General features: G+C 53.3%; 1 protein-coding gene across 1 annotated transcript; it reads right to left on the bottom strand.

Moving 5' to 3' along the window:
- Positions 1-36,408: 36,408 nt before the first annotated feature.
- Positions 36,409-68,125, bottom strand: HS1BP3 (HCLS1 binding protein 3). The gene is made up of 7 exons (XM_036881615.2): positions 67,974-68,125; positions 65,968-66,133; positions 62,180-62,387; positions 60,550-60,763; positions 48,352-48,509; positions 46,829-46,967; positions 36,409-43,447 (listed from the first exon to the last, which is right to left on the bottom strand). Exons 1-7 carry the CDS (start codon positions 68,003-68,005, stop codon positions 43,189-43,191), a joined length of 1,176 nt encoding a protein of 391 aa, XP_036737510.2. The 5' UTR covers positions 68,006-68,125; the 3' UTR covers positions 36,409-43,188.
- Between the last annotated feature and the right edge of the window lie 2,449 nt (positions 68,126-70,574).

The raw sequence follows: 70,574 nt of genomic DNA, 5'->3' as shown, positions 1-70,574 counted from the left end.
CAGGAGAGACAGCACGATGCCATGAAAATAAACCAAGAACATTGTCCTCTAACCAACCTGAGTTCCTATTTTGTTTCCATCAATTAGTAGCTGGGAGACCTGGGTCAGGTTATTAATGCTTTTTGAGCCTCCAAATCCTCATCTGTGAAATGGCCAGAAATAACTGAGGATTCAATGAACTAATGAAGAAAAATACTTGGAACATTGAAGCTCCTCAATAAACGGCACTAATTTTTACAGCCTCCATAGGCTCATTCTTCCTGTTTTCAGTGGGGAACATGGGCCTGCCCAGCGGTCTGTGGACAGGAAAGGCAGCCCCTGCTCTAGGCTGCAGCTGGGGCCCCCTCGCTTCTACCTGCTCCCTGCCAAGCCCCAGGGGAGCAGAGGTCCCCGGGTAGCCTGCCTGTCACCTGGCACATGCATGACTCCAAGGTCCCCAGGGCCACAGCCCACTGGGAGCCATCAAAACATAGGTGGTGTGGTAGGCAGAATAATGTCCCTGCAAAGACAGCAGGTCCTAATCCTTGAAGCCTGAGTGTTACCCAGTGGGCTGAATCGCATCCTCCCAAGGGACGCAGCTAAGACCTACTCTTTGGTACCTGTGCATGTGGACTTACCAGGAGGTAAGGGCTTTGCAGATGTAGTGAAGGATCTCGTCACGATCTCGTCCTGCCTTAAGGGTGGGTGCCAAGTCCAGTGACTGACGTCCTTATAAGAGAAAGGAGGTTTGACACATCCAGGGGCGAAGGCCATGGGAAGGTGGAGGCAGAGACGGGAGCTGTGCTGCCACAGCCAACGAACACTGCGTCCACCAGAAGAGGGGAGAGGGAGGGAAGGGTCCTCCCCAGGAGCCTCTGGAGGGAGGGTGGCCCTGCTGACACCTTGATTTCAGACTTTGGGCCTCGAACTGTGAGAGGATCAATGTCTATTGTTTTAAGCCATCACATTTGTGGTGATTTGTTGTCACCACTGTATGAAACTAGTAACTAATTTCATTAAGCACTTTGAGATGGGGAATTGTCTTCAGTTATCCAGACGGGCCCTAAATGCAGTCACCTTTGCCTTTATAAGAGAAAGGCAGAGGGAGGTTTCACTACACACAGAAGAGGAGGTGATGTGAAGGGGGAACAGGGGGAGGTTCAGAGTTGCCGGCTCTGAAGATGGGCGCGAGGCAGCCACAAGCCAGGAAATGCTGGCGGCCACCGGAGGCTGGAAGGGCAAGGAACAGACTCTCCCTGGAGCCTCTAGAGGGAGTGCAGGCCTGGCCCTACCTTGAATTTGGCCAGTGAAACTGATCTGGGACTTCTGGCTTCCAGAACCGTGAGAGAATATATTTTTGTTATCTTAAACCACCACATTTGTGGTAATTTTTACAGCAGCCATAAGGAACTAATAGGGGCTGCACAGATGAGGCCCCATCAGCCCCAGGGCTCAGGGGCTCAGCCACAGTCAGCGGCGTCTCACCCAGAACAGCATGCCGGCCAGCCCTTACCCTAGTCCCTCACTTCCAAAGCCCCAAACAGAAAGATGGCCGCCCCAAAGCCACTTTCCATGGCACTGGGTTTATAGTGTTCTGTGGGAGGTGAACATGCAAACAACTCTCTCAGCTCCCAAGTCCTGGAGCTTAATGTGGAACTGAGTGGGAAGCGGGGGCAGGAGCAGTTTGGGAGCCAGGACACTTAGGGGAGGGGAAACCTTTTCTCAGGTGTGGCCAGCTGTGCCCTGGGCTTCTGCCAACCTAGGCCAGGAACCAGTCCCTGGGGGCCTGAGGAGAAGAGGTCCAGTACACCCAGGATCCTGTCTGGCCTCCCCCAACCTCATCCCACCCCCAGAAAACCCTCTCCTCTTCAACCACGATACTCCCTAGTCCCAACCACAGCTCCTGGGGCCTATTTTGGAGTTGTCCTTTGTAACTGTTCTTCCCAGGGAGACCCAAAGGCCCTGACTCATTCATTTTAAACCTGATACCCCCATCATCTAGCAGGTTTTGAGTTGCCATTTTGTAAGATGCAGAAGTTCTCAGAAAGGAGTAGCTCGAGTAGACCAGTACTTCTAAAGGAGCAACCGTCTCCTGGGCCCATGTTTCTGAGGCTTATCCAAATCTACAATGCCAGTTGTTAACTCACAAAGAAGCTAATGGGTTTCCCTGTACTGTTCAGATACTGCTTTATGTTGTTTTCCTTCTTCTGGTCTGCAAAAAGCAAGTAATTCCCTCACAGAAATATTAATTACCAAAGCCAGATTCCAGAGAGCCTCCAGCCAGAGCCAGGCTTTTCAGGGGACACTGCACCCCTCCCTCTCAGAGCAAGGAGATCTGAGGGCTGTGCTGCACTGTGTGTCAGCCTGGCCTGAGGCAGAATTTTCGAGGAGACAGACAGTGAGCAGGAAGACCCATGTCAGGAACCAAAGCATGTTGGACACTCGACATGGCTTTGAATGCCACAGAGAACGCAAAGCCATGTCTTCCCCATATGAGTTGCTCTCGAAAATCCAGATAAATGTCCTATTCACAGTGGGGAAAACAACTGCCCTGATTAATTGTGCTTCTGTTTATGCCTCAATTCTCTAGAGCTCTGAGTGCATTCCCATCAGGCCATCTGCCAGACGGACGTGCTGCCACACACAGCTTCTGGGCGCAAACTGCAAGGCTTGTGAGACTCAGGCAAGCCTGTCAGAATTTCACTTATTGAGTGGCCATCATCAGAGAACAAGCTCTTAGAGAGTGAGCTTGGGAAATGGGTGTGTAAGCAAGATCACAGTTTTATGAGTTCAGCAGTTTTTCTTTTTCTGCTAAAAATATTAGCCTGTGAAAATCTTACAGTGTTGGAGGAGATACACTCAATTGCTAATTATCTACAAGAGGTTGATCTGTTGTCATATTCTTTCCACCACTGCAAGGGGCGCTCAGCTTGGTGAGCAGGGCTGGGCTGGCCTTGGAGAGGGAGTGGGGGCGATGTCTTTCCCAGGCCCTGAAGGCCAGGGCGTGGGGTGGGGGCAGCAGGGAGATATGAGGATGGCCTGGATGGGAAAATGTGTGGCTGTAGACAGGAAGTCGTTCAGCCTGGGCTGGTGGGATAGCGATGGCCTGGCCAACTCTGCTGAGCTGGCACCTGGCCTTTGAACGACTGCACTCAGGGACGGGCAGTGCTGGGCACAGCTGGCCTCCTGGCCACCTTGAAAAGAGTCTGCTTCCTTATCTGGTTGACTCTGCGTTGGAACTCAGGGGAACCAGGCAGGACCCTTCGGGGGCAATCCTGTCCCTGGATGGGTGCAGCTAGGCCCACTGAGCTGGACAGGAGAGAAGCTGGGGCACTGGGTTCTGGTCCCTAATGCTTGGACGCTGGGGTCAGGGACCTCCTGGAACCTCAGTCTCCTCCTCTCTGGAACGGGATGCTAATGTTGACCTAGCCTGAGTTTTTGCCAGGATTAAATGGGAACATGGAGGGGGTGGTGGTTGTTATTACTGGCATAAAAAGAACTATTTCCCAGCTCATTAACGTGGAAAATAAAAACGTCTGGATGCCTAAGGACAAAGGCCCAAGGCCCTTTCCGCACTCCCTCCTTACTCCCACATTGTTGGGAGTTTGTTTTGTTTTCTCTGGAACATCCAGAACAATGGGTCCTGGGGGCTGGCTCTGCAGCTATTCACACCCCTGAGGGATGCATTCCCTGAGCTGAGGCCACATTCCAAGGGTAGGGGCTCTGGGGGAATGTTTACCTGGGTCAGTCCTGTGGCCCAGAGGGGCCGTGCTGGGGGCCCGAAGCACAGGACACTATCGTGTCACCCCCACAGCTGCTGAGAGCCTTAGCCCACAGCTTCCAGAGCTAGTTTTAAGTCATCAGCCAATTCAAAGTCAGAAAATGCCAAGAAGTGCCAGGTCCCTCCTCCAGCTCTGACACTCCAAGATGCTGCCTGGCCTCAACACAGTTCCCAGCTGCCAGGCTTGCTGGCTCCCCCCTCTTTCGACATCTCTGAGGCCCCCCTGCAGTGCCAGGTGAGGGGCAGGGCACCAGGGAGGAAGCCTAGGTGGGCCTCGTCCCTCCTCTGCTTTCCAGGTAGGGCCTTGAAGCCCTACAGTATTTAGCTCCAGGCCTGGCTTTTCTACATGGCACCCTGGTCCGTGACTCCTCAGTATCGTCTGTGCCACCCCCTCCCTCATCCCACCCCTCCCAGGGGTGACTGGGGCAGCTGAGGACTTAAGGAGTTTGAGTGGCTGTTAGGACCCTGACACCCACACTCAAGGGGGGCTGCTTGTCAAAGGTATCAGTTTACAAAAAGGGATGCCCAAGAAGCTCCTGCCTGGTTACTTGGGAGGCGGCCTGAAATCCACCCCAGCCCATCTTCTATTTGGCCAGGCTTGTTTGCCTCAGTCTTTGCTCATGTCCTTCCTTTCACCTGGACTCTCTCCCTCCTCACCTCCTGCCCTCGGAGAACCAGCCAGAGCCTCACCCCCTCCAAGAAGCCTCCTTGCACAGACCCTTGTGCCACTGGAGTCACAGCACAGCCATCCCATGCTTTGCTTGCAACCTCCCTGATACTTGGGCCTGATTCTAGAGGCTCTGCCACTTCCGGGCCATATGACCTTCTCTCTGACAGGGGGACAGTATTACCCACCTCGTAGTGTCATGAAATGCCTGGCACACAGCAGATGCCAACAATTATTGCTGCCCCTGGATATTCCATGGGAGAAGGGGGCTTGAATGGCACCCTGTGCCAGTCCAGGGCACACACCACAACCCAGAGTTTAAAAAAAAATCTACAATAGAAATGGAAACTGATCTCTATGGAGTCTACACTATTTCTTGGGCCTTTCCTGCTTTCTGGGAGGCAGAACTTATCACCAGAGGGACAAAGCAGGCTGGAATTTCTGTTTCAGTTCTGTGTAGAAGCAGTTGTTTTCATGAACCAGAGGACACCCAGTTATATCCTTTTTTCCTGTGGAAAATGAACAATGGGGTGAGAATTCCCACTATGAACCCTTTCCCAGAATGAGTGGTTCCCTGGGAATTCCCTACGCCAAGTGTTTTGGGGTCTCTAGTCTCTGGACAATCCCTTTCCTGAAGCTCAAGGTCCAGATCCGAGCACTTCAGAGGAAGGGCAGACCTGGACGTGGGCATCATGTAAGTGTACACAAGGCTCAGCTCTGTGGCAATACTGATTCCAGAGGGCATTATGCCCAGAGTCCACATTCAGCCAGGCCATGGCCAGTCTGATTCTGGGGGCCTGTTTAGATGAGTGTCTTGTACATAGTAGGTGCTCATAATTACATGAGTTAGACTAAGCCTCTAAAGACCCCAGCTTTGTGGAATAATTAAGCCACAGAGGTGCTGACGATCACAAAATCCTGGAGGCAACACTAGCCAGAGAGGGTGACCTGGGGGTGACTGAGCTGGGCCTTGCTACTGGCAGAGGTGTGATGGGCCAGGCGGAGGGGAGAGGGGAGTGTGGCAGGTGGACACAAGTCAGTGGTGGGGTCCCTGGTGTGGGACTGGGCAGGGACTGAGTGGGAGTCACAGGAGGCTTGGAGCAGAGGGTATATGTTAAGAGGCTGGATATGCAAATAAAGCCATATCACAGAGGCCCTCAGCAATGGACAGTGGGCAGGAGTGGGCCTGAGGCTCTGTCTGGAAGGCTCATTCGTGTCTTGAAGAAGACTGGGTTTGGGGAACACTAACCTGACTGTCCTTGGGGCTGGCTGGTAGGGTAAGGCTGTGGGGAGGCCAGAAGGGGGCCTATGTGGGGAGGACTGGCACCTGCATCTGGGCCCTGGCAGTGTAGGTGGGCTGGAGAACTGAGCATGTGTGGAGTTGCTTACACACTCCAGGTGGGCTGAAAAGCTGTGGGGCCCACAACAGGAATAAGGGTGTTAACAAGGGGAGCATGTCTGGTGCAGGAAAAGGCGTGGATCCGGTGCTAGACAGTTGAAACAATCACACCTATTTCTCCTCTGTGTGCACCCGTAAGTACATGCACATTCAGCCGTAAGTGGGCGTAATGAAGTGCCCACTGCTGGCTAAGGGGCCCTGTGGTCATCCACAAACATTCTGGAGTCTGCACTATGGGCCGCGTACTGTGATAAGCTAGAGAAGCGACAGAAAGCACTGTCTGTTTAGCGCCATTGTGTGCCAAGCTTGCAGAGGAAGAGCCTCTGAGCTGGGTTTGCAGGGGATTAGGGGTGTGCTCCTGGGCCTGGGTCAAGACATGGGGCGTTTCCATGTGGGCCACAGACATGGGGCTCTAGGGAGATTAAGAACTGGGGACACTATAAATTGACATTCTTTAATATTGGTTCAATATTTGCATATGGGGGACATATGAGAGTTGAGTGGGAAGAAGGTAGAAAGGAGAACGCTTTCTGTCAACCCGAGCAGCTCAGCTCTGTCCCCACACCAGGCCACTTGGAAGACCAAAAGCCTCCTTAAAAAGCCCCCCAACCATCCTGGTTGTATCTTCTCACATCCCCAAGTATCTTGTCCAAGACTTCATTTGAACTATAAGCAGTGATCCCCCTTTAAAAAGTTCTAGTCCATGCCAACTTGCATTTCCTTCCACTTCCTGTGACATGCCAGTGCCTTAATACAGCTCCAACATGGGCACGGGGAGTCATGGGGAAGAAAGGCCCTCTGGGCCAAAGAAGGGCCCATCCAGGAGGTGTAAGGGTGCTTCTCTGTGGCTAGAGGGTAGACTGGGATGTAGAGATGGGCAGGAGATGGAGGCAAGCAGAGCCAGATCGACTAAGGCTTTCGTGCTGAAATTGAAATTATCATGCTTTCGAACCTTTGGCTAGATCATGATCTCTGAGCGACTGCTACTCCATGCGGCCAGGAGGCAGGGTGAGAGGGTACTCTCCAAGCCAAAGTCCCGGGCAGAGGGGCTGGGGGCATGCACACTGAAACACAGGTTGTTCACACATATGCTGGTCACATCAGAACCGCCAACACAGCCTTTGTCTTCAAACTTCTCCAGTGTGACTCCTTAACTCCTTTTAGAGTTGGGGTGTTTTGTGACTGGGGGTGATTATGGACTTTCAAAAGCCGTGGTAATGTGTCCACTTTGTCATAATGAGCCACCAGGCTGGGAGCCTCTGCTGCGGAATGCTCAGAGCTGTGTCATTTCCCTTTAGGTGACTTGCTGATCCCTGGCAAGGGGTGCAGGCGGCAGGCCCAGGTGCAGGGCTCTCGAATCTTGGACAGTGGCCTAAGCAGAGGCAGAGGCATCCGTGGAGACAGCCTCCCTTGCCCAGGGCCTGGCGACCTACCTGGCTCCTTGGCTGCTCCGGGGCCCCCCTGAGGAGGGGCCCTGATCTCCGCGGATTCTGGGGCTGAGCGGCGGGGCTCCCCACCCCTCTGCCCTGGTCCCTGGGGTCCTGGATTTTCTCTCCAGGCTGCTCTGAGCAGTTGCTGGCTATGGTAACCAACCAGATGTGGCACCCAGCAGAAGCAGGCAGTGACACCATTCTCGGGCCTCAGACGGACAGGTGGTTTTACCTCTGGAGGCTCTGGCCGATGGCCCCACCCACCGCCTGGCCGGAGGAAAGGTGTTCCAAGGGACATGTCCGGGCCATGAGCCTCCGGGCAGTGACCCAGAACAGGAGCCCGGGGCCGCTTACCTACCTACCTTACCTCTTACCGACAGCCTCTTCAAAGCTCTGGGGGAATGAAGGGAAGATAGGGGGCTCCTGTTTGCTGAGGGCCAGCCATGAGCTGGCCAGCTGACATAAGTGAACTCCCACATGACTGCAACAGCCTTAGGAGCAGTACCAGCATCCCATTTCACAGAGGAGGAAAGTGAGGCTCGGAAAGGTAAAGTAACTTGCTTAAGCCCTCACAGTTAGTGGGCATGTGGCTCTGTGACTCTGGAGCCATGCTCTGCATCAACCAGTGGGATATGCTTTGAAGGACAAATAACAGCAATGTACCAGTTCCAAGAATGGAAATGGCCTCAGTGCCACCTGGCTTTTTGTTTTCTGAAATCTCTGTTGAATCCAGCCAAGTGGAAAGTCCAGCCCTTATTCACTTCCAGGCCTCACAGGCTAAGCCCTGCTCTCAGCTTCCTGCCAGCCCCAGGTTGGCCCTCCCTGGGATGCTCCTAATGCATTTGTCTGGGCTTCTCTTGAGTCCAGGAAACTCCCCAGGACACAGCTGAGGCTGGGCGGCAGGCACCACACATGTGCTGTGTCTGGAGAGAACAAAGCGGGGTTTTCCTTGGACTCCATGAGCACAGGGGCTTTTCTTCCTGGCTGGCTCTGTCTGCCCAGCACCCACCCTCTGCCTGCAGGAACTCTCTCAAGGCTGGGGGACCTGGACTTTGGGCCAGTAGTGGGCAGTGAGCTTGCTCAGACTACCCAGTGAGAGGGCTTCCCCAGAACAGCTGATGAGATCATCTGCCACTTCAGGCTGCACTGAGCTCCTCAGGCTCAACAAAGCAGGCCCAGGAGATACCCTGCATGACTCATTGGGGGCCCATGCACTAAGGGCTTCCAGCCCGCAGGCGAAACCAGACACAGAGGGCCATTGTTTGCCCCAGAAGCCCCCACTGGCACGGCACAAATGGAGTCATTTGTGTTTTACCCCTGGTTCTCTATAACGGTAATCCTTCTTGGAGGTGGGGGGCCACCAGGCTGCCTGGGTCCTTGCAGCAAGAGGAAAGTCAGTATCCAGTCACCCACCCACAAATCCTACAAGAATACCCCCAATATAGGACTAGGGCCAGGCCTGGGAAAAAGCAGTCCTCCTCTCTCTTCCTCCTGGATTTAAAAACAAAACAACTAAGAAGGTTATGGATCAATAGGAGAGATCAAATGGACAGCGTTTATCGTAATCTCTTCAGACCCTTATCTAGGGCATAAACTCGCTGACCCAGACCCACACGCCATCCCGTAACTTGGCCCACACTAGGGAGCACAGACCCAAGGGGCTGGCATGGAAGGCACAGCGCCTGGTGGCCTGAGCTGGGCAGAGATGGGGGATAAGGAGGGGAGGGCTGAGAGGCTGCTCTTGGGTGTGGACTAAAGTGGGGGCCCTTAGAAACCTCAAGGGGAAAAAAATCAAAACAGCATTTTTTCAAAGGAATGAAAGGCTATAAAAGTGAATTCACAGGAAGTAAAACCCAAATGACTAATAAATTCACAAAGAGGTTGTCAACCTCACTAGTTATCAGGGAAATGCAAATTAAAATAAAGAGATACTATTTTACACCCATAAGATTGGCAAAAATTACCAAGACAGATAGCATCAAGTGCTGACAAGTTGTGGGGAACAGGGAGCCCTCAGGAGCTACAGGTGGGAGTGAACACCATGCAGGCAAATGGTGAGTTTTTGTTGAAAACCATTATGCAAAATCAGTACACATACACTTAGAGAACATACACCTAGAGAACAGGAATGCGCTCCTGCTGACTCAGCCCAGGGGCACTGGAGCAGGCCTCAGGAGCCCACTGCGGAGGGCCCATCTCAGGGAAGTGTCCCACACATACCCTCTTGGGGACATGCTTCCCCAGTGTACAGGCTTTCTCCAGCAAAACTTGGAAACCTGGTCCCAGTGAAGGCCTTCACCCCCAGTCCAGCCTGGAGCTGGCCCGCTGTGCAACTGCTGACACTGTGCATGGTGCTATATGGAGGCCTGGAGTCAGGATGCTGACCTTGAAGAAGGCAAGTCAACCCACTCCTGTCAAGTCCCAACTTGACATCCTGACACTTCTAACTCACTACCTGTATTAGTTTTCTCTTGTTGCATAACAAATTGCTACAAACCTAGCAGCTTAAAACAATACATCATTATCATCTCAGCTCAACAGTTTCCCTGGGTCAGTAGTCTGGGCACGGCTTAGCTGGGTCCTTTGCTTGGGGTCTGACTACACTGTAACCCAGGAGTGAGCTGGGCAGCATTCTCATCTGCAGGCTCAAATGGGGAAGAACCAGCTTCTGACTTCATACATTTCCTTGCATGAACTCTTTGCTGACCATCAGCTGGAGGGCATCCTGATCTTAGGGGCTGCCTTTGCTTCCTTGTCAGGTTGGCTTCCTCAACATGACTGCTTACTCCATCAAGCTGGCAAGGAGAGGCTCTCAAGCAGGAAGTTTGAACTCTTTTTTAAAGGTTTTCACCTGGTTAAATCAGGCCCACATAGAAAAATCTATGTTTTGATTAACTCAAAATCAGCTGATTTGGGAATCCTAATGACACCAGCCAAGTCCCTTCACCTTTGCCATATTCTATGGACTAGGAGAGGTCACAGGTCCTTCACACTCAAGGGGAGGGAACTATGGGGCCACCCTAGAATCATGTCTACCGACCTGCCTGACTGTCTTCCTGAAAGGAGGGCTCCAAACTTCACTGAAGGGAGAGGAAGCCTCCGGCTGCACAGAACCCCCTGGGAACCACAGCCTTCCCAGTGTGGGGTGGGGCAGGGCAGAGCGCCCAGTCCCCAGAGGGAGGGTGGAAGGGATGGCGCTGGAGTATGTGTCTACTCAGGTGTGGAGGCTACGAGAGAGGGAGGGGTGGGGAAGAAGTCCTGGGGAGGGCTGGCCTCTCAGGCAGCATAGCTAAGTGAAGAAGGGGCTGGGGCAGGCGTGTGCTCTGCTGGTGCCCCGGGGTAGCCACTGAATTTCTCCCTTCCCAGCTGAGAGGATCCCCAAGACAGGCCCCTCTCCCCTCATGTCAGCTCCTTACATTGCAGCCTCTTCCCCTGCCACACCATCCTTGCCATCAGGGGACCCATCCACCCCCTCTCCACTCAGCTTCCACAGGCACCTAAGAGGTCAGCTAAGGGGCAGCTGTGCAGGCGCTGTGTGTCCCCGCAGAGGGACAGTAGAAGGATTGTCACTGGGCAGACGTGACCTCAGCCTGCCGGGCCCAGCTCATCCTGCTCCAGGGAAGAACATTGTCGCTCAGGAACAAGCACCCACTATGATGGGTCTCCTCCCACCACTGGGTTGAGAGCTGGCAGGGCCCCTCAGCAGGGTCAGAACCTCCAGTGCCTGTGCCCTGCCTGGGGAGCCCAGGTTCAGCTGGTGGCCTGGCAGGTGTGAGCCCCAGATCCAGGATCCTGCCAGCTGCCCTGCCGCACTCCCTGCCCAGTCCTTGAGTACTTCTGCCTGCCCTCCCTCCTCACCTTGGCCACCTGAGATCCCCCGTGCCTGCTGAGCTGCGGACTGGAGGAGGCACCTGCCTGCCTGATCAGGTTGAGGAACAGTCCCTGCCCTGCGTCCCTCACCAGATCCTGGACCTTGGGTCTTCCCCCGAAGTCCCCCCACACCCGGCCTCCCCGCCACTCTCAGCCTGACCTGAGGTCTTCCATTCAGAACCGAGACTCTCAGTCACCCCCAGCTTCTGCTTATTCCTAAGCAAGCAAGGATCCCAGAGCAAGGCGTATGCGATCAGAGGTGGGACCCTGACCTTGTGGATAAACCCTCGGAGCGTCCCCAGCTCAGCTCCCTCGCACCCCAGGCTTTCGCACCACTGCCCTAGGCCCTCATATGCAAATCACAGAAATCAGCGCTGGCTGACTGACTTAGAAGAGGATTTTAGTGGGAGGACCTCAGGCAGCTCACTGGATTATGGGGAAGGCTAAAGAAGCAGGCTGGGAACAGGCAGGAACCGAGGAGCTGAGCACAGCCGGGCAGTGCCCCCCGCAGGGACAGTGCGCTGGTACCTCCCACCCCTGGGGGACGCTGCCAGACCCTCCAGTCCTTGTAGCTTCTCTCTGAAGCCTTGCTTCTCTCCCTCCAGACTGACTGGTAAACACAGGTCTTCGCCATCACTCCGGCCGAGGAGCAAGGAGGGGCCAGCAGCCCCCGTCATCCTCCGCAGCGGGAGGACCAGGGCTCCCCTGCTTTGGGAGTCCTCCAGCCGAGCACACTCTCAGGTCAGCGCCCCCGTCGTGGCCGCATGACCCCCGGGGCCCAGCATTACCAGGCCATGCTGTAGGGGCCGAGGTCTCCCTGATCCGTCTGAGGGCAGCTGGAAGGCAGGTCACTCTCCGGAAGTGGCCAGTGCGCTGTTCCATATAAGGTGATGGCGAGGACGGTGCCTTGTCTAGTCCCAGAACCGCCCCCTCCCCCACAGCGGCCCAGCTCTCCGCTTTAGGCCAAAAGTCCTGCATTTTTTACCGACGTCCCGTTACTCGAGGTTTCCGACTTTCCGTATCTGGAATCTGACTCACAGACTTAGGCTTGACTAGTGTTTTGCTCCTTTAGCAAACGGCCACCCTCGGGGCCCTCAAATGGGGCATTTCTTCTGTGATTTCAAGAGATTCCCTATTAAATTGCTTGGCAGCCCTGAACAAGGACAAAGAGCTGTGTCCCCAGAGAATCCCTGGGCCGGGCTGGGCCAGGTGGAGGGTGAGTGGCCAGCCACAGCCTCCTGCCCCCGAAAGGCAGCCAGCATCCTGAGGGCACCTCTGGGGGGCCGGGGGGCCAGACCCCCTGGCCCAACCCAGGCGCAGGAGAGGGACTGCTCCCTCAGCCCTACATCCAGAGGCTTCTCTTCTTTTCCGCTGCTCAGGGGATGCGCCTGGGAAGGACTGGGTGCTCATCCACCACGGCCTCCTGCTCCCTGGGGCCCCAGCCTGCCCGTTCCAGAGACCTGAGCGCTGGGCCTGGACACGGGCTGGGGTCCCTCGGCACAGCCACCTGGAGGCTCTGGGGGTCTGAAGGGGAAGAGCACAGCCAGGAGGCTGCACCCGGAGCGGCTGTTCCCTTAGCGCTCAGACCCTCGGAAGGAGCAGAGGCCCTCCAGGGCTTCTTGGCTAGGCCGGCTAGCTGCCCACCTTGGGAAGAGGAATTTGACCCCCAAGAGAGGGGATCAGATTGCACATTCCTGAGGCCTGACTCACTCCCGGTCCTGCTCTGGCTGCAGGAATGTGTTTATGTGAAGGGGCTGGGAGGGAAGCTGAGGGCCTAAGAGGGGCTGCACACACCATGTGCCTGTTCGCTCTGCATCCAGCTGGCTTGGGGCGAGGGACGAGGGGCCTTCTTGAGGAGGAGGGGACAAGGCTGTGACCTCTGGGGCTCCTGGGATGTAGTGCTGCAGGGGCCCCAGAGGACCAGAAGAGGGAGGGCCAGACGCAGACCAGAACTGAAGCTTTCGCCCTGTCCAGAGCTGGCTTTAACTCGATCCCGTGGGGCGAGTGGAGCGGGTCCAGTCCAAGCAGGGCCTCCCCTGCCGTGACCCTGGGAAAGGGATTTGCTCCCTCCCCACCTCCTTCCACAAAGGACAACCTTCCAGAGGGGGCAGAGGGTTTGGTGAGGCTCCCGGCTGCTCCTGGCCTCCCTCTCAGGGTCCTGACTGTGAATGAACCCTAGCCCCTTACCCCCTGTGTCTCCCTGAACTCTCCCTTGAGACGTCTGTGGTTGTTTTCTGTCCCCCAGCTGTGGCGGGAGCTCACACACGCTTCACTGACACTGGCTGCTATCACCGAGGGCATATGCCATCGGGCACTGTGCTACGCCCTTTACATAGTGTGGCCACGTGCCCTGGTTTGCCTGGGACAGTTCTGGGTTGCTGGACAATTATTAATAATGCCTCCTTTCACTCTCAAAAGCGTCCTGGTCTGAAAGATAACTAACTATATTCACCCTTACTTTATAGGTATTATGTTATTTAATCCACACCATGCCCACAGAAGGGGTTCTGCTAATAACCCCATTTTATGTTGCAGAAACTAAGGCTGAGAGAAGAAAAGTCACTTGCTCAGGGTCATATAGTTAGAGGCATCAGGTCTGGAAGCCATTAGGAACTTAGCTCCTGACTTCAAAGCCCCTTTGCTTAGCCACAACACCATACTTCCTCTCTGAAAATCCTTTGATGCTTTGAAGGACTGAAAATCTAGTATCTCCAAATAGGAGAGAAATAACAACTAAAGTCCTGGAGTTATCTTGGCTCTCTTGCCAGCCCCACAGTTTGACAAAGTTTATTTTACCATGTTGTTCCTTTCTGAGAGATGGCATGCACAAATCTGATTTTCTCACTGACAGTGACAGCATAGTTATCATCAGACGAATAAGCACCATTGTGCCTACTACGTGCCAGGCATTGGGTAAGGTCATCTGGTCCTCATACCAACCCTGCAAACCGGGTGTTATGGTCCTGCCACAAAAAACAAACACCCCAAGCTGGAATAGCTGGGAGAAGGCAGAGATGGGGCTAGAACTCGGGGATCCCAGCTTGGAGGCTGAGTGAACTTTCCACGATGCACCACTTTGGTGAGCGCCCTGTGGAAGCTAAGTAGTGGGTTACTATTTGGGCTACAAGGGAATGTGGTTCCAGCAGTCCCACAGCTGAGACAAATGGTTAAGCTGTGTGCACGACCCCCCAGACCCTCAAGGCCCCCACCCCAGGCATTCCAGCTACCAAGGAGCTAAGAGGGACTCTCTTGCCCCAAAGCACAGACATCAGCCCTTTGAGTTGGTCTGAGGCCCATACACAGCTGGTGTATCTCTCTCCTCTTGCAGAGATACACATTTAGGTTTTTGGATAGTGTTTTCATTTCTTTGGTGAGAAAGATCAGACATTTTTCAGAACAGAGCACAGGAGAGAACACAGAGAAGGCGGAGAACGAGCCATTGCTGAGCCCAAATCTCCCTGCTCCAGTTCTCATTATCACACTGCGAGAGCCTCTTCCCACCCCAACATGCTGGCCTCAGGGGAGGAAGAAATAAAAGCAAGCACATTCCAGATGTTCCAGGGAAAACGGGATTTGGGAAAAGGATGTTTGTTCAAAATTAGCCAAAAATAGAGAGCAAAGAAGAGGAAGATGCAAGCGCTTGACCCATTTAAAAAGCTATTTCCCAGGAAGGAGTTTCTAAGTAATGGACAATGTCACAAAAGGAAAAGCTAAGGTCCTTAACAGTATAAAAATATAAACCATCGAAACAAAAACAAAGGTAAGCAATACCTTAGTAAAACACATATGCACAAGTGTCTAAGGATGGTGGGCACGTCAAGAGATATTTAGTGCTTCAGAGGATGGAAGTGAGGCTGGGAGTGGGGGACGGGCTGAGGGAAGGTCCAGGGAAGAAGGCCTGCAGAGCAGAATATTTGGGTGCCACCAGTGATGGGGACCCTGGCACCAAGGTAAGTCATAGGTCAGCAAGTGTCTGTCAGTGTCGACCAAAAAGAGAGTCACTTCAAGGGGCACAATCTAGGTGGGCCATAGCTGTGGGGAGCCTGCGTGCTGAGCCCAAGACCAGGCTTGGACCCCAGTCTCCCAAGCCAAGTGCTCCAAGACACCTGGGGCCTTGAGGGGGGGACAGGGCGGGGCCCAACCCTGGAAGGTGTGGCTGTGCAAGGACGCAGGCACAGCCTGAGCACAGGCCAGGCCCTGGGAGCCACAGGCAGCTTCTTGCCCTGGAGGACCTGCCCATCATTGGCTCCTCTGACTGGATGCAGGCCAGAATATTCCCAGGGCCACAGAGCCCTCATGCCCACCCTGGCCCCCTCTCCTGCTTTGTACCAGTGGCCGGTACAGGCCTCTGTCTATGTGGATGGGGCACATACAGATGGATGGATGGAATTTTTGAACCTAGTGGGTCCCAGGGACTCTCAGTTCACTGCTGTGTCCCAGGAACTTGGTACAGAATTGCATCACACACAGTCACTCATTAACCACTTAGCTGCTGGAGGGCAGAGGCCCCAGGGCTGGATGTTTGGGTCTCCTCAGTGAATAGGGTCCCCTGACAGGTCCAGAGGAAGACTGCTATTGGGGGGCGCTGGCCTAGGGCCTCAGCACTGGGGAGCCAGAGACCTGGCAGCCATGTGCTATGGCCAGCTGACTGTCCCGAGAGGGGAAGCATGGACTCACCTGAGCCAGAGGCTCTCCCTCTGGCCATGTGGTCACTGTACAAGGGGACTGACACTGTGTTCATCTACAGAACTAGCATCAGATCACCTGCCTACCCAGTAAATAGCCTTCCCACAAGGCCCAGTAAGGTGAGACCTATCAGCTCAAAGACCCGTACTCCTCAGCACTGGGAAGAAGAATTATGGGGGCAAGGGTGCTTGAAGATATCATGTCCCAGTTACGCAGGGAAAGATGACAGTCTCCTGGGGGAGCTGCTCTCCAGCAGTTCCAACCCAACTGGTGGGTCCCAGCGGCTCAGTTCACTGCTGTGTCCCTGGTGCCTGGCACTCCGTCAACATCTGAATGAATGAATGAATGAATGAATGAATGAATGAATGAACAAAAGAATGAATGGGGCCAATGCACCAGAGGCCATGCAGTTCCTAGGCTGCCCCTGCTGGATTCTGCCTTCCCCTCCTGGCAGAAAGATGGGGCTGAAGTGGAGGCCAAGCAGCCCAGTGCGGGGGCAATTCTGCCTGAGTGGCTTGGACCTCAGTCAGGCTCTGGGCTCTGTGAGTGCCTTTTGGTGCTTCCAGCTCAGCTAGGGGCCTCCCCGGGTGGCTCTCCAGGGCGGCGGGTAGTGGCACCTTCCATTTCCTCTTTTCCGAGACTGGGTGTCACCTTCTCTGGAAGGGTGTAGCTGGCCCCTTGTGCTCTCTGTAGACAATGACAATGGGCTTGGGGCACTGTGGAGGGCCTGTGGGCCCTGCCTCTCCTCTCCCACCCTGGAGCGGCGCCCCGGCCCCATCTTCTCCACATCTCCACCTCCCAGGTCCCTGCTGGGTCCGCTCATCAGCTCACTGCCCCTTGCTCTGCCCCTTCCTCACCTGACAGGTCCCCTCATAAACAGAGCTGGGCAGACGCAGGGGACCCACTGGGTAACTGGGCTCAGCTGTATTTCCAGATTCAGTCAATGCTGGTGTGGATACAGTGAGCACCTGCCCGCACCTCCTGAGCATGGCCGCTGGCAAGATATTTCAGCTGTACTGACTTTGGTAATCCTTGTCTGACCCCCAAGTGCAGGGCACTGCCTCCACTTTGCACTAGAGGAAGGTGAAGCGCAGACGGATGAAGTTCTGGACCAGGACAGAAAGCAGCAGTGGTGTTTTTCCACATGGCCACCCCAGGTCCCCACTCTGCCCCTCGTGCCCCTCTCTCCCTCTGCATTACGCCATACTCACCCTGTGGAGCCCCTGAGTGCGGCAAGCGTGGCATCCTGGGCAGCCGAGAGCCCTCGGGAGGAACACCGGCCTCAAGGCCAGGACATGGGGGCAGGATGGTCACGCCGTGGGGCCTGGAGCCAGCCAGCCAGGCTCTGATAGGTTACAGCTGCTCTCACGAGGCAGGAGGCAGAATCAAAGGCTGCCTCACCACCGAAGAGGGCCGCCTCCATCTGTGCCATGTCCCTGTGAGGCCGCCAGCTCCTTCCTCCGTGGAGGCTGCCGAGGGAAGGGAAACCTGTTATCTTACCGATGGGTTTCAGCCCCAGGTGAGTTCACTATGAATTCAATGAGACCGAAAAATGACAATAGAATGTTCTTGGGGTGAAAGGGTTTATAACCAACTTTATTCCTGTGGTGGCAGGTCAGTCACTAGACTCCCGTCCACTCAGAGCAGGTCTGCGTGCAGCAGGCTGGTCTCTGCCTCTGGGCCTCTCTGCCCACACAGCCATCTCAGTCTCTGTCCTCAGCGCTGCCACCACTCCCATCTCTTCTCTCCTGCAGCCGTGCAGCCATGCCACCATGTCACCCAGAGCACCGGGTGGAGCTCTTTATATAGAGTCAATAGCAACGTATTGCCCACACATGTGTAGTGAGCTAGCCGACCAGGGCCAGGGGAGAATCCTGGCCACAGGAACCTTCACTTTATCGACAACCCATCATCTTCCCAAGGCAAGAAACTCCTCTTCCTCCCCTGCAGCACTCACTCCCCATACCCTTCCTCTGCTTTATGGAAAAGCACCCAGTCTTGTTTGAAGCCCATCACGAGGCTACAGCAAGCCTCAAACATGAGTGTGGCCACCAGCCCCCAGAGAGCCTCAGCTGCTCAGAACCTGGGAGCCCCTGAGAACCAGAAGCTGCCCGAGAATGTAACGCCAGGGTGCTTGTTGTCAGACTTCAGCCCTGGCTGCACAAGCAGCCTGCAGTCCTCTGGCCTGTGGAATCCCAGTGATCTTGTCTGGATCTCTGAGCAGGAACACAGCCACAGCATGTGGGAGAAGCTGGGGAGCCTAATAGCAACTATGGGTCCAAGGAGGGATATTTCAACATCACTTCCTAGGGCCGGTCAAAGGACAGCGCAGCCCTGGCACTGAGGCTGTGTCCTCTGTGGGCTCCTGTGGAGCATCCTTCCCTCCCCCAACTTCTGTGGCTGCTGCGTTCCTTGGCTGCGGCACCACTCCAGTCCCAGCCGCTGCCTTCACAGGGCCGCCCGCCGTCTCCTCTTCATGTCTGTCCTCTGTGGGTCTCTTAGAAAGGCATTTGTCGTTGGATTCAGGGCCCAGCTGGTAACCCAGGATGATCTCATCTCAAGATCCTTGATTTAATTACATCTATAAAGACCACCTTTTCCAAATAAGGCCATACTTGCATGTTCTCGGGGTTAGGATGTAACATATCTTTTTGGGGGTCATGCACGGTTCAGTCTATGCCAAATCATTCCCTTACACATCGCAGGTCTTCACACTGACCCACGAGGCCCTGTGGGATCTGGCCCCCAAACAGCCTCCATGCCTCCCACCTCACCCCACGGTCCCCAGGCCTCAGCCTGCACTCTCTGCCCCACACGCCCACAGCACGCCCCAGAGCCCCATTCCTTGGGCACGCCAGGCCCACTCTGCCTGGGCTTGGCTGGGGCTAGTCCCTTTGCCTGAGTTGCTTTTTCCCCAGAGATCCACACAGCTTTCTCCACCACTTCCCTCAGGTTCTGCCAACCGTGTGGCTACCAGCGAGGCCTTCCCCAGCCACCTTGTCTACACCTGCGACCCTCTCCCAGAGCGCTTCCTCTCTTTCCTGCCTTTTCTACCCTGCCCACCCCTGCATTCATTACCACTGAACAGAAATGTGTTCTGCTCATTTACTGTGTTTGCTGTCTGTCCCTCCACTAGAGGCAGGGGTGTTTAGTCAGTTCTGTTCACTGCTGTGTCCCAGCAACTAGAACAATGCCTGGTGCTAGTGGGCTTGGATGAATGAATGAACAAACGGATGAAGAAATGTCTGCTCAGGCTGAGTGAGTTCTGAGCTCCCAGGGGCCTTCATGGACACCCCCAGCCCATGCTAGCCCCACGTTTGAACCCCTGGCACACCCCACACATGTGTAGTGAGCTAGCTGACCAGGGCCCCACGTGTCAACCTCTGAGTGTCCTCCTTTTCAAGTGCACGAGCCTAGAAGGGGGGCACTGCTGGTCCAGCAAACACTCCCTGAGCCCATAGTGTGGGTCAGCTCTAGGCCCTGGATCCTTCCTGACCCCTCCCTACCCACATGGCTCACTCTTGCCCTGGCTGTATTTGTCACTGTGCACAGGGACCAGTGGGGAAAGTTAGGCAGGCCTTGCTGCTCTGCCCACCTCCAGAGCTGCCATGGGGGTGGGGGCAGGTCTTTCTGACACACTAAAACCTGAGATGAGGGCCTCCAGCGTGGCCATTGGAGAAATACATGTGGGCTGCCCTGGGCCCTGCAGTACTAACTGTGGGGACACCACTCTAAACACAATCTCCTACATTTGCTTGGAAACCCCTAATACCACCAGAGTGTCTGTTTCAGAAGAGGGAGGTTGTAGTCCATACGAGAGAGCCCTGGGCTGGAGGGAGAAGGACCTGGTTTCTCGTCACTGCTGTGGGATGCACGTAGGTTCCCTCCAGTTTTGGCATCTCTAAACCCGAGCACTTGAACACACCAGGGATGGCTCAAATAGGCTTTCTCTTCGATGTCGACTCACACAGCTCTGGCGTGGCTGCCTAGAGCACTGAGTCGAGAAGGATTCTGAGGTTCAGTCCTGGCTTAAAAGGAAAGAAGTGCGGTGGTCAGTTAGTGATGTTTCCCAGAGGGGCAGGGGGTGCAGTGAGTACCCAGGTGGGTGGAGGCTCCATGAGATGATTTCCAAGGGTGCTGCAGGCTACAGGTCTACCCAAGTTCATGGGTGCCTAGGGTAGAGAGATGGGCCTACAAAGAGTGGCTGGTGACATCAAAAATCATTGCCATTGGTAACTGTGAGGCAACTAGTTGTGGGCTGCCAGCAGGAAAGGCCTGGAGAAGACTTCTTCAGGAAGTGGAGAGACTTCCTTGCTAGGCCGGGGTGGATCCCCAGAAACAATTAGCCAAGAGCTCTGCTCTGCATTTTGACACTGGTGTGGCTGTGGTGCTTGGTGCAGGATGCTGGCTCTGGCTGGGAGCTTGGATCAGTGAGGCGAGGGCACTGGCTGGGCCTGGCCTAGCCAACCTCCATAGCTGTTGGATGTGAGGCCGCCTCAGGACAGATGCAGAGCCCAGCACGCCCCTTCCTAGAATCCTGGGGAGACTTTCTTGCAGCCGGAGCTGCCAGGTCACGGTGACTGCTGTGGCCGCCTTGGGAAGAGGCACCCCAACATGATTAGAGCCTCAGTTTTGCATCTGCAAGGTAGGGGTCACACCAGCTGTCAAAACTTCCCAGGCCAGGCAGGTGTAGCTATCTATGCCTTGTAGAAAGGCAATGGCTGAGGGGCTGAGTGGGGGCAACATGCCCTCGGCAGGGTTGTACCCACCTGGAGGACGGGGCACCTTTTCTAACTTGCCCAAAGGTGCCCTGTGGGCTAGTGGTAGCTCTGGGATTCCACTTCCTGCAGAACCACTATCTTCCTCATTCCAATTACTCTTGCTCTAGGTGAGGCGGGGAGGCCGAGAAATGGAGTCGTTCCACACCACACCAGGACGGCTTCATGCAGGAGGCATGGTTTGAGCTGGGCCTTGCAGGCCTGCAGCAACCAATGCTTTCAACCACAGCCCACGTCTGGACAACTGGCTTCCCCAGAGGGACTGCAGCTGCTGCCCTCCCAGCACAGCTGTTTTCTTTCCTATTTCTGTATTTTGGTTCCTGCTGGCTGTTCTGTGGCATAAATGCAAATGAGACAACAGACACACCAACTTCAAAGCCAAGGAAGTCTGTGGCTGGAGTTGTCCCTGTGGGACCTGCTGGGCTAGGAGGATGGGAGAGGTGATGACCGAAGGCAATCATCGCTGCTGTCCCTCCAGGGCTCAGTCAGGTGAGGAGGCCTTTTCAGGGGCCTGAGTCCCTTGAGGGGCGGGGAAGAGGTGGTAGCCAGGAGGCAGAGCCCTGGACTAATCAACAGGAACTTCTTGCATGGCTTATGACTGGATTTCTCACATTTGTTTAATCACTGGGATCTTAGTTCAGGTGTTTTAGTATGTGGAGTCCCAGAATATAAAATGGAGGAGGAGTGACCCAGGGCTTACCCTTGCCCACCTTTGGGGCTCTGGAGCACCTCCACAAAACCTAGGGGTCCCTGGGTCACCGGCAGTGTGGAAACTCCTGACTCTAAGAAGAGGAAAATCCAGATCTCTAAAGCTCTTCGCTGCTTCCTCCTCTGTGCCCCCAGGGCCTCTGTAAACCTACCTGTGCCACACAGATGCCCCCTGTTCCTGTCCTGACCCTCACATGCTTTGACACTATCCGCTTTATCATCCTAGAAAGCCCAATCTCTCCCCCTTTCTTCTTCCCTCCTATTCTTCTGGAAAACTCCTAGTCATGCTTTAAGACCCCAGCTAGGATATCACCTCCTCTGAGAAGCTTACCTTGATCTCTCTCCCTTACCCTCCCACCCACATACCTTTGTGAAGTAGTCCCTTCTTCCTCTCTCTGTAATCCATCCTCCTCACCATCAAAGTATTCTTTGCGCTGTATTTGAAGTGCCATTTGTCTGTTTGTCCCCACAAGTATCTGGGCTCCTTCAGAGACTGGTGTCTTTCTACCTACCTCTGTGTTCCCTGGGCTGGGTCCAGGTGGGTGCCCCACCAGTGACTGCTCAAAGCAGACCCCTGGAACCACTAGGGTCCTCAGCTCGCTGAGCTCCAGGTCTAACGTGGGTCACTTGAGTGTGTTTAGGGTCCAGCTCGGGGCCTCCCTTCATGGCCACATGAAGTGGCAGAGCTAACCTCCCCTTGAAGAGAGAGGCTCAGCATTGACCCCCCTATACAGAATTTTATTGTTGTTAACAACCATTTGATCAATAAATATGAGAGATGCCCTCACAAAATATATATATACACACTTCCAATTGTAAAATAAATAAGTAACCGGGATGTAATGTATAGCATAAGGAATATAGTCAAGATATTGTAACAACTTGGCATGGTGATAGCTGGTACTTAGAATTATCATGTATATAAATGTTGAATCACTGTGTTGTACACCTGAAACTAATGTAATACTGTGTGTCAACTACCCTTCAATAAAAAATAATTATCCAGGAAAAAAAAAAAAAGAGAGAGGCTCGGAAGAGGTAGGTTCTCTGGGCTTCCTCCATATTTATGGTGTGGCCTCGGAACACAGGGTTTGAGTGGAAAATGGCCTCAGCCCAGCTTTTTCCCCTAGCCCATCAGGAAACAGGCATCTGTTAAAGAACTCTGGTGCCAAAGGTCAATTCCTGGGCCAGGGTAATCATGACAACATCCCCCCGACCGCCACTCCCGCAGCCTTGGACCAGCAAATTGTCGGCCTTAGCTCTGCTTTTGTCCAATTTACTGTTTCAGGCTAAGGAAGGTCTTGTGCTGGTTCTTGAGCACTGGCCGGGTTGCCAGGCATCCTGGGGACTTGCTGGGGCTTCCTCCACAAGCCCCTGAGCCTCTGGGTCAGCTTTCTCAGCTGCCAAAGAAACGGATTCCTAGAAGAGGTGTTCACAACTGGGCTGCAGGAGCCTTTGGGATTCCACAGATTAGAGCACTTTGCCAAGCAAAATACTTTGCCTGGATGAAACTTGTTTTATTGATTTTTTTTGCCAAAAACATGTTAAAGCTCTGGGTCAGAATTTTTCCTTGAGAAAAAAAATGAAGAATTTCACTGATTTAACAAAAAGCCCTGGAAAATACTGGAGACCAATCCTGTCTATTTAGAACCTAAACAGCGTGCACTGACACTGCCTGGAATTTAAGACTGAAAGACTGGGACTGGGAGAACTCAAGGGCGGACGGCCTGCTTCCCACTTCCCAGAGCGCACAGTGTTGCTGGTTCCAGGACTTCTATTATCTTTCTTAGGAGTGGCCAGAGGGCCTCACTGCATCAGTGCCTGAAGCAGGGCTCAGCCCTAGGTGGTTAGGGAGACATAAGGGGGCGGCCCGAGGTCCCGCACTTGGTGTGAGGTGGGGATGCCCAGAAAGTCTCTTTTTCCCTGTCACTCATCATCAATGTCAGGACTTCTCTCATGTAAGACTAGCTTCTTCAGATATATCACTGTGCTCTTTCAACTCGTTTGAAACTTCCCCTTCCTTCTTCAGGACACTGGATGGTCAGCCGAGCTTCTCCCTGGAAGAGGGTCCTGGACGCCTGGAGGGAGGGGACTGGATGCTGGGAAGGTAGGATAGGGTGGGGGGTGGGGAGTGACGGGAATGGGGTGAGCAGGGTGCAAACCTGACACGGGCACAGGAACCCAAAGCCTGAGTAAGCACTGTCCCCTGGGGCCTACTGGAGAGATTACTAAACCCTGGCAGAATGTTTCTACATTTCTGCTTAGACCCCAGGCACCCAATGCAGGCCAGTCACAGGGGCTGCTGGGATTCTGCCACAGAACTGGGACAAGAAGATGGAGGAGCTGACATGGCCCTGGGCCTGGTGAGGATACAGCAGGGCCAGCATGTCCCATACTCCCTGCCACGCCAGGCCAGGGAACGCACCTCCTGCAGGCAATCCTGCTGGCCACAGTGAGCCACCCGACCCATGCCCAGTTGAGGACAAGGGCCTGCATCACCCCAATTATCCTAGCCATGCAAGTCAAGCAAATGAAAGTTGGGTACTTTAAAATCAGATTTGGAAACATACCAAACTGGGAATCTGTCTCTGGGGAGAGTACTGGGGTTGGAGACAGGGGTCAGAGGCCACGCAAGTCTTCTCTGTAATGTTCTTTTTTTTTTGGCAGGAAAATGTATTGATGGACTACTTGGGCAATAATAACAATTTTTGTAAAAAGTGTTTTGTTTTGTTTGTTAAGTATCAGTCTTAAAGAACTTAACTGTAAAAATAACAATTGTTTTACAAGAGTTTCCAAACACGTTCCTTTCCAGGGATGGGGGTGGGCGCTGCCTAGTTCAGGCAGTGTTCCCACATGGCCAAACGGTCTGGAGTCAGATCTGGCTCCTTGAGCCTCAGTTTCTCCATGTGCAATCCCTCCAGCAGGCTACAGGCCCCAAGGGAACCGCTCTCTCAGGCGGACCTGATCATCTCCAAGGTCCTTCCAACCCTGACCTCAGGTAGCCAGAAGTGTCACTGTGTGAGGTGCCAACAGCCCGTCTGTCCGTGTTCCTCCGGGTCTCCTCCGTGGTGGCGAGTGGTCACGGCTAATGTAGTGTCCTCTGAGATCAAGCCCTGGTCTCAGAGGGGAGTAGTCTGTTTGTTTGGGCTGTCAGTTTGGGAGTAGTCTGAGGGCCAAGGGGTCACAGCGGAGCACCCCTGGACTCTTTGGGCAGGTGAGCTGAGCTCCCTCCCTGGGAAGAGTTATGCCAAGCCCCAGAAAGCCCTCGGAGGCCCCCAACCTCAGGGCACACAGACCCAATGCTGGCATTTCAGTCGGATTAGTCACATCTCTCTCTCTGAGTTTGGGATTGAACAGTCCTGTCCTGCGTGTGTCATTAAGACAGAGATGGTCTGGTAGGGACACTGGCCCAGTGACCCTGCCCCCAGCACCAATCACTATGACAACAGCTCAATAGGGTCCCAAGAGCCTAAGAATCCTGCTTCCACTGAGAGTGAGGTTGGCCGAGGTCAGACAAAGAGGGATTAATAGAGCCCTGTTCTCATTAAGCCACAAAGAGCCATTATTGCAAGACATAACGGCCCTACCAGGAGATACATCATGCTTTCAAGTCACAGAGAGCCCAGTACACTAAAAAGAATGGTCCCAGCGTCAGCCTCAAAGTCACTCTGAGCCCAGAATGAGAGGAGGAGGAGAAAAACTAGAAACAATCCAAGTGTCTGCAGACGGCTACATAAAGCCTGTTACAGCCAAACAATAGTACGGGTTGCAGTCATTCAAATGATGACGTTGATTATATTTATTACACTAAAGCCCCACAGTACACAAAAACAAGTTCACAGAAACTGTTAATAGGTTGTCTTTGGAAAGTGGGATCATAGGTAATTTTTTTCTTTTGTTTATTACTTTTTATAGCATACCTATATTTCTTTGTATTTCTGATAACCTTTATTATCTTAAAAATTGGTACAGAGATTATCAACAAATTAGCAGAAAGAGAAATCAGGAAAACAACTCCATTTATAATTACATCTAAAAGAATAAAATACCTAGAAATAAACCTAACAAAGGAGGTGAAAGACCTATACCCTGAAAACTACAAGACACTCATGAGATACATTAAAGAAGACACCAATAAATGAAAATACATCCTGTGCTCATGGATAGGAAGAATTAATATTGTCAAAATGGCCATCCTGTCTAAAACAATCTGCAGATTCAATGCAATCCCTATCAAAATACCAACAGCATTCTTAAATGAATTAGAATGAATAATTCTAAAATCTGTATGGATCCACAAGAGACCCTGAATAGCAAAGCAATCCTGAGAAGGGAGAACAAAACTGGGGAGGATTATACTCCCTGACTTCAAGCTCTACTACAAGCCATAGTAATCAAAACAATTTGGCACTGGCACAAGAACAGACCTATAGATCAAAGGAACAGAGTAGAGAGCCCAGATATAAACCCATACATATATGGTCAATTAATATATGGTAAAGGAGCCATGAATATACAGTGGGGAAAAGACAGCCTCTTCAACAACTGGTGTTGGCAAAACTGGACAGCTACATGTAAGGAACGAAACTGGATTATTGCCTAACTCCATACACAAAAGTAAACTAGAAATGGATCAAAGACCTGAATGTAAGTCATGAAACCATAAAACTCTTAGAAGAAAATATAGGCAAGAATCTCTTGCATATAAACATGAGCAACTTTTTCCTGAGCAAAAGCAAAAGGAAAGGGAAGGGAAGGGAAGGGAAACAAGAGCAAAAATGAACAAATGGGACTACATAAAACTAATATGCTTCTGTACAGCAAAGGACACCATCAGTAGAACAAAAGGGCATCCTACAGTAAGGGAGAATATATTTGCAAATGACTTATTCAATAAGTGGTTAACATCCAAAATATATAAAGAGCTCAAACACCTCAATGCCCCAAAAACAAATAATCTGATTAAAAAATGGACAGAGGATCTGAACAGACACTTCTCCAAAGAAGAAATTTGGTTGGCCAGTAGGCACATGAAAAGATGCTCCACATCGCTAATCATAAGGAAAATGCAAATTAAAACCACAATGAGATATCACCTCACACCAGTTAGGATGGCCAACATCCAAAAGACAAGAAACAACAAATGCTGGCAAGGATGTGGAGAAAGAGGAACCCTCTTACATTGTTGGTGGGAATGTAAATTGGTTCAACTGTTGTGGAAAGCAGTATGGAGGTTCCTCAAAAAACTAAAAACAGAAATACGACTTGACCCAGTAATTCCACCCTAGGAATTTACCCAAAGAAAACAAGATCCCTGATTTGAAAAGACATATGCACCCTTATGTTTATTGTTGCACTATTTATAATAGCCAAGATATGGAAGCAGCCTAAGTGTCCATCAGTAGATGAATGGATAAAGAAGATGTAGTACATATACACAATGGAATATTATTCAGCCATAAAAAGAAAACACATCCTTCCATTTGCAACAACATGGATGGATCTAGAGGGTATCGTGCTCAGTGAAATAAGCCAGAGAATGACAAGTATCAAATGACTTCGCTCATTTGTGGAGTATAACAACAAAGCTAAACTGAAGGAATAAAACAGCAGCAGACTCACAGACTCCAAGAAGGGACTAGCAGTTATCAAAGGGAAAGGGACTGGGGAGGGTGGGTGGGGAGGGAGGGAGAGAAGGGGATTAAGGGGCATTATGATTAGCCCTCACAATATAGGTAGCTCACAGGGAAGGCAGTTCAGCACTGATAAGACAAGTAATGACTCCATAGCATCTTACTATGCTGATGGACAGTGACTGCAATGGGGTGTGGGGGGGGATGACTTGATAATATGGGTGAATGCTGAAACCACAACGTTGTTCATGTGAAACCTTCATAAGATTGTATATCAGTGGTAACTTTAATAAAAATACATTGGTGTAGAGAATTAGGGGGTGGTCATCCTTTCCCTCTGTCATCAAACTTCAGTTTATAAAACTCATAAGAGGGCATTGTTTTGGAGAGTCAAGTTTCCTTTACAACTAATATTTGAATAATTTAAGATAAATTTTTAAACAATTACATTAATATAAATTATTTGTAACAACACTGCATACTCTCATGCTTTCTTATGACAGAGTATGATGAAAATAATCTATCATTAGCTTTATCATTGTGAAGAGTCCAAATTCTATCAGACTGTGTAATAGGCTGATCTTTCAGGCTATTGCATGTGCAGAGGCATTTGAGCCTGCATTTAATGGCCTCAGATTACTCCATTTATTGAGTATCTAGATTTGCTTTTTATAATTTTTCAATCTCTTCCACTGCCGATACATTGTTAATCTCATTTTCCTGCCTATACAACTCTTTTCCATGCTTTTTAATTTGGTGCTTCTAACCTGCTGTCCTCCTGGGGGAGAAAAAGCATATATACTTGTCAGAAGTGTGAGTAAACCAAGAGCACGTAGATCTGAGGGAGGGCTTCAAAATGGAAATGCTGACCAGCTGAAATCCAAAGTGGGGAGGTGTTCAAAATGAATGGCCCTTGTAGGCTGGGGTTAAATCATGTAATATTATGTAAGTCATGTCAAAGAGTTTGGACTTTGTCCTGAGGACAATTGGGAGCTACTGAAGAATTTCAAAAAGAGAAGTGAGGTGCTCATACTGGTGTTTTTAGAAGATTACTAAGCAAGGACAATTTTATGTGTGGCAAAACTGTTGGCAGGAAGAAATAGGGGTCTGGAAACAGAAAGAGAAGGAAATTAGGCTGTGAAAAGATAGGTTATCAGGGATATTACGTGTGTGCTCTCTTCTAGCTGATAAACCCAAACCCATTCTCCCTGTAAGAGGAGTCATAGAACTTTATTTCTGGTCTGTGTGCCAGTGAAAGCAATGCCTCCCCTAAGCGACAGATGTATTTTTATCTCATTGACTCTTATAAATGCACTTTTCTCTTTGCTTTAGCCACTAGGAAGCCCTGTATATGCCATTCTACACACTGACTTTCCCCTTAGCTCCATCACAGATTCATACTTTCATTTTGCCTAGAATTCTTCACTTACGGTATCCTTTTTATTATTTGAATTGTCATAAGTAGCATCAAGTTATCTTGGAATGAAGCAGAGTATCACAAAAGAATTTTAAGAACACTAATGGGTGTGGGTTTTCTCAGGTGATGAAAATGTTTTGGAATCGATTGTGGTGGTGGTTGTGCGACTCTGTGAATGTAATAAAAAAACCGTTGAACTGTATACTTTAAATCAGAAATCGTACAGTATGTGAATTGTATCTCAAAACTGTTACAAAAAATACTGGGAAGGTGCCATGGTTGGCCCAGGAGTGTTAGTGGCATCCCAGATCTATGGGGCAGCACAGAGATGGGTTCAAACTCCAGCTCAGCCACTTCTCAGCTGTGAACCTCCTCAGACAAAGCTTCATCTCCCTAAGATGGAGACAGTGGTGTTTAATGCCCAGGGGAATCCTGCTGGGCCTGAGGGTGCCAACCACCCTCATAGGAACTGAATTTGCTGCTGCCAGGAGGCCCTCCAAAGCCCCTATAGCCCCTGCTCTTAGAAGGTGCCAGACTTCCTAAATGAGTGGGACTTGTAGGTTTTCTTTATGGCAACCATGGGCCCTGTTGATGTTTAAATATTTAAATAACAATCCACCGGACTTCACAGTTCTAAGAAACTCAGAGAAGGAAGGTGCTGGAAGGCAGGAATGTAGCTGAGCCACCTCTTCCACCCCTGTTTCCCAGGGAGCCTGGCTCAGGGTGGGACAGGATCTTATCATCTCAGGGATGGTCTGAGAGGTGGCTATCTGCCTCTCCATGGTCATTTAACTGCTTGACACTCCGTGGAGGAATCAATAGCTTTTTTATCTATAGCCCCTACTGTGTAACTCTTAGCACCTACATAAGCCACCCTACTTTTAAACAATCCCCAGGGACAGCACTGGGTCTGGAGTTTTCAGTCAGAAACTTACAGAAATTCAGTACTAAACCTGCTTGTGTTCAAGAGGAGGTGATGGAGGCACAGCGATGGGCAGGCTGGGCCACAGTGGCCTCTCCTGCCCAGTTCTCCAGATTCACAAGCATTTACTGAGCCCCTCCAGAGCACTTCACTCTGCTCATGGTTCACCTGTGTTCCTTCACTCAATCCCAAGAGCAAACCTTTGAGGTAGCTCTTATTTCCCCTTTTTACATATAAAGAATACAGAGACTTGCCCAAGGTCACTCAGAGAGTAAGCAAGCTGGGATTCAAACACAGCGTGTCTGATGTCAAAGCCCATGCTCTTTCTCCTGAACTGGTCCCCCGATTTCTCCATCTCATAAATCAAACAGGCCAGAGAGGAGGGGGTTTCTTCCACCCCCACCCCAAGAGACTCTACTCTAGTCGCTGAATTTCCAGGATTTTCCTGGGCTTGGTTGTCTGCCTGCCCTCTTATCCTCCTGCCCCTGTTCATTTTTCTCCCCAAATGCTGGATTCTATGCAGCCCAGGGTCCTTGGGTCTGACCCATTCTAAATTTGAGCTTGGGAGCTTCTGTTTAAACTCTCATGGGAGTAAAGGAGAAAGAATTATGGATGTTCCCAATTCTAAGCCTTGAGTCTATCTCTCAGGATGCCTTGGGTTGCCAAGGAAAATGAAACAGATGTCTTGGCAGTAGCTTCAAATGCTTCCTGCCAAACCAGCGGAGAGCATGTCTTCAGTTTAGACTCAGCCAAGAAAGACAAGTCCCAGCCCATATCATTCCCAGGACTCAAGCAAGCACACATGGCTTCTGAAACCTGGGAGGCCTGCACACCCAGCAGCGTCCCCACCAGGACTTTATCAGCAGCTGTAGGAATACGCATCTGCTCCACTTGTGGCCTCTAGGCCTGGCTGGCAAGGCCACCTTCATGGCTGGGCTTGTCCCCCACTGTGTCCTAGGTATACTCTTTGTGCGTGTGTGTGTATGTGGCATGTAACTCCAGGGGGAGGGTGGGGGGCAGAAATTCCAGGGCAAAATACCTTTGAAACCAAAATCAGTCAAAGGGAGAAATAAAGGGGGAGAAACCTGTTTATTTCTTACAACCAGTCCACTTCTGCTCTCCTGTGTCTCTCACCACCTGGCTGCAGAAGAAAAGGCCCCACCCAACCTTTTCTGTCCAGTATGCACTCGCTCCCCCATGTAATCACCTACTGATATGGAGATGGACTACTTCTCTCCCCTCCTTGGAAACACCTATTGATATGGAGATGCGCTAAGGCCAGGCGAGAGATTCTGGAAACATTGCAATTTTACCCACATGGCAAAATACACATAACATACGATTGATCATTTTAACCATTGTAAAGTGTACAGTCCGGTGGAGTTTAGTACATTCACAGAGATGTACAACCACCACCACCATCTACTTCCAGAACAAGTCGTCACCCCGAAAGGAAAGCCCATACTCGTGAAGCAGTTACTCCCCAGCCCCCCACTCCTAGCAACCACTAGCAACTGTCTCTTTGAATTTGCCTATTCTGGGTATTTCACATAGATGGTGTCATGCAGTATGTGGCCTTTCGTGTCCAGTTTCTTTTGCTCAGTTTAATGCTTTCAAGTTTCGTCCAAGGTTGGAACATGTTATCAGTACTTCATGGTTTGTGGCTGTTCTTCATGTATTTTTATGGCTGAATAATATTTTATTGTCTGGATACACCACATCTTATTTATTCACTTATCGTGGATGGACATGTTGGTTGTTTCTATCTTGCAGCTGTTGTGAACAGTACCACTCTGAATATTTTTGTGTAAATCACCAGTTCTTGATTGGAAGGAGCCCAGAGAGAGCTGATGGCTCTCTTAGAGACCCAGTGTTCCAGGACACCTGCCTCGGTGGCAGGTGGAGTTGGCTGATTTGGCCTGGAAACCCTCATTTGTGGGCAGGAGCTTTGGCTCCCTTCCCTCTTCGCTGGAGGCGAATCTTGTAGGTGCCCACCCTGACGGCCATGCCTCTGAGGCCGGGCACCTCTGTGAAGACGGTGACTTGAGCCCCAGAAAGAGTGGGCTTGGAGCATAAATCCAGGCCCAGAAGCCAGATGAGTCCGCATATAGCTCCTCTGGCTAATGTGAGGTCACATCCTCATAGGAGCCCCCAGCACCTCTCTAGCCCAGGCGAGAGACTGCTGGGCACCCTTGGCGACAACGAGCACCAAACAACTCCTAGGACTGGGAAAAACCATTATGTCAGTGGGACACTTACGATCACCCCTCTGGGTTAAGAATACAGAATTCACAGTAACATAATTAATAATTTAAAATTTATTTATATTCTACAAATAGAATATATATTTTAAAATGTCCATTGAGCACTTATAAAAATTGGGTAGGTACTAGACTATAAAGATTTTGAAATTACAGAAAATAAAAGTCCTACAGATTCCCATTCTCAGACCACAATGTAAAACGACTAGAAATGAATTACAAAGGGATAATAATGATAGTGATAAAATCTTGGAAACAAACGCACAAACATACCAGCACTACTAGTATTTAAAACAGCTTTTCAGTTTTAAATAGGAAATACAAACTGCAGATTTATACTTCTTAAAAATTAATAAGAATGAGAACTCTACCTGATAAATCTATGAAATGGCCAAAACGGAGCTAGAGGAAGTTTTGTAGCCTCAAGTGTTTTTAAAATTAGCAATAAAAAAGGAAAGTAAATTTTAAAAATGTGATTCTAAAAAAAACTAAAAACAGACTAATCGGAGAAATGGATAAAGTTAAAATAGGAGCTAATGAATTCAATGAAAAAAAAAATAGTTCTTTGAGCTGATGAATAGAATACATTTCTGGCAAGTATAACCAATTAAAAAAAGAGATTAAAAAGCCCCTAGAAATGAAAATGGAACTATAACCATAAATATGAAGACAATTTTTTAAGTTATAAGAGAATGTGATATATATTTGAAATCTGGACAATTTTCTAGGAAAGTAGAAATGATCAAAATAAACTTGAAAATAATTGGAGAAACACGGCAAATTAATATCCAGTAGAGAAACAGAAATAAATATCAATGAGCTGAGTCCCTCTAAAGACGGGGCCCAGGAAGGTTTGCAGATGAGTGACCGGGGAGGACGAGGACCAGAGCAGGAGGCGGGGGAGAGGCCAGCGGGGTAGGTGGCTGGAGAGCTTGGCCGCTGGCTTCGCCATTTTTATGGTCAGTCTCCTGGGATCCACTGTGCCTGGGGACCCACTTCTGAGATTCAGGCTCTGGGCTCCCTCCTTTTTCCTCTCTAAACCTGGGATCCCTTAGCTTCATGTCTAAGGAGGTCCTTGTCAAGCTGAGCCCAAAGACACCAATGAAAAGAGAATTACTTGAGGAACAGGCAGGGGCATCAGCAGGAGCCTCTCACAGGGCAGCAGTAACACCTCGGGCCTAGGTTAAAGGGAAACGAGGTGGCGTGTGTAAAGCTCCTAGCATGTAGCCGTGTAACCTGTCACTCTTAGGTGACCATGGGAGGAAACAAAACCCCTCCCCCTTCTCTGTCCAGCTCTTGCAGCAGGATGACACTGTCCTGGGAGACAGAGGCTGGGCCCTGCCCCATACCAGCACCCTCACCTGCTGCTCTAACAGGGCCTTGTGAGCAGTCTTCAGCTCTCTGCCCCCTAAGAACCATGCAACAGGACTGATGGATCCCAGAAGCAAAGTTCTGTGCACTTTCCAACTCAAAAGGAGAGCTGGTAGAGACCTTTGGCAGGACTCAGGCTTCAAAGCCTGCTCCAGGGGTCCAGGTGGACCACTGAGTCTCCTCCTGGGAAGGCTCGTTCTCTTGAGGCTTCAGGCAGCCCAAACCTCTGAAGCTTGATGGGGCCTCTGGGAGAACCCTGGGCATGTTTTCTGATGCTGAGTCCCCCTCAACTTTGTTGCACAAGGGGACAGAAGAAGGGAAACTGGGCTGTGCCACTCGGTGGATTTGCTCAGGGGATCTTACCCACCTTTGCAATAAATCCTGTCCAGGACAACACAGGGCAAGTACAGGAAGGAGAAAGCTGGGCACTATACAGAGGAGGAGAGAGGAGCTTTCAAGGAACCACAGCCAGGCAGCGCCCAGGGTTTCCAGGCTGACTGGTGATTGTGACCCCTCACTTCCCCAGCAGACTGGGGCAGAGTCCCCTTCCCATAGGGTGCCCGCACCTCCTTCCCTCAGGGTTGTCCATCTGCTGGACCAGAGACCCATACTACCATCAACCAAATGTTTGCTGAGCCTTAGCTAGGGGGCCCAGGGCACCCTGAGGCTGAGGGGGAGATTACCAAAGGAGGGGTACTGTTTGGGGAGGCAGGGCTGACCTGCTGGCATGGCAAAGTCTTCTGGGCTGAGTAGCCTCCTCCCTGGGTGTCCTTGTTTTTTAAATAAACTTTGCATTTTAGAGTAGTTCTAAGTTCACAGCAAAACTGAACAGAACGTGCAGATTTCCCATATACCCCTGTTCACACACACCCAGAACCTCCCCTACTATCAAACATCCCCCACCAGAGTGGTACCTTTGTTACAACCGATGAACCTGCATTGACACATTATCACCCAAGTCCCTAGTTTACATTAGGGTCATTCTTGGTGGTGTTCCTTCTGTGGGTTTGGACAAATGTCAGTGGCATACAGAGTAGTTTCACTGGCCTAAAAATCCTCCTCGCTCCACCTTTTCACTGATCCTTCCCCCAATCCCTGGCAGCCACTGATCCTTTTACTGTAACCATGGTTTTGTCTCTTCCAGAATGTCAAAATTAGAATTGTGCCTTTTAAGATTGCTTCTTTCACTTGGTAACATGCATTTAAAGTTCCTCCATGTCCTTTCATTGCTTGACAGCTCATTTCTCTTTGGCGCTGAATAATATTCCATCGTCTGGATCTACCACAGTTTATTTATCCACTCATCTACTGAGGGACCTCTTGGCTGCTTCCAAGTTTTGGCAATACCATGAATAAAGCTGCTAAGAACATCTGCATGCAGGCTTTTGTGTGGACACAAGTTTTCAATCCACTTAGGTAAATACCAAGGACCAGGATTGCCGGATAAAATGATAAGAGTAGGTGTAGTTTTGTACTGTGGCTTCCTTTCCAATAGCTTTTTTGAGGTATAATTTCCCTAGAGTAAAATTCCCCCATTGCAAGTGTACAGTTTAATGAGTGTAGTTTTATTTCTAGTCATGTTCAAGTTTTAGGATATTTGTCAGTTCTGCAAATTTCTGCTTTCCCTTTCCTCTCCACCCAGCTCCTGGCAACTACTCATCTGCTTTCTGTCCCTATAGTTTTGTTTTCCTAGAATTTCATAGAAATGGAGTCATACAGTGTATACTTTAGGGGTCTAGCATCTTTCACGTAGCCTGTTTTTGAGATCTGTCCATGTCATTACACCTTTGCATATTTTCCTTTTCACTGTGGGTAGCGCTGCCTGGATGCACACGTTCATCTGCTGACCAGCTGATGGATGTTCGGGTTGCTGCCTTGGGTGGGGCTGGGCTGTAAGGAATAGTGCCGCTATGAACACTGTGTGGAAGTCCTTGTGAATGTGGCTTCTCTTCAAAGGGGCAAGCGGGGACCTCCCCACCCCCAGTCCTGCCCAGAGCACACAGGGTGATGGTGAGGAAGTTGGAGGCTCAAAGCCGAAAGAGGCAGGGGCATCCGAGCCGAGGCACCCCCGCACCCTGCTCACAGCCCTGCCAGGCCACACGCCTGCCAGAATCGCCAGAAACGTCCCTCCACTTGACTTTCCCTTCCCAGTCCCGCCCAGCCAGCTGTTCAGAACAAAAGGTCAGGGGCCAGGAGAGGGAAGCGATGTGTTGATTTCCCAGTCTCCATGGTGCTGGGAAAGCTACTTGGTCTGGGGTGCGGGGTGTGCTGGGGGCAGCTCCCCGCTGCCACGGCCCTGCTGGTGCTATCAGCGATCCTCTCAGAATGATGTCTTTCCCAGAAGCTTGTTTTCAGCCTGTTCTATGCATACTGCTCCTGCAGCCCTCCACGGCCCATCCAGAGGTAGGACCTTGGTTGCATCCCAGAGCCCCAGACACCAGGCCCCACAGTGCCAGGGCCCCTTGGCAGATGTCAAGTAGTTCTGCATGTGGCGTTTCTCATGATCCCCACCCCATGTGAGGGGGCAGAAGCAGGATGTTACCCCACTCGGCAGCTGGGCAGACTGAGCCTCAGAGAAGCTGGGCGACTGATTAAAAGGACACAGCCTGTCACCTACACACACCCTCACACAGCAAGCCCCACCGGTGTCTTTCTACTCAGGGGCTTGGTTCTCACTCCTAGATGAAAAGAAAGGGCTCTTGAACCCTGGACTTCCTTACAGTGTAATAAACAACTAACAACTCAATAGAATTTTAATTGTTCATATATGTGTACTAGGCACCAGGTACTGATCAAAGAACTTTACAAATGTTAACTCGTTTCCACCTTATAACTACCCTAATGTAGCAGGTATAGTTATGATTCCCCTTTATAGGTGAGGAAACTAAGGCACAGAGAGCGTAAGTAACTGGCCCAGAGTCACACAGCTGGGAGGCCAGAGAGCCAGGAGTTGGCCCACACTTTTAGCCATACACTCTGCCACCGAGGGATTTTATTGTTTTATTTTCTAGTCATTAATTTTCTTTTTTTAATTCTTTTTTTTTTTTTTGAGAGGGCATCTCTCATATTTATTGATCAAATGGTTGTTAACAACAATAAAATTCTGTATAGGGGACTCAATGCACAATCATTAATCAACCCCAAGCCTAATTCTCAACAGTCTCCAATCTTCTAAAGCATAACGAACAAGTTCTTACGTGGTGAACAAGTTCTTAGATAGTGAATAAGTTACATGGTGAACAGTACAAGGGCAGTCAACAGTCAGTTCAAATATGAATACTCATTTGATTTTTATACTTGATTTATATGTGAATCCCACATTTCTCCCTTATTATTATTATTATTATTACTATTTTTTTAAATAAAATGTTGAAGTGGTAGGTAGATGCAAGATAAAGGTAGAAACATAGTTTAGTGTTGTAAGAGGGCAAATGTAGATGATCAGGTGTGTGCCTGTAGACTGTGTGTTAATCCAAGCTAGACAAGGGCAACAAAACATCCACGGACTAGTCATTAATTTTTTAAACACTTTTACTGAGGTATAACTTAAGATACATGTAAGAGTTCAAATAAATGATTTTAGTAAATTTATAGACATGAGAACTAATTTTAGAACATTTCCATCAACCCAGAAAAGATCCTTCATGTCTGTTTGCAGTGTCCTTTTGTTGCTACCTCCAGCCTGAGACAACCCCTAACCTACTGTCTCTGCAGATTTCTCTCTTCTGAAATTTCATATATATAGAACCAAACAATATGTGGTCTTAGGAATCCTGCTTCTTTTGCTCGGCCCGTGTTTCTGAGGCTGATGTTGCAGCATGTACGAGCACTTCGTTCTTTTTTATTGCTGAACAATACTCCGTGGTGCGGCTAGCCCACGTCTCCACTCACCAGCGGTTGGGCTTCTGGCTGCTTGCACCTTGGGCCATGGTGAATAAACCTGCCATGAGCATTTGTGTCCAAGTCTTCGGAGGTTTCCCTTTCTTTCTGGGTCCCTTCCTAGGAGTGGAATTCCCGGGTCATGTGGTAAATTTATGTGCATCTTTTAAAAAAACACTGCTAAACTCTTCCCCCGAGATACTGCATTGCCCATCTCCGTGCCCATGGGTTTTATCATGTGTGAGGCCAGGGTTCCAATCCCAGGGCCATCCATACAACCAGACCAGGACCTAGACCATCTGAGCAGTAAAACATGCTCCTTGGGCTGGCAGTGCGTCAGGCCGAACTTCTTGCTGCTCCTGATGGTCAGAAAAACAAGTGGACAAGAAGTCGGGCTGTTCAACTTTCGAATCTAAAAAAATTGCCCTATGGGACCAAGAGCACTTACTGGGGGGAAATCAGCAAGGTGGCTCTTAAACCAAACGGAAACACAGAAACACACACGTGCAGAGGTCAAGAGAATGTCGCCAAAGGAAGAAAACCAACTTGGGAGAGCAGGGAGTCAGCCCCCGGCTCTCGTGCTCTGGAAGCCGGTTCCTTTCGCCAGTTTCGTCAGAGCCTTTTCCAGCTGCCTCAGAGGCCCAGGGGGTGGATGATGGGGTGGCAGCTCGGGGGCGGCCCCGGCAGCCGCGCCTGGGAAAGCCAGCAGGCCGTTTCCGAGCCAGGGCTCCGAGCTGGAGGCTGCGGCCCACCAAGAAAGGTCTTTTGCGGAGCTGAGCGACCCCCCAGGAAGGTCAGCCACGACAGCTCTGAGCACTGCTGGCTCTCCGTCGTGTGTTACAGGTTGTTCTAAAGAGTCATGTTTGGTAAGATTTGAAGTTTCACTGCTTAATAAAGAGAGCTCTAACCCTGGCACCTAGCAAATGCCCAGCGAAAGCGCTTCCGTCCCTGATGCATTCCTTCCTTGGACAGGGCGGAGATGGCAGGGTGCTGCTGGACACCCACACAGTCCATGGGGATGACACAGGCCACGGAGTGGGCAGGACGGATGGACATACCTTCTGCAGTGTGCTCCTGAGAGCCAACCGCTTGGAACAGGAGATAATTCAGACCCATTCTGGGCCTACCACGGCCATGGGGACGAGAGGGCCTGAGGGCCCAGGAGGGTCAGGCCACACCTGGGTTACATGGCGAGCACCCAGAGCGCCACACGTCCCGTTCTCAGTATGCCTGGTTCCCACTATTGCTCACAAGTGATATATGAAGTCCTGGGACTATTGTCAGTGGAGCTGATTCCAGCGTCTCCCAACCTTTATTTGATAATAATTTGCTACCACCAGGTGGCACCCAACAGGCCCTCAGAGAGGGTCTTTGCTGGGCCCTGAAGCAGATACAGGCGATGTGGAAGTCATCACTTCTGGTAGCAAGTAACTCAGCCTCTTGGAAGGCACTAGACTCTAGTGACTATACTGGGTGAACTGCCCTTCCAAAATTCATGTCCACCTGGAACCTGTGGACGGGACCTTATTTGGAAATAGGGTCTTTACAGATGTAATTAAGGTAAAATGAGGTCATGCTGGATTTGGGTGGGTCCTAATCCAATGACTGGTGTCCTTACAAGAGGGATATTATGACACAAACACAGGAAACACAGAAGAAATGGCCACGTGAAGACAGAGATACGGGGGAAAGGCCATGTAAAGACAGAGGCAGCAACTGGAGTGATGGAGATACAAGCCAGGGACGCCAAGGATTGCCAGCGACCACCAGGAGCTGGAGGAAGCAGGAAAGGATCCTCCTTACAGCCTTCAGAGAGAAAGTATGGCCCTGCCAACACCTTGATTTCAGACGTCTGGCCTCCAGGCCTGGGAGAAACTAAATTCCTCGTGTGTGCAGACCCCCAGTCAGTGGTGCTTTGTTATGGCCACCCTAGGAAACGAAGTGACCAAGAGCTGGGCTCGGGTTGGATGCATCACACTGAGTGTGCAGGCAGGTGTCAGGAGGGGAAGGATGAGGGGCAGAGAGGGCTGCATGGGAGGAGGAGCCTCATTTAGTCGTGCCTGCTGTTTGGGTAGGAGGCCCAGGAACAGAACTGAAGCTGGGGGCTTGTGGTTTTCCCTCTTTGCATCCTCCGTAGTGCCTGGAACAGGTACTGCACCCAGCAGGTGCTCAGGAAATGCTCACTGGCCATGCTGGCCTGATCACTTTGTGTTCCCTGAGCATCAGAGTGGTGCCTCCCACGTCATCCTCACCTCCCTCTGCTTTGCACTGTACTGTTCACACACTTGTCTTGCTCTCAACAGCTTGGACTCATCTATTCACAAGCTGCGACTGACACCCAATGTGATGGGGAGCTTTAGTAGGACTGACCTGTATTTTTCCTTCTTTCCTTTGCTTTATTCCACCTGATTCCCCAGGGTGGACATGTCCCAGTGCCTGCACCCAGGTGCCATTAAATGCTTAGTGTTTTTGGATGAACACTTACTGTTAAGAGAGATGATGTGACTGGCCGGCTGGATTGGAGGAAGCTAACTCAGCTTTACTAGAAGAGCTATTTAGAGGCTGCTGCTATTTGCTGAGTTGGCAGAGAAGCATCAGCGCCACTGAAAGTTGTCAGTAGGGATTCCCATTTACTGGAGCCATAATCCCTGCTCCAGAAGCTGCAGCTTTGTTTTGACTGCGACCTGAGAAATGAAATCCCTTGACTCTCACCATGGAAAACAAGAGCCAGCGGTCAGCCACAAGCAGGATTCGCATTTGTATTCCAGATCATATTCACCATGTTGTACACCTGGGTCCTATTCACCATGTCATACAAAGCGCAATGCCTGGAAACCAATGGCCAGTGCCCAGGGCTGGTGGCTAGCGCTGAGCTCAAGTTGGCAGTGTCTTTTGACACCCCACCCAACACATTGTCACTTCCCATCAACACTCAGCCTGTTCTGGGCAGGGGTTCCTTGGTGATGAATAGAGTGATCAGCCCATGGAAACTCCTTCGGGCACGGAAGGGATGGTACAGGAGCCCAGGGAAGTCTCTTCGCTTGGCACCGCAGGGAGGGCACATCACACAGCCGAGCTGGACTGGAACCTAGATGCTTTTGTGTCCATAGAGCCTGGCAGCTGATTCTCCCATGGCCCCTTGATCAGCTGTCCCCAACCCCGAGGCCTCAAGTGCCCAGCCGGGAACGGTTTCCATGCTCAGTTTGCACTGAATAGCACTGCCCGAACCCTGTCACTGAAAGGTCAGCCACTTAAAGGGGCTCTGAGTGTGGACCATGCCTGCTATGGGTGGCCATGAACCCACAAGAAAACCCAGCAGCACCGGGAGGTGCCTGCCATCCAGCCAGGGCCACCATCCAGGGGCAGTAGCCCTGGTGCCCCGCTCCCTCCCCAGGATATGCTCAGTTGGGTAGCTGGTGAGCTGGAGAGCAGAGCATGACTTTCCACTCCAGGTCTCCCTGGAGACCGCAGGGGTGCAGACAAACTGCTGGGTGCTAAATCTCCGCAGAGTGTATCGACACAGTGGCAAGGCGGCAGCTGGGCATGAGCGCCACAGGCCCTGAGGAGTGGCTGGACTTTGGCTGTCTCAGTTGCATCCGGTGGGAGGGCGTGTACCTCGGGGCAGCCTCCAGAGCATATGGACGTGAGCTCCAGAGGCTTTGCACAGATATGGTCCCAAGGCACCAGAGCTCAGAAAGGTGGGTGCTCTTCAGTGAGCCCACAGCACAGCCCGGCCAGGCCAGGAACCAGGATCGGGACTTCCCAGAAGTGGCTGGAGTTCCGGCCTCCTGGAAGGGACAGTGCCGAAGGGGGCAGGACCCCTGCCACAGCCGGCACACCTTGTTCACAGGGCTCACGACAGCCTCAAAACAACTAACTGCTGTGGCCCCAAATTAAGCCTCACTTTTCTCTCCATGGTGAACTCTCAGCTGTGGCTCCTAGCCGAGGGGTCTTCTCAGCAGACCAGCAGTTTGCTCTTGTAAATTGAGACCGAATTTGAGCTTAACTATAAGACCCAAAGTCAAGTGGTGGAGGGGGCCAGGGTCAGCTCCGACTGCCCCTGCACGGGGCCTCCCCGGCTCCCAGAGACCACTCGGCTCCAGGTATGAAGCCACATCTCAGCCTCTGAGCTCTGACCTGTGTGGGGCCAGGGCTTATCCAGGACAGGACGGACAGGTTTATATGGCAGGGCTGCCTGATATCAGAGCTGGAAGGGCCTCAGGACTGGTCTAGGCTGCCCCCACTCTCGGGAGATGGCAGGACCAGGGAAGGATGGTCCTCTTTCCAAACAGGCTGTGGCCGAGCAGTTACTGACCTGATAACCCCCACTGGGCCTGGGCCTCTGGCCAGTCTGCCTCGGTTTACACAGGGGAATCCTTCCTTTGCCCTCACCCCACTCTCCAATCAGCAGCCTGGGAGGCCAGGTGGAGCCCTGGGAGGCCCCAGGGTCCTTCAAGGGCAGCTCCGGTTGATGAGCCCGCTGTATAAAAGGCAATCCCCACCCCCGACCCCAGTCAGCCTCCACCAGACCAGGCACAGAAGAGAAAGCCAGTATCAAACGCTGCAAGGAGTCCCTGACAGGGACTTTACTGGACGACTGGGTGTCTTTAGTTCGCTAACAGGTCACAGGCCAGCAATGAGCTGCACAAACAGTGGGTGAACTCACACCAAACATGCTGGTTCCAGCTGTGACCCCCCCATGGGCCCCGGGCACCTGCCGGCTGTGCCCTCTGCTCCTGTGTCAGAGGGACATGGGGAACCTGTGGGGGACAGATAGGGCCTGCATGGGGCACCGAGTACAGGCAGGCAGCCATTGCCTCACTCCTCCTTCCCCCGAGGCCTTCCTGGGTGAGTGTATATGTGTGGTTGTGGGCGGTGGAGGGAAGGCCTACAGGGAAAGGAAGCGCTGGGAGCCCCAGAGCAGCTCAGGGCCCTGGACAGATGGGGCCCTTGGAGCGCAGGGAAGGCAGAGGAAGAGGAGAAATTCAGCTCGCAGACCCCAGAGCAGCCTATTTCCTCCCACTCTGGCCCTGACTGGACAGCTGACAAGGGTGCATGAGACGCAGAACAGAGCAGACGGGGGCTCCGCACCTGCCATGTACGCCCTGGCACAGGACAGGAGCAGGGTGCGAGAGGCTCTAGCCTGGGCGGGGGCACCACCATCAGGGGTGGCTGTTGACCCCAATCACAAATGGGTCTGGGGTCCTAGTCCTAAATGTCTCTGACAGGCAGGACAAGCCAAGGGACAACAGTGACTGCATTTCATTAAGAACTTATATTTCATTAAAAACTAGTTCTGAACATGAAGAACATATTAAAAAAAGACATATTGTTTGCTCCATTAAGCATCATTCATTCACTGAGGATTTCTTGAGGGCTGCGCCAAGCCTAGTAGACCCATGTGCCAGGGCACAGGGGTTCCAGGAGGAGTCTAAGGCACTGGTCCTGCCCTGGCACAGGGCTCCTCCATGGCAAGGCAGCTTCCACGGGTGAAAGGCTGGTGGGAAAGTCCAGACCTGGAAGACACGGAGGGCCTGGCAGCATCGGCCACGGGACAGACGGGGCCCTCGAAGCAGCAGCCAGAAGCCTCCTGCCAAGGCCGTGAGCAGGGGGTCACCCCAGGCTATGGGCCAGAGCAGAGCTCCCAGGGGGCCATGACCTTGTTCAGAGCTGCAGTGGCAGACACTGGCCCAAGCAGGCCCAAGCAGGCCATGGTCTGGTCAGGCCTCAGGCCTTCCCTGGGAAAAGGATGAGGAAGACTGGGGCTTTGTCAGGCCATCCATACCCCAAAGAGGCAGGGCTGGGCCTGACATCCCCCTCAAGCTGGGCACCCAGGGAAGTACCCCACTTAGCACCTGCTAACCAGAGGCAGCTCAGGGACACCCCGCCCGGCTGGACTTTCCTAGGCACCCACTTAGCATTCCTCTCCTGGAGGACCCACCCAGAGCCTGGAGGCCCCCCAAAGCCATGCTGCTTAGAGACACTGGACCCCCACCTCCACCCCGGGGCAGCCAGACTGTCCCTCCTATGCTGGGCTGGCAGAGCCAGGGGGCACGGTTTTCCTGCCCTGGCTGGAACCTCCCTGGGCACCCCTGGTCTCCCTCCATCCTGGGGGCCGGGCTCCTGGTTAGCAAGGCTCCCCACATGCTCTCCTCTCCACGACCACGCGGCTGGACGATCTGGGCTCCAAGTCCTGTGATGACCGCACTCTCTGACCCCTGCAGAGCTGCATGACTCCACCGGCAGGAGAAAAGGGACACGGCAGTACAGGGGCCCTATGACCTGGTCTGGCACCCTCCCCCCCCTGAGAACAGAGGTCCTGGTCCCACAGGGCAAAGCCCCCACCTCACCAATACCCCTCCAAGGAAAGGGCCTGCCAGCTCAGGGCCAGCACGGGGTTGGGAGGGTCAGAAAAGGCTGGGGGTGGCCTGGGCAGGCGTGTCGTGATCCTGGATGTACTGCAAGATGTCCGTCTCGTTCATGGCTTGGATCTGCTTCTGCGGCTTCCACTGCCCGGCCTCAGCCTCAGATGGGCCTGCTCTGGGGGGAACAGCTGGCTTTCTGGGTACCGATGGCTTGGCTGCCACTGGAGGCTTGGGCTTAGGCTGGGGCTGGGGTTTGGGCTCAGCCCCCAGGTTCAGGATCTGGTCCAAGTCCTCTTCTACCCTAGGGAACCAGAGATAGAAGCCCTGAGCCAGGCCCTGGGCAACAACACCCCCACATGGGACGGGGCCCAGGCCCCCTCCACCCCAGCCCTTCCACCATCCTGCCCCCATCATGTTACATCCCCAAAACCCTCTGTGGAGTATGGCCGAATCTCCTGCAGGTGAGGACGCTCAAGTCCCAGGAGGCTGAACGACCTGCCCAAGTCGGAACCAGGATGTTTGACTTCAGAATATGGGCTTCCATCTAGACAGAGTCCAGCCAGAGAAAGAATAAACAAGGGGCTCTGACTGTTGTGGGGTGGGGTCTGGCCGCCCACTGCGCCCCACTATGGGCCACACGGGTGCAGACAGAGCTCACTGAGGGCTGCAGCCAGCCTCAGCCACCAGGAGTCCACCATGGCCCTGGACCCTATGGCCCATCAGCGGGTGGGACCAAAGCCTGCAGCAGTGTGACGGTCACCCAGGACCAGCCCCAGGGACCAAATGGCAGTAAGAAGGGCAGGCCACAGCCGGCTCGGCCCTCTTTGCCTGAGGGAGCTCCTGCTGCTGGCTGGGGTGGAGGAACTCAACTCCTGGAGTCCAGATGCACAACAAAAGACCCATTTAATCCATCCTACCACCCACCGACCTTCCACCTTCCGTTGTGCTGAATACCTACAGTCTGGCATTTCCACATTCATTGACTCACACAGTCATCACAAAACAGTGCCTGGTAATTTACAGGTAGGAAAGCTGAGCGATAAAGGGCCTCACTTAGCCCCCAACTAGCTCGTGGAGGAGCGGGACTTGGCCCAAGAATGGCTGGTCTCTGGCATGTTTGCTTTCCTGAGGCACCAATGCATGGAGGCCCGTTCTCAGCTACAGGTTGGGGTTTCTCCAAGGTCAAGGGTCTCTGTGCTGAGGCTGTAGGCCCCACAGAGCCCCTTCAGTCACACCTGCCAGGTGACACTGCTGGACCTGTTGCCTCTGGGGACCCAGCCCAGGCCCCTCTGGCCTTCCTGAGGCAGGAGCTTCTCCCAGGGCCCTGGGGTGGCCTCCCACACACCTGCATCCTCAGGGCTTCTCCCCTGGGCCGGACTTCAGGATGCCTGCTTCTCCACTTCTCTTGTCCTCACATAGGACAGTCCCAGCCAGGATGCAGTGATTCAAAGAAGACCCAGAGCAAGAATAGTTACAAAGCAACAGGGTCCTTTCCCTCAGTGGGCCTCAGTTTCCCCATCTGTGAGGGGCTGCACGAGGCCACTTCAGGACTGCTCGTTTCTGTAAGATGCTAAGAAAGAATGACCCAGCTGGTGCTTCCAGGGGGCGGGCAGAGTGCTTTCTTGGCCCTCAGTGGGGATCGGGAATGATACCCCCAGATCACGTTCCCAGGGCCACAGCAGCCTCTCTCCTGCCTGCCTGGAAGAGCTGTGCATTGGCCAGTCAGGTCCGGAACTAGGCAACAGCGGGAGGCCCACGGCTGGAAGGAAGGGTCTGATAGCAGTATGCTAGGGGCTTTGGCAGAGTTACACAGAAAATCTCCATTGAAGCCCAGGGGCCAATTTTGGAATTCCTAAAGAGGGGTTCCTGGCCCTTCCCAGGCTTCCTAAACCAGCGGCCAGCAGAGATATCCAGACAGGCAGGCGCTACCCACACCTGGGCCGAGAGCTTCCGTGGGCCTAAAGGAATCTCAATACACTTCATTCAGCCACATTGGGGATGGAGAAGGAGGATACAGGCGCTGCAGGCAGATCTGGGGGGCCTTGCTCAGGCCTCTTGGCCTCTTCAAGAGTGGGTTTTCTCATCCACCAAATGGGAACAGCAGCATTAGCCAGCAGGGTTAGAAGCACTGCGCTGTGGGCAGAAGGGGGTTCCATTCCTTGTCCAAATAGCCCTTCATCAGTGGCCTCAGGCCACTCCGCCTCCTTATCTGTAAATGGGATATAGCTCCAACATGAGCATGTAGAGGCCTTCATGGGCATGAAGGCGCCCAGTGTAACCTTCCCCTGGAGGGGCTGTCTGCCAGGTGTCAGCAGCTGCTGAAGGAGCTCTGGGTTGCTCTGCCTGCTTCCTGGGTTGACCTCCTGTGACAGGGTGCAAACCCCGAAGGGAGAATTCAGAGCCTCCTAAACAGCAGAGAAGTGAGCAAAACGCATCCTTCTACTCTACACCTGGAGGGACTATCAAGCCAGGCCTTCAAAGAGAGGGTAGCTGTCTTGGTTCAGGGTGACCCCCGGAGGCCCCGCCATTCCCCATGACTGACTCCAGTATGCTTTCCTGTGCCTCAGCCTCTCTGCTAATGATACAACAACAATCCTGGCTTCTCCCAGCCTGCTGGGATGTCAGAGGCAAGGGCACAGAATGACAGTGAACAGATGTCAGGGGCCGTGGGGAGATGTAAAGACAGGAAACCATCATTGTAACTCCAGCTTGGTGGGCACTTAGGGGGCTGTCTAATAGGCCATGACTGCTAACAAGGGTGCAGATGACAGCCTGCCGGGATAGCCCGCCTTGGCACCTTGTAACTGTTCCTGCAAAGAGCCAGCTTGGATTCCTGCAAGTCACCCAGCACAGCTGCATTCTGGGGGCTGTGGCCGCTGCAAAGAGAAGGGAACACAGAAGCCCGGGGAAAGCCAGCTGCTGTCCCAGAGCAGGAGGCAGGTCTCCCAGCCTCTCCTCCCCCACATGCATAGAGGGTCCTGGAAGGAGTGGGCAGGACAGGACGTAGGCAGACAGATTGGGGTCCAATCCCTGCTCTGTCACCTGGGAGCTGTGGTTTGGGGCTAATTGCCTCTCCCACACTCCTTTTTCAGGATAAGGGCACCTGCATGGTGGGTGCTGGTGTGAGGATGAAATAAGGTCATGTGGAGAGTCCAGCAGACTGGCTGACACACAGCAAGCTCTCTGCAAGTAGTAGCTACGGTTTTGCACACACTAATCCACTTCCACATAACAGATTAAGCCTTGCTCTCCCCTCTGTAAAGGCTGCCCATGCGACCTTGCCAGGACTGGCCTGGCCCAGCACATTTGTGCTTTGCTCCTTCTGGGTGAGCTGCATGCTACCAAGAGTCAGTTTTATTTATCCCTAACCTGTTTATGCCAGTTATACTTGCTCTTACAATTGCACAAATTAGCTATTCTTTATGTAAACTATTAAACATGAGTTTGAAAAGGAAAAGAAAAAGACATATGCATGAAGTTCTCCCTTTCCGGACCTTGTTAAGTTGCCCTGGGCCACTGACCATCCCCCCCACCCCAATCCCTGTTACTGGCTCCTGCCTGTGACAGGCCAGGATTCCCTTCCCTTGGAGGCCAAAGCCAGTGAAATGCTCCCACTCTGGGTCCCAGGCTCCGTCTAGGCCGCTCTCAGAGTTGGTGAAGAACTGCTGGGGACAGGTGGTACCTGAACAGTTCCTCGTCGGCCTCCTTGTGGCCCGGGCGGGATGAGAGCCCTCCACTCTCACAGCTGGCGGCTGGCAGTAGTAAGGGGTCACCCAGGGAGACAGCCCCGCCGAGGTCAGGATCATCAAACAACTTCAAGGCTGCGGAGGAGGCAGCAGCAGAGTGGTCAGGATGTCCTGGCCCGTCCTCAGCTGCCAGGGGTGCAGGGTGGAGACGGCCTGGCCCGTCCTCAGCTGCCAGGGGTGCAGGGTGGAGACGGCCTGGCCCGTCCTCAGCTGCCTGGGGTGCAGGGTGGAGATGGCCTGGCCTGGCGTCCTGGCCCAGCCAGGAGTGAGCAAGGGACAGGGCAGAGTGCAGAGAAGCAGAGGAATGGGGCAAGAAGGGTGAGGAACACGTGCCCAAGGCCTGGCGCACCTGTCTGCCTAGCCCCATGCCCCCTCCCTCCAGGCTGGGACAGAGTCAGCTGAGGACACCACTCCTGGGGTCTAGTCCTGGAGGCCTTCCTACTGCCTCAGGAGGAAACAGCCCCTTCAGCTCACTGTGCCAGGCTCCCCATGACTGAATCCAGCTGGATCCCCTGGCTGCACCCCAGCCTTTTAACAATTGGTCACCTAGAGCCAACCACCAGCCAGGGGCGGCTGCTTGCGGGGCTGCAGTGGGGAGGCTGACGCCATTCTGAGCGCAGACCCCACCTTCAAGGAGCCAGGTCTACTTGCCACCCTCTCCCTGTCTCCTGCTCAATGCTGCCCTTCAGGAAAGGTGGTCACTGCTCCTCACCTGGAATTTACTTCCTCCACTGGCCTAGCAAACTCCTGTGACCTCAGGGACACAGCTCAGGCTGGGGTCCCCACCGGCACTGACCGCCATTACAGGCTCAGGCCGTCCTGCAGCTGTCAGATGTCCCACCTTCCATAGGAGGCCCTGAGGCCAGGGCTGGGTCCTACTCGTCAGTGGTTCTCAGGTCCAGCACGGAGCCCAGCCCTTGGAGGGTGCTCGCTGAGTGCTGGAGGGACTAGTGGGTGAACCTAGACGAGGACCTGGGCGGGTGAGGAAGGTCAGAGCCAGGGATGAGCAACGAGGTCCCAAGGCTGCTCAGCTTTCCCTTCCCAAAGCTACTGGGGGGTCTGTGTGGGCAACAGAAAACCTCTTGTTATGATCCAAAACGTACAGAATCACTGCACGCCCGGGGGGGCCAGCATCCATTTTCCAGCTGGTGCTCACATCTGGCCACTGGTATAACAAAGACACCTGTATGCTGCTCATAATCCACACTTCTTAAAGCAGCAAAGAAAACCACCCTCCTCTCCCTTGGGATGCCTGGAATGAACATATGGCCCAGGAATGCTCCAGGCTATGGGGACACCAGTGCGAGACCAGATTTCTTTTAGCAGAAAATTTCCATAAACTGAGTCTGTGTCATGTCAAAACAGGACACGAGGAAGACTTCCATTCTGCTCAAGTAAGACAGGTCCCCAGCCAGCGGGTCACCAAGGGGACCGCGAGGGCCAAGGGCGCTTGACTTACGGTCCTTGGGGGGCACGTCTTCTGCGAAGTTCGGGGAGAGCTTCCTGCCTGGGCCAAAGAGCCCCTCATCCGGGTCCACCTCCTCATCAAAGAGGGTGAGCCGGGGTGAGGGTCTGGGCTTCACAGCCACTTCTGGGTGCTTCTTAGGCTTCTTGGAGCTGGAGAATCACAGACAAAATTCAAGGTTAGGACTCCTCATGAGAGCCCCGCCAGCCGGCCCAGGTGGCCTGGTCAGACCCTACAGGCCAGGTGAGCTTGAGCCTGTGTCAAGAAGGAACTTTCCAGGGACCTGACCTTGGAGGCAGTAAGACCCTGGTGCTGGGAGCAGCCGAGCGCACGTCCAGGAAGCCACCGCTGTGGGGATGGATGCGCAGGGGGGGCGGGTGGGAGTTTGACCTACACAGCTGATGGCCGGACAACTCTTGCTCTGAAGGGCCACCTGGACTCAGGCCTGCCTGCATGGCCACAGGCCACAGAAACCTGCTCTCCTTCTGGAGGCAGTGGGGGTGCCTCAGGGCACCCAGGTGCCAGACTCAGTCACTTGACAACCAGTAGGAAATGTGGGTGGAGGCAGCCTGAGGCCAAAAACCTCAGGGCCTGGACCCGGGAGAGAGCAGAAAACAGCCTCGGTAAATGCACCCTTGTTTCCGCACATGTATCCCTGCTTCCCTCGAGAGGTACAACCTCCACATTCTAGAAAACACTTCAGTCCCACTGAGCAAACCCCAGCTCCTTCAGGAAACCCCCTTGGCTACACAGAGCCCCACCGGCTCTGTCACCTCTAAGGTCCCTTTACGTCTCCTTCACTGACTGGCCGAGGTCCTGCTCCGGGCCAGATGCTGCTGAAGGAAACTGGGAGAGGGCACAAGAGAAGCTTCTGGGCCACAGGGGTGCCTCATTTCCTGACCTGGGGTGGAGGCAGTTACATGGCATGCGTGTCAACATTCACAGAACCGAATGCTGAAGATCCATACGTGATTCTTGAATTATACCACCAATAAATAAACAACCTTGATTTTATTTTAACAAGGTGGTCCAACCCCTGCTGTGGATACCTAAATTAGCCACTTTAAGGTTCCTGCAAGCAGTATGTTTTTTACTGGAACCAGGATTTCCAGCGTGCCCGTCTGCATGGGGCGCAGTTCCACTGGACTGAGGTCACCATCAAAGCGCATGTTGGCAACACTATGTGGCAAGACGGCACCAAGGGGCTGGTACTTCCCTGAAGAGTGGTACAGATTAATCAGTAGCAGATGCAAAGAGCAGTAGGATGGCCCTGGGTGTTGGATTTAGACTTCTGGTGGAACCTCAGGTTCCCAGCTGAGATGCGGAGAAGCTACAGAGGCACAGAATGCACCTGCCAGAAGGCCACACACAGGCTGGAGCCACCTCTGCACTCAGGGCCAAAGCCCTGGCAGGAGCATCTCTGAGAGGCTGGGTGTTCAGAGAAGCGGGCTGTCTGCCCAAGGCGCAGAGCAGGCAGAGCAGGGCTGTGACGAGAACTCGGGGCAGTCACGCTCTTGGTCCTCTGCTCCTGCCCTGAGCACGAGGGAGAGGAGGATGGGGTGGGGACCACAGGATCAATCTCTGCTGCTCTTTGGGAGAAAGTGGCTCGTTCTGAGGTAGAGAAGGAGAGCAGACTCGGCGGCGGGGCTGTGCCAGAAAGGCCCACATGCCCCGGTGTCCGCTCTTTCTCCATCCTGGGCACAAGCCAGACAGGCTCACGTCACAGGCCATGGACATGCCTGTTTGGGAGCCATACTAGGCACTGCCTGTGGTACCAGGTAAGGTGAAAGGAGCCCGGCTTCTCCAACCTAACAGCAAGTGTTTTCCAGAAACTTCAGCTATGCCTCCCACACACCCTGAGGACTCAGGTGGCCGGCTCTGATGGCGATGTCTTCCCCTTTTGGGTCCATGAATCAGGAAGAGCCAGATCAGCTGTTATGACTGCTGGGAAGCGGGTATTCAAGAGAGACCATGCCCCTCTAGAAGGCCAGCAGAGATGCCCCACCCAAGACCTCCTGAGAACCCCAGGGTAGGCCCAGGAAGCTGTCTGAGTCCCTGGGGAGTGTGGTGACCAGTCAGGTCTGGGCTCCGCCCCACCCTTCCCTCAATTACCCCTCACAGCCACCCGGCTTGGCCCTGCTCCTGGGCCCGGAGGGGACTGCAGCAGTGAGCGGGGGACCCCCACCCTTACGCCTGCTGTCCAGGGCTGCAGGTCCCAGGGAGGGCAAAGCTGAGGCCTTGCCACTCCTCATAGCCACTGCCCGCAGGCTCACCCCATTGAGAACCTGGTGGGCCCCGAAACAGCCCCCTGGGAGAGCAAACTCACACTCTCCCCAGCAAACTGGGGCCGAGGGGCGAGAGGCTTCGCAGGGACCAGAAATCAGAAGAGGCAAGGAGAGAAGGAACTGTCTGAAGAACAAAGGAAATGAGCGAGGACAAACGTGATTAATTATGTCTGGAGAAGTCAGGCAGAGTTTCAGTGATTTCCTCTCTTACAACTACTTCTGGTTCTGAGAGCAGAGATCAGGCCCAACTTCCCTGCTATGTGAAGTTTCCTCTCAAATTGGATGAATGTCGTTTCCTCCCCGGAGACATTTCTGATCTTTTGTTGTCTTGAATCGAAATGAAGTGACTCTGTGGCACACGGGGCTGCCCCGTCAGGACCATCTGTACTCTCCCCATCCCACCAGGGGCCATCCTGTCCCCCAGACCCTCCCTGACAGCCCCTGGGTCCTGTCCTGCCTGGCCCCCACAGTTCAGTCTCTGGGGCCCAGCAGTGTGCCTGGTTCAGAGCAGACATTCCAGAAATACCGGAACAGTGAAAGACTGCACGTGTGGCTGGCTAGTGGGGGTAGGTGGGTAGACAGTGGAAGGAACAAAGGAAGGACAGACAGACAAATGGATGGACAGAGAGGGGGAGAGCACATCTCTTACCCAGATTTATTTCTACCTACTGCCCCAGGGAGGAGAGGAAGGGGAGTGAAGATAGAAGGGTCCCCAGCATTCTCCAAGACAGAGACCCACACTTAGGAAGCCCCCCTTCCTCCAGACACACTGGTCATCTCATCTGCTCTCACCTCCGCCCCGCAGCCATTCTGGGGGCAGCCCAGCCACTCCCTCCGGGAGCCTTCCGTGGCCCAGCACTCATGGGGCACCTCCCTTGTGCAAGAACCTGAGCTGGATGATGAAGGCAGAGATGAGTAAGACCTGCCACAGCGCCCACAGGGTCACCGCCGAGCAGAGTCATGGACACGTAAACCACTCATGACCACACACGGCAGTAACTCCAGGACAGCCAGAGCATGGAGCCCTCAGAGGCGATGCAGAGGCGCTCAGCAGCCTAGGTGGGTGAAGGGTGGAGGGGCGACGCAGGCAGAGGAACCAGAGGCCTCATTCTGTGAGGGTCTGTGTGTGTGCGCCTTAGGCCTGACCAGGAACCGGGTCCCCCATGCAGCTCTGCTCATGGGTCCACGGAGAAATTTGGGGCCTGAACTGGGTGAGCAGCTGCCGTGCGAGGGAGACAGGTCAGGGAGGACATCAGGAGCAAAAGCACTTATTTAACATTTGGACTGTCGTTGTGAGCACTGGGCAGAAGGGCTGCCTAGGACACCATCAGACTTCTGACCTCGGGCACGGGGACAGGCGTTTCATGGGTGAGTCTCCGAGCCCTATTTCTTCCCCTCGCTCACAGGTCCTGTGAGCAGACTCAGGCTGCACACCGGGGCTGTGGCCCTGGTGTCCCATGCTGCCATCAGTGCCCACCCAGCTGTCTGCAGGACACACAGGCCGGCTCTGCTGAGCGCCCCCGCCAGCCCACCCTCTGTGCTGACACGAGACAAAGCCCGTCACTCTCACAATGCCTCTCTTCTCCTCTCACCAAAGGAGGCTGGTACAGGTATGCTCTGTCACCAGGGGTGAGGCGACTGGGTATCAGATAGAGAGGTTGGCAATGGATGGAACTGCAGCCCCACACTTCTTGTTGAGGAAGGCAGGGCCCTAAGCTTGTGAGGGTCCCGGCATAGCCTAGATTGCCTAAGGCAGGTGGGGGGCTTCCTGGATGGGTGCAGGCATGCGGGAGCATGTTCCTGCAGCACCCACGTGTATGAGTGGACAGATATCAGCTTTTCTGCTGTGTGTGGCTGACAGGAAACAGCGGCCCAGGCCACACCACACTGTGCAGGTGGGTGCGGCACAAGCATGATGGGAGGTGGCAGATGCCCGTCCGACAGCTCTGACAGTCCTGACAGCCCTGACAGCCATGCAGTGGCCTTGCTCCGTGAGGCTCTGGCCGTTCTATGACAGTGATCGACACATGACAGCATCCTCCCTCCAGCCACTCAGGGGGCTTGTGTCCATGTTCCCGGATATTCCTGCACCCCGTGGAAGACCACTGGTGGGCACCAACTGTCCAGGACCTGAGTCACTTGAGTTGCAGGGGCATCTCCCAGACCAATCAGAAGATAATGGATCCTTCCAAAGCCCAGACTCACAGACAAGATGACTGGTACCTTCAAAGCCAGGGTGATGCATAGCTAAATATGGAAATCAACCTCCTTTCCAATTATAAAATTTTTCTGCTTCCAAATAAAGTGCTTTACATTTTAAATCTGAAATTCAGCTTTTTCTTCCAATTAGAGAAAATTCCCAGAGTGCGAATAATTGAATTTGTGAATTTCACTCCAGGACATGTTACTTGCAGTAGCACCAGGCCACGGGGCTTCTCCAGTGACCCAATCGCCAGAGTCGTGCGACTTCAGGGAAGGTCCGCGTGTCGGGCTGAGCAGAGTTGGGAAAGTGGTGTTTCAGGCAGAGAACAGCCCGTGAGAACGTCAGGGTGGGAAGACATGGGCAGCTGGCACATGCGGAGAGGAGGAGGGTCTGAGCAGAAGTCTGGGCGGCAACCTGATGGGCGGGGGGAGATTCTGGGCGCTCCCGAGAGAGGGGCACTGGAGTGGCATGTTTTTCCCACGTCTGACCCCAGGCCAGTCATTTCATTTCTCTGGGGCTGTTTCCTCATCTGTTAAGATGGAATAAGGAATGCTCTGGAAGCTGCAGAGTGGAGCCTGCATGTGGGTCAGTGCTGGCCCAAGCAGAGGCCTGTGCCCACAGGTGCTGCTTTGTGACGCCTAGGCTCACATTGTGTTTTGATCCAAAAGACTTCATTCTGGGCCTTAAAAAGTAGAACCTGCCTGGTAGACACCCATCATTTGCTGTGGTCCCAGAGTCATACTCAAGGATCTGTTTCTCAGCAGCCACAGCCTGACTCTGCAGGCCACCAAGCCCTACCCGGAAGGAACCAGGACCTCAGTGACCCTTGGGCCCCATTCTCTGCTGTGCATGGTGACATTTCTCCCTCTCTGCACTGGGACCAAGCGCGGCCCCTCACCCACCACCATGACACCAGGCCAGGCAGGCTGTAGGGGCTCTGCCACCCACTGCTCAAAGGCAAGCACCCACCCCTGGTCACACCCCCAATGGCCCTGAGGACTGAGTACACAAACAGGCAATGGCCAGACCACATGTAACCCAGAATCTAAACCCACCATTGCAGCAACCAGCTCAGGAAGCCAAACCACCACCTCTGCAGCCATGGCCCCAACGGGCAGGACTTGACTGGTAAATGCCAGCATCCCTGATCTTACCTCTGCTTCCTACTTAGTAGGCCCAGCCACAGAAAGCCAAACATGCCCTCTCAACCAATCACGAAGCAGGCAGGATGCCTACTTCCAGTTGGCGGCCTCCAGCTTGGCCACACCAGCAGCCTCCACCTGGGGCACACCTGAGCCTGTCTGCCCATTAGAACTCTTTGTCACTCCCCAGACTGCCTCTGTGTCTCTGCAAAACGGAGGTCATGGGGGCTGCACCCTCCCTTGCTACGGCCAGCTCTGAATAAACTGCCTTTGCTTGTTCTCATCTGGGTGGTCCTTGTTTATTCCCACACCCCCGAAGACACTCTGAATGCTGACATGACCAGTGGGCCACCAGCAGCCCCTGCAGCGGAGGATACCCACCACCTACATCATGCAGCATGCAGATCAAACTGATGAGGGCTGAGGTGGCACCCTGGAGCTGGGGGGGCTCTCAGTCTGGGGGTAACAGGAAGAGTCCTGGGCTAATACTCCAGAGACAAGAACTCCAGCTCAGATGGTGCCCCTGACTGGTGATCTGGGGAAGGTCCCTGAATTGTAACCACGAAGGCACTGGATTTGACCTCTAATCCCTTACATTTCAAAGGCTGTGTCATTCTAAGAATGTTCTGACTTGGGGGCTGCTGCAGGAAGCCTGGGCAGCCTGAGGCAGGGGAATGGCAGACATGACCTCCCAAGATGCCATCCCCCAGGAAGTTAAGCAATCTTTTAATCTCATCAAAGACAGCCAAGCAAACCTCTTCCTGCCAGGACAGAAGCAGCAGGAGGCAACCCTGTCACCTCCGGACAAAGCTGGCTCACAGCACGTTGGGCAGGTGAGCTGGTGCATCTGGCCAGGAGGTAAGGCCCTTGTGTGCACAGCACACCTGCTTCTTTTTTGCATAACAACAGGAAAAGGAAAAGTTGCCTTTTCCATTTCAACTGCTTTTTAAACACCCAAGGGCTTCTTCCGAACAGTAAATCTGAAATAGTGATGACACTGTACAAAGAAAATCTGTGCTTTATATCATTTTTTCCTCACATTCACTGGGCCTGGACTTTATGTCTAATTTACAAAGAGAGAAACTTAGGCTTGGAGAAGCTCAGCAACTCACCTGGTACCCATTAGCTGCTAAGCGGCAGAGCTGGGATTTGAATGTGGGACTGTCTGCCTCTGACTCGGCTCGGTGACCACACATGGTGGGTTTTCCAGCTTCCCAGCGGCTTTCAAACTATGCCCTAAGGGACCCTGCCCTTCTGCCAAGCTGCCTGAGGGGTGGGGTAAGGCTGAGGGCACACAGATGCAGTCTCTATTCCTGCCCATTGGGGCCAATTCTACAGCAGTCTGATGTTTTACATATTGGAATTCTATATGAGATTTCTCTTGAACCAAAGATTTGCTAGTGAATTAAAAAAGTGGAAAGCACTTATCTGCTGTTCCCAACTGTCAGTCATTCAGGCCAGACTCTGTGCATTAATGTGGATGAGGAAATACAGCTGGTCCAGCACACCGTGATACTGTGGTCGCCTTAACGGCAGCTGCTGGCTGCGATCGCTGGGATAACTCTGGGGTGTAGCTGAGGGTGGCGGTCACTGTGCCTCCTGGTCCCAGGCCTGGCCACGGCCCAACGCTGTTTGCAAGCACAGGGTACGGCCGGCCTGCCTCGGCTCATGGCCCCAGTAACAATCAGGAAGTGCCCTCTGGCAGAGGACACGAAAGGGGAATGAGAGACTGAGGTGGCGCTGGGGCTGAGACTAACTGGAAGGACCCCTGGGGCTGCTCTCCCAGGCCCCCTGGCTGCAGAGCTGGGGGGCTGCTGTCCCCGCGTCACTTGCCTCCTGCCAGCTCTAGGACTTTCACCAGGTTCCACCTCAGGGGCTCCTCAAACACCAATTTGCCTATGAATCGCAAGAGCTCATGAAAGCCCACGTTCCTGGGCCCCACCCAGGCCTGAGAATCTGCATGTCCATAACAAGCTGGGGGGGGGGGGCGGCAGAATTCCCTCCTGGGCTCTGCTACCCTAGGCAGGGGCTCCAAGCCCAGGATGACAGTAGCACTGTTTAGCAAGAGGCATTTAAGGAGAAGCAGCTCCCAAGGCATCTTATGAGAGGGGGCAGAGGCCATGCTGTTCCCACAGAGCTCCTCTCCACGGCCCGCCTTGGGGGACAGTCACTTTTTAAGTCTTGGAAGGAGTAGTTTTGTAAGATGATGGAGATGTTAAATAACCTTATTGTGGTAATTATTTGATAATATATATGTACAGTAAATCATCATGTTATACACTTTAACTTATACAATGTTACACATCAAATACATCTCAATAAAGCTGGGGGAAAAATAAATCTTTGGGGGGCAAACGGGGGCAACTGACAGTGTGCTGGAGGCTTTCAAAACCACAGAATCATCTCAGAGCAGCAATTTCATTCAAATATAGAGAGTAAAATATTATTTTTACATTTAAACATATATATGGTTATTTTATGGAAGATTAAACAAAGTTTGCGTAAGTAATTTTGACCAAATATATGATTTGCATTCCAAAGAGAGGTCCGGCTTTACCACTTAAGGCCACGGCACAGGGTCCTGGGTGCTGGTGGGAAGAGCGGGAAGGCCAGCAGTGCAGGAAGGCATGCTCATACAGGAACCAGACTGTGCCTGGGAAGCTGAGGGCCCTCAGGGACCTGGGGTCTGCAAGGGGGGCTCCCTAGGCACTGGAGGAAGAGGTTGGAGGCAGTGGGCCTTGCTGATGGGCAGGCTCTGGAAAGGCCTTCCCACCAGCGTTACATCCCTAAGTGGCACAACCAAGGCCCCCAGCAGAAGCTTCCAGGACCTGCTCGAGGGCAGGTGTCCGGGGGGTGGGGTGGGGGGGGGAGAAGCTCAATAGAACATATGCTGTATACATGGAAAGGTTCCTCATTGTGTAACAGCAAAAACCTACAGAAAACACCATAATGTCCCCAAGCAGGGGTCTGGCAATGCCACTTACAGCACATGGACCCAGCGAACTAGCACAGAGCTACGAATGCACAAGTCTATTGATCTGGAAAGATCCAGTGCATATATTGAATAAAAGCAGATTATGAAATGGTGCACATAACACTCTCCCATTTGGGTAATAAAATGTAAATATCTGAAATGTATATGCCTTCTCGGGGAAAGGCCTTTGAACTGTGTTTTCAATATACTAATCGTATATTATTCAAATTACTATTTAAAAAGTTTCTTGTGGAGTATTTTCAGCAGAAGGCAGACTATTACGGTAGAACTTCATCTTAGAACTGTGAAGCCTCTAAAATAGAAAAGTTAAATACGAAAACTCGGCAGCAAATGGAAAGTGATCATGAGAGGACACGCTCCGAAAAAGCAGAGCACAAAGGGCCTGTGCGCTGTGTCTGCAGTCACGTGGATGGCACGGGGACGACCGCACAGAAACCCGGCAGGTAGGGGCGCGGCTGTCGGGAAGGGCCGGGTGAGGGCTCTGTCTGTCTTTCAGCACTTTCTAACGGTGCAGGAACTCGTCTTTGCCTTAATGGAAAACAGGTCTAACAGACAAAGAAAACCCAGGCCTGTGGCTGCTCAAGGCTTTGTGCTGGCGGCGCTCCCCCTTCCAGCCGCTCTGCAGCGGAGCAACAGCGCCCCGCTGGGGCCAGGGCAGGAAGGACGGGCGCCCATCTCCTGGAAAAGTGGCTGCTGGGGAAAGCCCGGCCCAGGTGGGCGCTGGTTGGGGTGGGGTGGGGTGCGGCACACTGCTGGGAATGCAGGGAGCTGCCTCAGAGAAACTGGGCACAGGGCAGAGAAACGGAGAAAAGATGGCAAAGCAATGTTGCCTGCAAAGAACATTACGTTCTGCACCGAAGGGCGGGTGGGCAGTGCGGTGCAAGAAGTCAACAGACGCACCCGGGCACCTGCCATCCCCGGAGAGGCCCCAGGAAACCGACTTCAAGGCAGGGTTCTGTCACACACAAGCCTCTGGCCAAGTCCCCGCTCTACTGTCCCCATCTGTGAAAGAGGGACAACTCTAGGGCCCTGCTCACCTCCCAACTGCTGAAAGACTGGAATCGAGGGGCAGGGCAAGGAAGTGGCATCAAGTCTTGGCTCTGCCATTTAAGGCTGCATGAACTTGGATAAGCTACCTGACTCCAGACTTTAGCTTCCTCATACACAAAATGGGCTGGATGCCAGTACTGGATGCTGAAAGCAGTCTGGTGCATCATGACCTTTTTGAAAAAGTGAAATAGAATAGAAAAGATTTATTCGTGTAAATGCTAATCAGTTCCTGGCATGTAATAAGGATCTCAAAGAATGTTAGGTGTCATTATTTCTGATGGAAGCGACAGTCCTGACAATTGTCATTAAAAGAAATACCGGCAGAAGGTCGTAACTGGGATTGCTTTTAGGTGCTAAGCTTTCCTAGGGTTCAGGAATGAAGACCCCGGAGAGCAGAGCAGGGGTCGGCACTGTGGGGCAGGTGGTCCCCAGATGGCTGGACAGCAGACACCCACTGACAATGTGCTACTGGAGTTCAGTAGGAAAAGCAAGGCAGCCCTTGCCAACCCAAAGAGCATTTTCCTACCCAAAAAAGGAGCCACTTTGCTAAGCATGTCCACTGGCCAAAGGCTGGCATGAACCACCCAAGTCTCAGTTTGGCATGACATGTGGTTACCCAGAACAACAGAGTGTGAGTTCAAACAAAGCCTTATACTTAACCAAAATAAACCCCAAGAAGGGCCTGCGGGTTGTGCAAGGCTGATAAGGAGTAGCTATTACAAACTCTCCTGATATAACCTCACTGCCGCTCCACAGGGCTGTTGACCCCTGTCCACGACAAGGCTGGACGTGGACGGGTGGGAGGGGCCCAATTCCTGGGGGCCGAGGTGCTGCAGGGCCTCTGGCTTGGGTCCCCTGTCTCCCTGAACACCTGGGATCTTTCCTGAATCTGGCTCCTCATCCCCTCTAAGCTGCACTCTCAGCAACCCTGCAGCCCTGTCTCCCCACCGGGTGCCCACGGTCACATGTCCACCAGGAGAGGAAGGAAGGCTGTGGAAAGTGGGCAGGGCATTCATGACTACATTATTCATGGTGTTTAGGCTGCACTTACCCCTGCCTGATTCCTAATCGGCTCTAACTCCTGGAATAGGACCCGGAAGGCAGGTCTCCTTCACCTACTGACTGAACCTCAGTCAATCTCTAGGATGCCCTCATCAGGGGAGAGAGAATGTCATGTCAGGTCTGTGCTCTGATTCTGCACAGGGACTGGGGCAGAGAGATGAACTCACAGAAGCTAAGGGCTGACTGACATTTACATTAACTCAGTCTTCACAAGAGCCCCGAATGGTTAAGTGCTATCATCCTATTTTCACTGCAGAAAACTGAAAAAAGGGGGTAAACTACCTGGGCAGCGCTAGGGTTCAAGCCCAGGATCCTGACCTCATTTACCAGCTGCCTGACCTTGGGCAAGGCACTTGGCCTCTGTAGGCTTCAGTTTCTTTAATCTGTAAAATGGGATAATAATAGCTGCTTGCAGGGCATGGTGTGAATGAGACACATTACACAACATGCAAAACACAATGCCCAGTATGCAGTAGGCGCTCACAAACGTTAGTTCCCACCTTGTTTATGCATGTGTAGGCCAAGAAGTGAGGGCCCTGGGGTGGCTGAGTCTGTCTGCTTCTCCCTCATCCCCTTCTGGTCAGGAGGTCCTGCCCAAACACCTCAGTCTGGGCCCATCCCAGGGGCCTTGGGAAACGTCTGGCTCTCTTGTCTCCTCTAGCCTGCAGACCTCTCCCCCCAGCACAGGGCGGCCCACCCAGTGGGGACTCAGGAGCTGCTCACTGATTGGCTGAGGGCATTCAGAGATCCAGGAAAGGAGAAGAAACAAGGAGGTGACAGAATCAGGACACCAGGAAACACCAAGGCCATGGCTGGCTTGCCTGTCCTTCTCCAGCCAGTGTACATGCATGTGTGCGTGTGCATGCAAAGGAGACACAGTCCACTGGCTAAAGGATCCCGGGGTTCACTCTATGTCCTTGCATCACATACAGTCAGGACCTTATGGGTCACCAGGCCCCCTCCACCCACGTGATTCACGGACGCCTTACGACCACCTTGTGGGGAAGCAGGGCCGAGGTCAATACCCCTGCTTTAAGGACAGTTAAATACAGCCTAGGGAGTTCTAGCCACACGCTGCAAGTCGCAGACTATCAGTGATGAGCTGAACAGAGAATCCAGGCCTCCTGAGCCAGACTTCCAGGTTTAGACAGTCAAGGTTGCTTAGCTGTCAGGGGTGGAGGACAGCTCTGTCAGACCTTGGTGCAGAGCTGGGGGCAAGGGTCTCCCTGTGACCAGGGAGCCCCAGGTGATACCTGAGCCCAGCCCAGAGACACGGCGATGTCAAGACGGAGCTGGGAGCTGGTTCCCCAAGCATGTGAGGCCACGGGTGGGGGTGATGACCCAGGGAGACAGGCGTCCTCACACTCCTGGGAGGGAAGGAGAGCCTGAAGCAAGCCAGGAGGCAGCCCTACCGAGAACGGGGAGACCTACCGCATCGAGAACAGGGAGACCTACCGCATGATGCCCAGAGGGTCCAGTGCCTCCTCCTCCTCTGAGGACCTCTCTGCATCCTCGCCCTTCAGGCCTGGGAGGGGCAGACCCTCACCCTCTGTTCGGTCCTGATGCTCGAAGAAGTCGAAAGCCTCCCCGCCGTCCCCTGCCTGGCTGTGCGCATCCAGGACAGAGACTTCTCTGCTGCTGAGGTCTGCAGCCCCCGCGGATCTGGTACCTGTGAGGGAGATGGAGGTCACTGTACCCCCACCATGAAGTGATGAGGTGGTGCTGCCAGGCACCTGTGCCAACACCTGTGGCTGGAGCTTCCTGCAGCGTCCTGGACCCAGGATGGTGGGTCTTGGGCTCCAAGTGCCCTCTGCAGCCTCCTGAGGACTGACGGGCACCAGCGAGGCCTGGAGGGGAGTGGTTATAGGTGGGAGCCTTAGAGCAAGACAGGCCGAGGTTCCTGAATGTCTGTGGCACAGGGCCTGTTGGTACCACAGGGATGGACGAGCTACATCCAGGGGTTAACAGAGGGAGAAACCAGCCAGCGTACCTTGTGGGGCATGTCAGGGAGCTCTGCTAACCCAACCATGGATGAGGACCTACTCTGAGGGTCTGGGCGATTAGACTATGAACTTGATGAGTGCTGGGAGCACAGGGAAGATTCCAGAACAAACTGTGATGGCTCCAATACAAACTGGCCACATGAGCCCTTCTCAAAGCATGGTCCACAGATGGGTGTCCATGATGATGCAAGTACAGAAAGAGAGCAAGCATCCAGAAACTTCCATAGCAGCTTGGCATTATTCCAACACCCAAATATTCAATTCTCTATTTGTGAAAGAATCTGTTTGCAAAAGATTGGGGATAAAAAAGCTGGTCCTTCCCTGCAGATGATTTGAGAAGCATGGCTTGAGACTACTTGTTCATCACTATCCCAATAGTTATTAAGTAGTTTATCTTTGATAGCAGTCACTTTAAAAAAAATATCACCCTTAGGTAAAAACTACCTGGTGTGTGGAATACACGTGTACTGATGTAAGGTGTATTACTGTGATGTGTAAAACTAAGTGATAACGGACAGGTTGCATTATATTATCTTACGCTTTATTTTACCAGGACAAGTGTGGCGATACTGATGAAAATCTCATGACTCTTCAATTTTATGTAATAAGCACTAGGTATAAACAATTTACAGATCCATTTAAATACTGATTCATTTAAATATTGCAAAAATCCCACATGAGATCCTATTTATACTTCCCTTTTACAGATGAGGAAACTGAGGCAGACAGAGATTAGGGAAGTCAAATCACCCCATCCTGCTTCTCAGTAATAGAAGGGGCAGGAGGCAAAGACGTGGATGGGACTGGCCAGGAGACGCAGAGGTGGGGCTGGACTATGAGAAGGCCCCTGTGTATGCTCCATCTGGGACCTAGGCAGTCAGTCCTTGGGGGTCAGGTCTCCATCTGCCCACCATCTCGGCCAGGAGAGCATTAAGGCCTGCCTGCCGGCCTGCCTCACAGTGTGGCTGAAGCTTCTGGGCTGTAGAAGGCAGCTGCTGGGCCCACTCTGGCTGAGCCAGGGCAGCCAGGCCTAGTTTGGGGCCAGGGGAGAACTCAGGGATTCGGGATAGAGCTTTGGGTACCTAGGAATTCTAGCAGCTCTGGGCTGCCCGCCAACTCAGCATCCTTCGAGATGCAGCGCAGGATCTCGTCGAACACAGCTCTCCTTTCCCGGATGTCGGACTCCCCAACAAACAGGACCTTCCTGGGGATCGGGGGAAGGCTGGCCGCCGGGTAACAACTGCTCAGTTTCTGGTAGAACTCCTCAATCTCGCTGTACTTCTTGGAGACCTGGAATGAGGGGAGTGAAGAGTGGAAGGTGAGTGGCCCCCCGCCCCCTCCAACCAGACATGCCAGAGGCGGCCGTTCAGAGCGTCCTCCCGGGACCTGCTGCCACAGGATGAGGGCCTTGGGTGAGCCTCCCTCCAGCTCCATTCCTGCACCTTCCCAGTCAGTGTGAGGCTCAGTTATCAAAGTCCCAGGGCCCCAAAGGAAAGCGGCCATCATGGTGGATCTGGGGTGCTGCGCAGGTCCAGGGAGACACTCGTGACCCAGGAGCCCCAGCCCTGCCTGCAGGTGAACGCAGAGGCCCAGTGCCTCCCTTCTGGGCCTGCAGGGCATTAGCAGGGTGACCTCACTATCTGGCCAGCTGTTAGGTCATCTTTCTGCAACAACATGAGTCGCCTTTTCTCAGCATAGACCTCGGGATCATTCCCCATGAAACGGCAGCAGCCTTCCGGGGGAAGTCCTTACAGTGCTCAGGTGGTGCAGAACCAGATACTGCAAAGTTGGCTCCTCAGCCCTGCATTCAGCCAAGACCCCACTGCACATGGGGACCTCAGGGAAGCAGGCCAGGGCTCCTAGGGGCCGCTAGGAGGTGGTCCCAGGCCATCTGAGCCACAGTGGGGCAGCACCCAGCTTCCTGGACAGTTGGGAGTCAACGGCCACCTCTTTTCAGCCTCTCCCCAGAACTCCTACTGCAGCTACGGGCTCACTCCCTCACTTACCTAGCTCCTGCTAGATGCAGTTTGCTCTGAATGGGACGCCCCACCATGGCCTCAGCCCCACGAGGCTCCAGGTCTTGTGTGGGGCGTCACTGCTGTGGTCTGTACCTCCCAACACGGGCACTGCTGTGCCACACCCTGTGCTCTCCCTGCATGTCGGGCCTGTCTCCCCAGCTCCTCTGTGGGGGCATCAAGCCTGCGGACAGGGATATCCCCACTTCTACTCCCAGGCCAGGGAGTGGAAGGATGCCCGCAGCACACCCCCAAAATGCTAGTGGGCAGACGGGCTGCAGGGTGTCTGGAGGCAGACACAGGAGACCTGGCTAACCAGCCCTGCCACCAGAACCCCCAGCCTGTGAGGGTTCTAGATGCCAGCAGGGGCCTGGGGCACCAGGGGACTTCAGAAAAACAGCCCTCTGATAGGGAGTCATCTGGGACAGGGGACTGCATTTTGCAGTTGTTGACACAAGAGTCTGGCTCCTGAGAACAGCCCTCCAGGAAAGTAAGAGGGTCATTTCACAAAAGTGACGCACGCTCCAGCCCTGTGTTCTGAGAATGGGATGACTCTAGCCCAGCAGGGAGTGGGTCCAATCCTGGAAACTCTGACCCTAGGGGCTGAGCGCCCTCTGCTGGCCTGACTGTTCCACGTGGGCTCAGCCCTCAGACCCACCAGGATGGGATTCTGGGAACCACCCGTCCCCAGGCCGGGGAGTTTTAAGTCAGGGGTGCCACCCATCTAAGACCCACATCCATCAGTGTTCAAAAGCTAGGGCTTCCCAGGTAGCTACATGCACAGCATGCAAAGAAGGTGAAGAGAGAGGCACTGAGTGCAAAGGGTGGGAACTCCTGTTGACCTAGAGTGCTCCTGTGTTAGGCACACAGTGTTACTGTCCCATGTCCTCAACCTCAGTGGGCACTTGCACTGCCAGTACACATGGTGTCTGCTAAATGGCAAGCAAATCCAGTGCCCCTTTCTGGAGGCTGGTTTCACTTTAATATAAAAAAATTACATGCATTTTTATATTAAAACACATGTTGTTTTAAGAGAATGCAAAATGTGTGCCCCCTCCTTTTTTTAGCTAAATCATGAAACCTCAAAGGCATATCAGGCTTTGGACTATACACGAAGAACTCATGGGGAGCAAATGCATTCTCCTTTGCCCTCTCAGGGGGACAGAAATGTTGAGAAGCTCTTACCTGTATGGGCACCTGTGCATGCACACACGTGCCCACAGGATGTTGTTGGTCAGAAAAAAGTGGCACTGTGGTGGTGCGTGGAAGGTTAAGGAATCCCCACACCCACCTACACCCTCATATGGGTCTTTGCAAAGACCGAGCAAGCTGGCATGGGCGATCAAGGACTCCCAGAATGCTGCTTCTCTGTCGTGCCCAGGGACATCGATCTCATATATTCTCTGCTCCCACCCCTTAGCTCCACCCTGGGCCGAGTCAGATCAATGAGCTGCAAACCACCCCCGAGAGCAAAGCAGACCCAGAACCACCACATAACATTACATCTTGGGTCTTCCAGGAGTCAATTTAAGAAGCAAATGACAAACACCACGCCCTTTTAGATGCTTTCCATGTGGTGAATGTCAGTTATGGAAAGATCTGTACCACAAATTTTTATCTCTTAGAATTTGGTGTCTCTTCTAATGGTCACTTGAGCTAAGTAACTCACTGTTTCTCTTTTTGTCTTGGCTACTAGGAGATTCACAACTAACCATGTGCACATACACAGTTGGTTGCTCCTGTCTACACCATGGGACTCTTGCTCATTGTACCTTTTTAAAAAAGAGTCTCCTCCATTAGTTTCTGTGACTCCATGGTGCCCCCTTGCCTTCCCCTGGCTCCCCTGCCCCCTGACTGTCCCTGAGCTGCTTGCACCCCCAGGGTTTCCTCCTAAAGCCCTTCCCTCTGACTCCTCCACATCCATTCTCTGGGAAACCACATGCACTCCTGGACTTTCAACCTCACCTCCAAGTTGAGCCTCCCATACCTGCCTCTTCGGTCTGACCCTGTCCCTGCTCTGTTGGGAAGACCCTTCACATTTGACACGCTCCTCTTAGACAAGCCTCTGCGCTGCTGCTCTTTCTTTCAGTCGGTGGGAACAATATGAGTGAGCAAATCACAGGCCTGTCACCTTAGAAATATTTAACCCTCTCCCACCCTTCCACACCAACTACGGCTGGCCTGCTCCCCACCCTCACCTGGGGTATTCCTGCCTTAGCCTCTTAACTGACACCTGCCTGGTTCCTCCTGATCCAATGCCACTCTCCAATCAGATGGGCCAGTGAGAGGCAAATGGGACCACGCCAGCCCCTACTTAAAACCCCTCCTTGGCTGCAAGATGAGCTGGGCTCCCTGCACCCCCTCTAGGACCTGGATACTGCCTGTCCTCATCCTTGTCCTCTCCTGCTTCATCCAGGATGATGCTCAGCTGCTCCCAGCTCCCTGCATGACGGCTTCCTGCCTTTGCTTAGGCAGTGCTCCCTGCCTGGAATACTGCTCTTCTGCTGCAGGGCTCTACCCGATCTTTAAAGCACAGCGCCGTCCTCATCTCTGCCGAGGAGTCTTCTGGAACCACTTCTCCAGGGTGGGTGAGGTGCCCCTTCTCTACACTCCCACATTCCCCTGCATGTTCCTGCCACCACCTGCGTCCGTACCCCGACAGACTGTCAGCATCTGATTCGCTCTCGTGTCCTTACCGCCGACATGCTCTGGCACTCCCAGGCCCTAAGCGAGCGCCTGCTAAGAAGTGCTCACTTCCTGATGCTACTCCCACCCTGGTGGCACGTGTGTCAGCCCACCTGCACCCCTGGGCCCTGAGCACCCTCAGGAGCATCCTGGCTGAGCCCCCAGCTCACCAAGAACTGGACGACATCCTCGGGCCTGTGTTTGGCTGACTTGAACGCAGCCAGCCGGGTGACCACCAGGATCTGGTACTCCACGTGGCCCGACATCATCTTGCCCCGCACCTCCTGGTGCTGGGGCACAGTCAGGTCGAGGCCCGTGTGCACATTCTGAACTCGCCTGCCAAAGGGAGAGGAAGCAAACGAAGCTCAGTTCAAGGCAGCAGGCCTCTTGAGCAAAACACAGGCAGGACAGCGGGCCTGTGTGAGAGGCTTCTCTGCTCGCTGCCCTCCATGGACGCTGCTCCAGGCCACTGCCCCACCACACACCAGCCCCTCATAAAGCCTGGTTTCCCGAGCCTAGGCCCTACTTTGGGGTTGCTCCCAAAAGCTGGAAAACAAGTGATAGCAGAGAAGACGAGGGCTTGCAAGAAATCACAAACAGGTCAGTGGAGTCCACAAACTTGGTGCATGAGCTCTGCCTGCCTTGTGGCATCCCAGGGACTCTATTCCCACCAAGGCAAGCGCCCTCTCTGTGCTCACAACACAGGAATGAACCCTGCCAGGAATCTGGAGGGACTCTCCTCATGGGCTCACAGGAGGGCAGCAGAGCAACATGGTGCCTGCCCTGCTGCGGCATGGTGGAAAGGGCACTGGGTTCAGGCCCTCACTAACCAGGGCCCTCCAGGCACCCAGTGGGCGGCTAGACCAGGCTGTGAGAGAACACTCTGGGAAACATTACAGCTCTCGGAGAATCTGTAAATGCTGCACAAATATACTGATTGTATGACCAACCCTGTCCGGGTGGGGGTGAGGGAAGCCAACCTCCCCTTCCCAAGCACCTGGCACCAAAGTCACACCCCCACTGGTCTGCATGTGGCTAAGATGGTGTCTGCTGCTCTGCCTGCTCATACCTGCCAATCTCAAACCTCCTTTTTGCAGAAAAGGAAACTGAGGCTGAGAAAGACATGATCTATGTGGCACTAGGGAAAACTTCTGCCAGTGAAGATATGCTCTGCGACCTCACAGTATCACGCAGAGCAGGTTCTCACATCACGGTTTACTTAAGGAATCACATTTTTCTAGACGTGAAGTCACCCGGAAATTCAGAGTACAGCTGGAAAAAGTAACAGTTGGATTGGATAACACACTCGTTTGTGTAATAAATTGGCATCTTAGTCCAAGATTTTGTGTAGGGGAACAAGGCTGGAGTTCCTGAAAATACCTGAAATGAGTCACATTATATATATTACAAAGGGGGAAAGAGTAAAACCATATCCATCCCAACCTTTCCAGGACCCGTCTTGCACGGGGTCCCCCAGGTCTGGATCAGGGTGGGCCCACACTGTATCCTCTGCCTCTGAGGCCTTTGCTGTAGCTTCTACTGAGCTGCCTACCTCCTGGAGCAGCTGCCAACTCTTCTCTCCCCTTCACCTGGTAACTTTCCGCTCTTCCTGCAGGAGCTGACCTCATTCACCCCCTCCCAGAAGCCTGAGTTAGCCCCTGCACTGTGTTCCCATGGCAACCTGAACTTACTACCCCTCCTGGCATCAGGGCCCCGCAGGTCCACGTTTATCCCTGTCTCCTGCAGGGCTGGCCCTTGTCTGACTCAACCCCGTCCCCAGTGCCCTGTACTGGGCCTGACGCATTGAGCACTGAGAAGATGCATGTCTAACTGGATCTCCAAAAGCAATGAATGCAGGTTGGCAGGAAAGGGGAGAAGAGAGCCCCCTCTCTGCCCGCCTGCGCGGGACCAGCACTCCAGGCCTTTCACTGGCTGTTGGGTGAGTCTGGGTGAGTTCAGTATCCTCTAGCGGACTCAGTCTTCCCCATCTGTAAAACGGGGCGCTCGATGCCGGCCCCCTCTCCTGCAAGGGCGCTGGGAGGGGCCGGACGCCGAGGACGCACCGGCCGGCTGCTTCCGCCTGCTGCTCAGCCTCGGGCGCAGCGGGACGTGGCGCGCGCGCACCCGGATTCCGCGCTGCGGGAGACGCGGCACCGGGCGCGGGGGTCTAGCTCACCTGGAGGTGACGAGCACCGCCGGGGTCTGCATGGCCGCGGCGGACACGGGCGGGGCGGTCGGTCACGGGACCCGCAGGCGCTGGCGTCGCCGCGTCCCGCCCCGCGCGCACGGCCCGCCCCGGCTCCGGCCCCTGCCCGCCCCCTAGTGGCCTCCGGGCTCGGCCCAGGGCCGGCCGTGCAGCTCTGGCCTTTCTGGGACCCTGGGCGGTGGCCGCGCGGAGGCCCGTCGGTGGGCTGCGCGCTCGCTGCCCGAGGCTCGGGTCGAGCTGAGCCAGAACCGAGCGTCCTGAGCCAACCGGGCGGCCGGGAGGCGCGCCAGGAAAGGGACGCTTTCGTGTCGGGGGTCTGAAGTCCTGTTTGATGGTGTGGGCGACAGCTCCCAGTTCCCTCTTAAGGAGGCACCTTGTGTCCCTGCTCAGGGCCACATTATTTGGTCCCCCGGCCTTGGGGAGTGTTGAGGAAGCAACGCACCGGTGCTCATGGCCTCAGGAATGTTTGGAAGAGGGTCACATGAGGTAACAGCCCAACAAACAAGATAAATTAGACCCTTTGTGGGGGGTCCCCTGGAGGAACAGCACAGCCCAGTGCCGGGGGTCTCCCCGTAGTTTCCTGAAGGAGGCTAACAGGGCCTTCCCAGCAAAGGCTGCTGAAAGCTGTGTGTCTCTCCTCTCCCTTGCAATGTTATTTTGACACCTCCTAAAACAGTAAGGAAAACTTCGTTCAAGACTGTTGCAGTAGAGTCAGGACTCCCACCATAGGAGTGAGTTCAGGCCCACCTCTGAATACAGCCCGCGAGTGGGGGTTGATAGCTAAGGCAGAGGGAGTGGCCGGCGATGGAAATGTGCTAGAGGAGATGGCAAGGGTGAGGGATTCCTGCTCAGACTGGGCCAGGCAGGCCCAAGACAGGATGGGGGTGGGAGGTAGAGGGCCAGTCCCAGCTAGAAGAGGGCCAGAGGGGCCTGAAGTTTGGTCAAGGAGAGACTCTTTGTCACCCCAAAGTTTCCTTCATACAGAATGCTAAAACTCCCTCCCTCTCTGTGTGTGGACCCCTCTGTCCAGGAGCCCTCCTGAACCTCTCCCCGCTTCCTGACACTCCCTCCCCACCCTCTGGGAAAAGGAGGTCTTGGGGCTTCTGCTTGACTGCATTTTCCCAAAGAACCAGCCTCCCTTTCCCACACTCGCCATCCGGGAACTCTGATCAACAAACCTTCTGCCTCTTTGCAATGTCCTATAAAATGCTCAGCTCAGGGCCTGGCGCATAGTGACATTTAGCCAGTGTGAGTGAGTGTCTGTTGCTTTAATATTTAGCTACGATAAAGATGGGACTCTGCTCAGTTTCTACAGCTAGACAGAATCCATCATAAAACCCTCCTCTCTCTCTCATGGCCTTTTCATTCATTCATTCATTCCTTTGTTCATTCAATACCTGCTGAGCTGGGTCTCTGTTCCCCTCTCTGCAGCTTCTAGTGCACAGGACACTCCAGGCCTTCACGTTTAGAGTGTGCCCACAGACCTGCTGCCTCCAACTTCCCCTTTCCTAACCCCTTTTTGAGGTCTGGCTCCTTCCAGATCTGCTCACTCTCTATGCCTGGCCTGCCTCCAATGGCTGCCTGTGTGTCCACAGCTCGCACCAAGGCAATGGGGTCCAGAGGCCAGTTTTCCTCAAAAGCGGGCTTAGGGGTTGAGGCAGGCAGAATGTAACAGTCCCTCCCCCGATAGATCCAGTTCACCATGGGATGAGAAACAGGTCGAGTCACCTGCCAAAGTGGCCTGGGAAAAAAAGCAAAACCGAGTGTAGAAACAGTGCCAGGAGAAAGTTGTAACCCCGCCCCTATTCTGCACTCCCAAGTACAGTGACAAAGAGCAGAAGCTGGGCTTAGTGGCACCAGAACACGTGATAGAGTAACGTTCCTCCTCTTTCCTGTGAACTTTGATTTACCAGCCGTTATCATCATGACCACATTATTACTTATATTTGAGTCTGATTCTTGTGAAGTAATCCTATAGTAAAAAGTTTTAAAAAATGATTCACTTTCTCCAATGTATCTCTTGAATAAATACGTAAGTTAATATGCCTTATTGGGTTGTTCCAAATTTTTTGTAGACAGGATGAGCTATAATGAATGGAGGATAGTGGCTTGGAGACTAGAGATAAGCAGGTGAGCAGAACTGCAGAGCAATCCAGACTGGCGACAATGGGGCATGAACCAGGGTGAGGCTGCCCGGGTGGAGCGGAGGGCACGGGCAAGAGGAAGGCTTAGGCGATGGCCTTGGCCATGACTAGGGCTCAAGGGGATGTAGGCCGGGGCAGTTACAGTGCCCGTCTGGCTTGGCTCCTCTGAGTGGCCAGATGGTGGCACCTTTCTCTGGGCAGCACTCCTGGAGGTGGTTGCGGTGTGATGAGCTCCATTTGGGACAGGAGGCGTTTGAGGGCCTGGGCATGTCAGGTGGCTGATCCATGGCTCCAGCCCTCGCGCAGCCAGCCTGGGCTGGAAACCCTGATGCCGGGGTCCCGGATGGAAGCTGGTGAAGCTGAGTGGGGTTGGGCCTGCTGTGACAGCCTGTGGAGGAGACATCCTAGAAGGGTCTAGGGACAAGCA

Source organism: Manis pentadactyla, chromosome 2 (assembly GCF_030020395.1).
Source record: "Manis pentadactyla isolate mManPen7 chromosome 2, mManPen7.hap1, whole genome shotgun sequence".
In the NCBI taxonomy this organism is placed as follows: Eukaryota; Metazoa; Chordata; class Mammalia; order Pholidota; family Manidae; genus Manis; species Manis pentadactyla.
The sequence above is the reverse complement of the archived record's forward strand: the minus strand, read 5'-3'. Positions and strand labels throughout refer to the sequence as shown.

What these genes read in the sequence shown, in the direction of transcription:
- HS1BP3 (XM_036881615.2), bottom strand. Translation starts at nt 68,005, where the DNA reads ATGCAGACCCCGGCGGTGCTCGTCACCTCCAG. An exon ending in AGACGTGCCCCCCAAGGACC is followed by an intron (nt 46,968 to 48,351) that starts GTAAGTCAAGCG and finishes CCTCCTCCGCAG; the next exon opens with CCTTGAAGTTGTTTGATGAT. An exon ending in GCCGACGAGGAACTGTTCAG is followed by an intron (nt 43,448 to 46,828) that starts GTACCACCTGTC and finishes CTGGTTCCCTAG; the next exon opens with GGTAGAAGAGGACTTGGACC.